General features: G+C 40.5%; 1 long non-coding RNA gene and 1 other non-coding gene across 4 annotated transcripts; both read right to left on the bottom strand.

The window, feature by feature from the left end:
- Nucleotides 1–22041: 22041 nt before the first annotated feature.
- On the bottom strand, nt 22042–37451 carry LOC143657967 (uncharacterized). 3 transcript variants are annotated; one of them, XR_013163038.1, is made up of 5 exons: nt 36832–37451; nt 34031–34499; nt 27462–27656; nt 24686–24764; nt 22042–24038 (listed from the first exon to the last, which is right to left on the bottom strand). It is a non-coding gene; the product is annotated as an uncharacterized LOC143657967 (long non-coding RNA). The 3 variants fall into 3 exon arrangements; XR_013163039.1 differs by lacking the exon at nt 22042–24038 and adding an exon at nt 24096–24508; XR_013163040.1 differs by lacking the exon at nt 34031–34499.
- A 30037-nt stretch (nt 37452–67488) lies between these two features.
- On the bottom strand, nt 67489–67593 carry LOC143658199 (U6 spliceosomal RNA). The gene has a single exon (XR_013163201.1). It is a non-coding gene; the product is annotated as a U6 spliceosomal RNA (small nuclear RNA).
- Between the last annotated feature and the right edge of the window lie 4496 nt (nt 67594–72089).

The following is a 72089-nucleotide window of genomic DNA, read 5'->3' as shown; positions in this document are numbered from 1 at the left end:
AAGGAACCCATCCTCCTGTCCCCCAGTTTCCTCCCCTGTACTGGGGACAGTAACAGAACCATCTCCAGGTCATGGCAAGGAGTCAGTGAGATAACACATCCAAAAGTCTTCAAACTTCACCTGGCAAAATAATCACCGTTTCAGAAGAGGCTGGAGTGTGGGCCTGTGCAGGGTGCATGGAGGAGGGGGTGGAGACTGGAGCAGGCATGGAGACATGTCCAGGTGCCAGGAACAAGCTGTTTCCTGAGTTGGATGCTGGTTCCATGGCTGGGCGTATTCAGTTTGTGAAAATGCACCGAGCTGTGCACGTCAGATATGTGCCCCTTCTCTAGGCATCTGTCAACTACAGAAAGTTGTTTTCTTTTCTGATACTTCCTGGGATTTGGCACACTTACTCAGAAAATTTAAGACTTTCTAAGACTGTGGAATTAGTTGGGTCCACGCCAGTTCTCCAAGGAGTAAAGGGCTATCCAGGTGATGTCTGGGTGATGGTAAAATAAGTAGGAAGATGCCATGATGAGAGTACAGGGCTGGGAAACAGGAAGGCTCAGAGAAGAAGTGGGGAGCTAGGGGCCCAGGAGGGGTTGGTGGGACCTGCTGGACTGGATGGGTGGCAGAGCTGTTGGCTTCCCTCCACCATCCCCCCAGAAACCCTTTGTGACTTCTCCATAGCTCTGTGATGAGGAACTAGAATTCTCTAGAATAGAACATATATCTCAGTGTCCATTGCCTGAGGCAACAGTGGACTTGAAATGATGGATAACCATTCTCTTTTTTCTAAGGAAATTTAGTGAGCCAGGGGGCATCATTTACTTACTAAGTGGGAATGGTCTCCTCTCTCTGTCATCCCTCTATAGCATAGTCAATTGTTTTCAATATTCAGAAAAAAGGAAAGCCAGTCCCAAAGATATTGACTCTGGATTTTCCTATTTCTCTTTCTACTTTTGTAAGTCAACTTTGTGTCCTCAGAGAGACACTTGAGATGGGAACACTTATGAAAGAATAAAACATCTTTGGGGCAAGGCAGGGCTTAGAGTGGGGTCCAGGGTTTCTGTCTGAAGATCACAGACCTTTCTGGACACGGTTGGGTGTTCCTGGGTAAAATCCCAAATACAGTGATTCACTGATCATGGGTTTTAAGGGGATTCAGGATTTGGGGAAGCTGTATCTCCCAATACTTGTTCATCCGTTGACTTCTCATCTTAGCTGTTTCTGGCATGAGCCTTTCCTTTGTGTAAGGGCCTATCTGAGGAGCCCTGCTGAGCTGCCTAAGCCTGTGATCAGATGATAGAGCCATGCCTCTGTCCTCACCTAGCAGAATCGCGTCTGATGGAGCATCAAACAATGGTAGGTCTGAGACTCTGTGCCTGTGTCAGCTGAGGACTACTGACTGAAATATCTTCTGAGGATCATGTACAGAAAATCCTTTTGAGATTTTCAAAGAAGGATATAAAAATATTTTTAACCACTTTCAAAGTGAATAATGTGGGCTTCTAGTTCCAGGACAATATGGAGTAAATGCACTTCTCCCTTCTACTAAATCCAGTTAGAAACCCTGGGCATTATATATAAAACCAACATAAGGTGACTCTGAAAATTAGAAAAAAGAAGGTAGATCAGCTAGGGACTTCAATTCTCAAGAACTAATGTAGCAGATAGTTTTCTGGACTATCTTTTGCCTTGTAATATACAAGACTGGCCGCTGGAGAAGCTGGCAATCCAGAAATGCCAATGAGCACACACAAAATAGCAGGAGGGAGGAATGGTTCTGTATCTTGATTGCAGTGATGGTTCCAAGAATGCACCAGAATGTGTTAAAATGACAAAGAACTATGTGTATGTTATGCCAGAGTCAATTTCCTGGTTTTAATATTGTTCTATGCTTATGCAAACTGGGTGAAGGGTTCATGGACCTCTTGATATTATTTCTGTGAATTTATGATTATTTCAAAATAAAAGGTTAACCAATTAAAAAAAACCCAAAATTAAAACACTAAAACGTGTACTGATACTGTTGATTCAAATTTAGGGTTACAAGAGTATTAACTTCACAGACCTGGCACCGTGTCTCCTTTCCCCACACTGCACATCCTGGTTCTTGATGATACCAACATAATTATCCCCTTTACTTTACTTTCTTTTACAACCCACATGGAACAGACTGAGAGTCATAATACCAAAACTCCTATCAACAATGTGATTACTAAAAGCACAATATGATTACTAAAATGTGATTACTGATAAGAATTATTTTGCCGTTCTTTCTTTCTTTAGGGTATACCCTACTATGCTATAGAATCACTTAGAATATTTTTTCTTGTGAGGTTATGCTACAATTTGATAAGCATCTCTGTTCACTTGTTTAATTTTGTTTTTGAATTTAGGAATTAGTTTTTAATTAAATTTTTCAAAAATATGTAAATTATGTGTATGGTTTCAGGTCAAATCACCAAAATTAGGTATATTCAGAGAAGTCTAGCTTTTATTTTTATCTCTTTTATCCTTCTATCTATAGGTAACCATTTAAAAATTTGTATGGTTTATCCTTTCATCGTATATATATTTGTATATGTGGGTGTATCTTTATATCCCTTTCTTCTTAGAAACTATACAAACTTCACTGCATTGAAAATTTTATTTAACTATTTACCCTAGCAATCATTCTTTTATACTATATAGAGTTATACCTCTTTTCTCAGGTGCATAATATTTCACTGTGTGGATATACTATATTTTATTCACTCATTCTCCTATTGATGAACATTTGGATTGTTTCCCTTCTTTGCTATCATAAATAAAGCAATAGTGAATACCCATATGCATATATATATATTTGCTGATGTACCTCTGGGAAAGATTCCTAGAAGTGGGATTGCTAGATCAAAGGGTAATTTTTAAAACGGTATAGAATGTTTTTGATTTGTTTAAAAGTAAGAAAATAAAATATTAAGTGGAATGCAGAATGCCAATTCTATGGGAATGTTCGTGAATTTTGACCCTTGGTCTGTCTCAGGGTGGTAGAATACTCTATAATGAGGACCACAGGGATGGGCATTGAGGAAATGTAGATGGTGAGTCATATGCCTGCTCACCACTCCCTGGACAGCGTTTAGGCAATGAGTTGAATGAGAAATGATGTTGAACCAAGTCATATCTGGAACTTGCTCTGTACTCCAGATTCTCTGGAAAGTCCCAGCACTGACTAATGTCTCAACCATTATTCAACACTTGAGGTTAACAAGACAGCCCTGTCTCTCAGGCGTCATGCGCACTTACTCCATCTACCCTAGAAAAAGGATGTCATTAGGAAAGTCGAGGAAACAGATTCAGAAAGGTAGTGTCTCTCAAAATGCCAATAAATGATGACGCCATCTTCAAATCTTGATCTGTAGACTATTCTGGAAGATGATGTAGTAAAGCAGTTTCTTTGTCCTTTCTCTTAAAAAAAATTATCCTTATCTACGGGGAGAATGAGAAATAAGAAACTATGCAACAGTGCCCCAAAACACAAGACACCAAGACAGAGGGGAGGGAGGTATGGCACATGGCTTAACTGAGAGGGAAAAGCTTAAAATTGCATACTGGCAAGGTGTGTGTACGTGTGTGTGTGAGCTTTGTTTACTTGTTTTCTGTCATGCAGAGTATAGGAAAAGCTCAAATATGGCAACCTCCAGGAGGCTTAGAAGGCTGGTTGAGATGGAGCACTGGAGACAGGACTTATTTGAAAGTATATGTAGGAAAAGTTAGATTTTAGATCCTTATCCTGTCTCTGCAGCAGAGTCAAAATTTATTCTTTGGAGAAGATGGGATACTCACACGTGTGTATGATGGCTGCGTGTGACTTCATCATGCCTTTCTCTCTACTTTGGGGTATGTTTGAAAATTTCCATAATTAAAAAAGTTAAAAAGCAAGGCAAATGTTTTTTCATCATTATTATTATTTAAGCACTATTTGACTTTTTTTTTTTATATGCTGTATGGCGGGGTCACATTTCATACTTTTCTCGTGTGAGTATCCCTTTGTTGCAGCACCAGTTGTTGAATTTTGTTTGTTTATTTTTTTGTTGGTTTGTTTGTTTTGTGAAGTTCTCAGGCCAGGAATCGTACCCAGGTCTTCTGCATGGTAGAAGAGAATTCTACCACTGAACGACTCTTGCATTCCCCACTATTTGACTTTTAAAGCTATTTACAAGGAATGCCTTGACGGCAAACAACAGACCTGGGGTGTCCACTCTAAAGCCTGGGCTCTCAAGCAGTTAAGTGGAAGAGCCTAAAGTCATGGAGAAAGCTCTGGGGCCGGGGGCTAAACCTGAGGGTCTTGGGGAAGTTGTCCATCCTCTCTGGGCTTCAGATTCCTTATCTGTAAAATGAAGAGCTTGGACCATCTCCAAATTCTGTAATATTTGGGTTCAGCAGAGATGGAATTGATGATGAGAATGGAGTGGGGCAAGATGGGTGGAAGGGGCGTATATTAAAAATTCTGTGAGAAAATGAGGTTTAAAAAAATGAAGATTGCCTGCTTTCAGAGAATCTTAAATGAAGGATTGCTTCTACCTTTACTTATTTTCTTCTCCAGTGCTTTGTAATCCTCTTAAGCCAATTTAGGAAATGCCCCTCTATGCCCTGGGGAGGATTATTCTTCAATAGCAGCAACATTTGATTATATGGAGGAGCTTAGCAGGGACCAGTGAGCATCACCGGTGACAGTGACTAATGCAAAAGCAGGGCCAACAGCCTGTGAACGTGGATGGGGCGTTGTGTGGCTGTGCTTTTGCCTTAACTTAAATTGAAAGGTCCAATTTGGTCTGCTGAACAAACTTATTTATGGAGGCTTATTGAACACAAAATTAATTTAGGAGACATTAATCTAAAGAGGACTCGATTGACAGCAACAGAGGTAGTGTTTAATGGAAGACAGAGTACGAAAAATGAGGTAGGCCTGCCACAGCCCTCCCTTTTTTTGAGAAAATGTGAGTATCCCAAGGGCTTGAGTAGACTATAATCCTTTCTCTTGGACAATATAGCCTCCCAACAGCCCTAGTGAGTAAAACAGATTCCTGAAGAATGCCCACTCTAGGAGATAAATGTCCTAAAGCCTTGTTGGCTTCAGGATGAGATGCTGTCTGCCCATTGGCATAGCTCTTCTTACTGGTTTGATTTTCTTTGCAGGTAGGATAGGGTTGGGGGTTATTTTACATTCATCTGTAACCTTGCTTCTCACGGCGCGGTCCATGCCCCGACAATATCAACAGCACCTAGGAGCTTGTTAGAAGGGCAGACTCTCAGGCCCTGCCCCAGTCCTGCTGAATCAGAATCTCGGTTTAACCAGATCCCCAGGTAATTAGTAAGCACGTCAGAGTTTGAGGAGCTCTGTTCCATGAAGTCCCCACCTTTGAGGAGAATTGAGTTTAATCTAATCTAAGAGTGTCCAGAAATCTGAGAACTGTCTGAACTTGTTCCTCCTCCAATTTATAAAGCTAATTAAAGATGAGTGCAGAAAGCTCGAAAAACACAGAGAAGTACAAATTTAAAACATCACCTGTAATCTTGTGAAACCAATAGAATTATGATCGACATTTTGGAGTATGTCCTTTCTGACTTTATTCTATGCATATACGTAATTCATTTTAAATGTAAGAGGTAATTATTTATTCAGTCAGTCAGTCAACAAACACTGAGCGTCTACTAGACACTGGGTGCTGGGGATACAGCAATGAAAAAAACAGATGAAGTCTATGGGAAAAATGAATATGTAATCATATGAGACTTAATCAAACAATGCCATGAATGGGAACTTCCTGTCTCCCCTTACCTAGCCTCTGCCTTCTTATCCCCATGTCCTTGTGTCTTGACCCCCAGGCCTAGAGAAACAACAACAGACTCCCCACGTCTGCCCTAATTGGGCATCTAAACATTTCCCCTCTAATCCCCATTCCTCAGGTTAATGTCAATTATAAGATCAGCTAACATTTACTGAGTGCTTACAAAGTGCCATGCACTGTACTAAATGCTTTGCATGTATTCTTTCAACAGTCCTATCAATTTCATCCCCATTTTACAGTTCAAGAAACCACCTATTTTATTTTCCTAGCTGCTGAAACAAATATCATGCAGAGGTTTGGCTTAAACAATGGGAACTTACTGGCTCATGTTCTTAAGGCTAGCAGAAGTCCAAAATTGAAGCATCAGCAAGATGATTCTCTTTTCACTGAAGATTGAGGCATTCTGGGACCGCCTGCCAGTGATCCTTGGCTAATTGGCTTTTCTGTCACATGACAATGCATACGGTAGCTTTCTTTCTCTTCTAGGGCCCACTGACTTCCAGCTTCTACTCCTCCCTGATAGTTTTCTCCCTGAGGCCTTCTCTATAAAGACCCATCCTAGTTGGCTTTTACCTTAACTAAAACTAACGTCTTCAAAAGGTCTTATTTAAAATACCCACAGGAATGGATTCAGATTAAGAACATGTTCTTTTTTGAGGATACAATCCAACCTACTACACTACCCTAAGACACCCAGATAGTACTGGCAGTAAGCTTCCAGAGCCTACATTGAGCTGATACAATGATTTTTACTAGAGTGTTAATAAATAATTACCTAGTATGTGTTGCATTCTTATATTTAATAGGTAACACAGAGACTTGACCAGGTACCCTAACCCAAAAGAATGAGTCTCTAATTATGAGATTTTAGGAAGAGAGGAAGATCAAATGGGGTTGGGAGATGTTGGAAGAGAGTCTTCCATGTATACCCTATTTCATATTTAATTTTTTAGTGATCTTTTTGCTTTGTTTTAGCTAAATCAGTCCTGATTTAGCTAAACAAAGAAGCTCCAGTTACCAACTCTAAAAGCCCTTTTAAATATTTGACTTCCTGCAACTTAATCTATTTTAGTTCCCAGCCAGGCAACTGTTGACTCCGAAGCTCCCTTCTCATTCTTCAAGGCTGGAGCAGAGGACTTCCTGCTCCTTGAAATCTTTCCTGCCTTACCCAGGTTATGCTGGCCCCCTCTCCTTGGTGTATTATGCTCTTCTCACTTCCTAAGGACTCTGAGGATGTAACTTGATCTCTTTGAGCCTCAAGCCCTTTGTCTGTAAGATGGGGATAATCACAGGGTCTACATCATAGGACAGGTGAAAGGCAGCAGGGGATATGTTTAGCTCCATGACCAGCACATGATAATATATACTTAATAAATGGTATGTATAATTCTTTTCATAGTGCAGCTTTTAACCATTTTATTGGGATGCCTATCTCTCATATTTGGCTGTTTTGGGAGAGTAAAACTGTCTTAATCACTTTTATATCTCTAGAAGCTAGTATAGACCCAGAGTTGGCGCTCAGTGGATGAAAGCACTAGGAGGAGAAAAAAAAGTGCCAATAGTGTATAAGAAATTAAGACCAAGTTTTCATTTATGGTCACATTTCATTCTCTGGTGAATAGAGGGAGAAGAGGACACTTGTTATTTATGGATAGTGTTTAAGTAAATATTTTTCATGTTTCCAAAGTTTCGATAAAAATTCCTGATTGACTATATAGTAATCTTGCCTCTCTCTTTATATTTGTCATAGTGAGTGGTTTATATTCTTAAGTGTCAGGCTCTCTAGCTGCAGGGTTAAGGAGAATTTGTTATTGGTTTAGGGGAGATTTAAGCTGAACAGTGAGTTGGAAAATACCTAAAAAGAAAAGATCTTGTACTAGCTAAACTTAGAATAAATTAGAAAAATAAAATTTTAGAGTACCTTGATAATATTGATAATAGGATGGGAAATCATATACACACAACACACAGTATATGAATATATGTATATATATGTGTGTGTGTGTATATATATATATATCTTTCAGAGAATAGTTTTATACTCTCAAATATTTACTTTCTCTTGGATATAGTATCAACTCAATTCCTACCACAAAATGAGAGGACTTTGGTGGCAATTTGGAGTTTTAGAATTGCTCCAAGGGCTCTTTATTTGATATAGGGAGTTTGAATTAATTATAAGAAAGGCTCTCTAGAGTTGTTACCTGCTTTCTAGGTTACAGAGAAAGGCCCAGGGGCACCCTTTACCTGAATTTATTTTTTAATAAAAGATTTTATTTTTGCTGTAAAAAATTCCTGGTTAATGAATTTCTTAGGGAATTTTTTAAGATAAAATATGAGCAGCACTACAATCTACAATCACAAATTAATTGTGCAAATTTCCTAGTAAAGGAAGGCCCATGTTTCTCTAGGAACTAAGGATTACCTGGAACAATTTTAGACTTCTTAAGATAAAAAAATTTTGTGTGCTTGTTGTTGTTGTTATTATTATTATATTGAAGAATTTCTCCAAAATGATGAATAATTTTTCCCTAACTTCTGGTTGAGACTAACAACAGAGCTTGGAATGGAGAACTCTCCTTCCAGATGGAATGTTTTCATGGTCACTCCGATACACCCTCTGGAAAACTGAAGTTTGGGGTCATAGCCACTGTCCCAACTTCCTGTTTAAGAAGGAAATACTCTTGGCTTGCAGCTAAGCTGCATGCTTAAGCTTTGTTTCTCTTTAACTTGTTTTTCTTCTGAACACAACATTTATTCCTTGGTTAATCACTTCCCTGAATGACAAATGGACATGGAGTGGCTCTCTAGAATGACTGTGGGGATGTACTTTGGAGCTTTCCCGACTTGGCTTTTATTACCAGCTCTACTGCTTAACGGGCAAGTTTCTTAAACTTTCTAAACTTCAGTGCCTTTATTTGTAAAGTAGAAAATAAAAAAAACATACCTCATAAGTTTGCACTGAGGACTAAATGAAATAATGTAGGTTAAGCACCATTTTTGGGTTTTCCACAAGCCCACTCCTGAGTTGAGAATTCGTGTGAATGTGTTTTATTTGCTAGGATGTTAACTTAGTAAAAGACTTTGTTTTTATGTAGGAAGACAGTTATATACATTTATTTTCCCCAATGTCTATTGATTTGAAATTTCACTATTAAATGCACAGTCATCTTTTGTTCCATTGATTAGTCTATCCCTTCATTCATCATTGTTTTAGTAACTATAGATTATAGAACACTTCATATTTGATAGATTGGATCCCCCTCGATGTTCTCCTTTTTTGAATATTCTGGCTAACCTTACATATTCGTTTTCCCAGATGAACTTTAGAATCACTCTATCATGATTCTAAGAATTTTACCTAGGATTTTTGATTGACAGCGGCTCAATTTTAAGATTTAGGGAGAACTGACATCTTTACATTTTTAAATCTTCCTCTTATCCAAGAATATGACATTCCTCTTTATATATTTCAGTTTTGCTTTTAGATCCCTTAGTAAAATTTTTATCATTTTCATCACATAGCTCTGAAAATTTTTGTTAGATTTATTCCTGTGTATCATATATTAATATGAGTGGAATCTGTTATTACTTTACATTTTAAAAGTGCATTAGATTTTTATTTTGGTCTATAAGAACCTATTGATTTTCTGCATTTATTTTGTATTTGGTCACTTCATTGGATTTTCTTATTATTTTAATAGTGTTTCAGTTAATTTTCTTGATTTTCATGGATAATTAAAGACAATACTTGCAAATAAGGAAACTTGCCTTCTCGTTTTGAATATTAATGCCACTTCTTTCACTTTTCAGTTATTTCATTGTTTAGCACATTTATATTGTTTGAGACTTAGAATGCTTATGCTACATTGAATTAAATTGAATAAAAGCTGTTGGTTTTGTGTATGTATTTATATATTTTTGGAGGTGGGGGTTGCATGGTCCAGGAATTGAACCTGGGTCTCCCTCATGTACAGCAAGCATTCTACCATTGAATAACCTGTGCACCCCTATAATTAATTTTATTGAATTAAAAAATTCAGTATTTTCTGCGTTTTGGAAATATCTCAAGAAGATCATATGGTTTTTCCCTTTGGTTCATTATTATGAAGAAATGTATTATTAGATTTCCTAATTTTGAAATGTGTTTGTCTCCTTGGAATAAATCCCATTTGAATTAATTTTTAAAATACTCTTAGATTCTATTGCTGATATCACATTAGATTTCATGTATATTTATGAATATCAGAGCATTTGATATTATCATTTATAAGTTTGTGTATCAGCCCAATGGCAGTGTCTTTCTTTAGAAGAATATAGGTGATTTCTTGCTTTCCTTATTCTCTGATATGTCCTAAATAGCATAGGAGATTTGATTGTAAAATAATATATGTTTGAAACAATTTAGAACTGGCAGTTTTTTTTTGAGGGGTAGTTTCTTTTTGACAATGTCCCCAATTTTGATCTGTGGAAATAGGAGAAAGTTAATTATTTTCAGCTTCTTTTATTACAGCGTGTTTTAAATTGTCACTTTAGTCCTTAACCGAACCCTAGAATTTGTTTTTCTGGGGAGCTATTTCCTTTCCTTATGAGAGGATTCCCGGGGTGTAACCAGTCATGTTAGCTGCATCCCAGGTTTAGAGGGTGAGAACTTAGTGGACTGACCTCAGAGCTTGGTCATTTTCTCCTGCAACACAAGGCTTCATTGAGAGTGAAGTAAAGAGGGCTGAGTCCTCAAATCCTTCTCTCTCCTTTCTTCTCCTCCCACTCCAGAGCACTGGTGTTGGGTATATAAACTCTGTATAATTAGTTCAGCTGCTTTCAAATGCTTCCTAAACATCACCTCCAGCTTATCTCACAGGCTCAAAGCTAACCTGTCTTTGTACCCTCCAAAACTCAGATCAATTGATTGAACCTCTACCCACTCATCTTCTGAATCAAGGGCTTGAACTTTGTCCTTGCTTATTCCTCCTCCCTTATTCATCCCACTTGGTTTCCTGACAAAGGCTGTGGCACTATCTTCAAAATATCTCTGAAATCCATCTCTTTTTCTCCACATCCATCACTAATGCCTTAGTCCAGATGCTTAAATCTTGTCCCCTTGTTGGGATGACAGCACCACTGTCAGTCTTCCCTGGCTCTCATCTTCCCACTCCCCAAATCTCCTTCCATCCAGAATGATCTTTTAAAAAATTATTTTGATTTTCTCAAAGTACTGCATTTAGTTGGTTATGTTGTTGTTTGTGTGCTGTATGGCAGAGTTCACATTTCATCATTTTTCCATGTGAGTATCCCATTATTGCCACACCATTTGTTGGCTTTTGTTTGTTTTCTAGGAAGTGCATGGATTGGGCATAGAACATGTATCTCCCGCAAGGCAGGCAAGAATTCTACCACTGAACTACTCTTACACCCCCTACATTCAGTTTTAAAAAATAAAATACGAGTATATATTCTTTTGTCTGAATTTTTTAATTAAGAAAAGCATTGAAAATGATTTGGGGGGTACATTTGGCACTAAAGTACATCCTGATAGCAAACCTGACCTGAACTTAGGGTCTCATTGTGTAAATACTGTATTGATTATGGAATGTTCTCTCATACTGTGAAGGGAGTACATATAATACAGCATGCACATGATATTGCCTTCTAAAATAAAAAAATTCTGAATTCTGAGACACATGTGGCTCCAAGGGTTGAAGGTTATGGACTGTGGACCTGTAGTATGAATCCTCAGCCTTCGTCTTATTCTCGAGAGACATCTCTTTAGACTCCTTTAGCATTTTCCTCTGATATTATCTTCATATTTTAAAATAACATGCTTAATTTGATATTTATTGATTTATCAATTTTAGACATTTTAGACTTCCTATATTTATGAATATTTGACTTGATTACATTTTTTACAGTTATGCCTCTCCCTATTCAGTCCTTACGTTTACCTGAATTTTGGTGTGCACTATTAGGACTGTGTAAATATTGTTTATAGTACAGTTGGGTACTATACTTGTTTTCCTCTTTTCTTTTTATTTCCTGGAGTGACTATTCACCTCATTTTTTATTTGCTAACCCCCACATGTCAATGTATTATAAAAATAAAATCCAAAATTGTTAGTTTCATCCACTGCTCCTCCTGAAATTCTTGCTCTCTAAACCTGCTGTATAGCTGTTATTTCTCTTTTGGGTTGCCTCTTTCTTGAGTTCCATGTTTTCCCTTTTCTTCAATTGCTCCCTCATTTTTCTGGAATACATTTGCGGTATATTTCTAAAGAAGAGTCATGGCATATACGTTTTAGATTCCCTGCATATATACAAATATCTATTTTATATTCATACATGATTTCTAGTTGGCTAGGCATAGAATTTTAGGTTGAGAATGTTTTCTTCTCAGGTATTTGAAGATGTTGTTTTTTCTAGATTTCAATGTAGCTTCTGTATGTGCCTGTTAATATTCTCTGTGGAAGCTTTTGGAATCTTTGCTTTACACCTGAGTTTCTGAAATTTACAATTCTGACCCTTATAGGGGCTTTTCTCATTCATTGTGCTAAGTATTGGTGGTGCTTTTACTTTGATGACTCATTTTTCCATTTTGGGATTTTCTTGAATTATTTCATTGACAATTTCTTCCTCACCGTTTTTTGTGTTCTCTTTATAGAACTTCTGTTATTCAGATATTGGGCTGCCTAGAAAAATTCTCTAATTTTCTTTTCTTTCCTATTTTATAACTTTGTTTTCTTGTTCTACCTTCTGAGATATTTCTTCATCTTTCTTTTCCAACCCTTTTACTGAAATTTTTATTTTAACTGAGAACATTTTAATTTCTTGTAGTTCTTTTTTATTCCTTGACCATTAATGTTTCATAGTAATCTATTTATTTTATAGCTGAAATAACTTCTCATCTATATGGTTATATTAGAGTGTTAAAAATTGAGCTTTATTCAGTTCATCAAATTGTTTTTGCCTGGGACCCTCTTTTCTGTTGGTTTTTTCTTTGTCTTATGTTCTGGCCTTTCCTTAAACAGTTGGTGATATTTGGGAATGAGTTCATAGTTAAGAATGAGATGCCAAGTCTATGTTCTTAGGTTGCATTATATGATGTCCCAATAAAACTGTTAAAAAATGAACAGAGAGAAACAAGTGCTGGAGAAGATGTGACGGAAGAGGTGTACCCATTCACTATCAGTAGGGAAACTGTGAGGTGCAGCCCCTTGAAGGGGAGTGTGGTGGTTCCACAGTAGGCTATGGGTGGGGTTGCCATATCATCCTGAAACCCCAATGCTTAGTATATACCTGGAGGAACTGAGTATGGGGACATGAATGGCCATTTACACCCTGGTGTTTATGGTGGTAGTGTTCCAGATTCACAATGAATGGAGGTGGCCTAAGGATACGATGACTGAGGAATGGAAGGGGGAACTGTGGCTTATATATACTGTGATCTACTGAGCAGTCTCAAGAAGGAATGAAGTTGTAAGGCATACAGCTAGGTGAATGAACTTTAAAGACTGTATGTTGAATAAAATGTCAGAAACAAAAAGACAAATATTTCCATGCCTTGCTCATATGGACTAACTATAATAAAAAAACTCGGTGAACTGAAGTCAAGAGATGGGTTATCAGGTTGGTGCCTACTGTAAAGGATCCTAGAGTATATGCTGTTACAGCAGTCACCTATATTCAGGAGGTACAACTGTGATTTCTAAATTCTTAGATACTGGGCTGTTTGTATATAACCTGGTCTTTCCCAGAAATTTTGAGTATTTATGTGACATCTGAGACTCAGAATTAGAACTCTGAACCTGTGAAAGTCAACAGTATCCCACATCAGAACTCTTTGACTAGAGATGTGAATGAGGCTAGTCTGGATAGGACTGGGGTAGATCAGAAGACAGGGTAAAGGATGATATTGATCATATTTTAAAGCTTCAACTCCTGTGTGAGACCAAAAGGAGAGATGTTTAGTTGGTGCAAAATTTATATTTTGGGTAGTGCATAACCTAATTTAACTTGTTTGGCCAGTTTAATTGAACACCACAAGTACCTGGAATCTTGAATAGGGCGTGAGATTTAGTTGGATTGTCCAGGTTAGTGTGATACCCTGATATATCCTTGGGTAATCTGGGCAGTGAATAAAGAAGTATTTGCAAAGTCACTGCGCTGGTTTAAAAGGATGTATGCCCCCTAGAAAAGCCATGTTTTAATCAAAATCCCATTTCATAAAGGTAGAATAATCCCTATTCAGTACTGTATGTTTGAAACTGTAATTAGATCATCTCCCTGGATGATGTAATTTAGTTAAGAGTGGTTGTTAAACTGGGTAAGGTGACCATTTGGGTGAGTCTTGATCAGTTTATTGGATTCTTATTAAAGAGGAAACGTTTTGGAGAATGGGAGATTCAGAGAGAGCAGAGCAAAATGACATAGCCAAGAGAAGCAGAGTCCACAAACCAGCAACCTAAGAAGATGAAGAAGGAAAATGCCTCCCGGCGAGCTTCATGAAACTGGAACCCAGGAGAGAAGAAGCTAGCAGATGATGCCATGTTTACCATGTGCCCTTCCAGATGAGAGAGAAACTCTGACTCATGTTCCTTCTCACTTGAGAGAGAAACCCTGAACTTCACTGGACTTCTTGAACCAAGGTATCTTTCCCTGGATGCCTTTGATTGGACACTTCTAGAGACTTGTTTTAATTGGGAAATTTTCTCAGCCTTAAACTGTAAACCAGCAACTTATTAAATTCCCCTTTTTAAAAGCCATTCTGATTCTGGTATATTGCATTCCAGTGGCTAGCAAATTAGAACAGTCCCTTTGGGGGGTTGGAGAGAAAGGAGAAATATTCAACTTCCCCACTTGGAAAATTTCTGATTCTCATAAGCAGTGGGGACAACCAAATCAATAGGCTGAACCCTCAGTCTTGGGATGCATGCTATGAAATTTATTTTGGCAAAGGATAGGCTAAGCCTACTGTGTTAGTCAAGGTTCTCTAGAGAAACAGAACCAACAGGAGAGATCTGTAAATATGTGATTTCTAAAGATGTCTCATGCCTTTGAAATGGAAAAGTCCAAAATCCACAGGGCAGGCTGTGAAGCTGACAGCTCCGATGAAGGGTCTGGATGAACTCCACAGGAGAAGCTCACTGGCAGAAGAAACAGTAAAAGAGTCTTTCTTCTTCCTTAAAAGCCTTCACTTGATTGGATTATCTCTATGTGGGACACATGCCTTAGTTAACTGCAGATGTAATCAGCCACAGATGCAATCACTCACTGTTGATTTAACATACCAGTCTTCCAGTTTATCAACTAGCCATGAAATATCCTTGCAGCAATGGTGAGACCAGTGCTTTCCTGACCAGATAACTGAGCATAATCATTTGGCCAAGTGGACACCAAAACAAACCATCACAGTCCACCCCTTATCAGTTAGGCAGCTATACACATCACCTTGAAACACGCTTAATTTCCAAATAGAACACAATAACAGACATATGTTTTGCCTAACAGTACTCAGTTGCTCTACATACAACCAGAAATGCACTACATCTGTCCAGAATAGGGTGCAAGTCCTTAGATAACATTCACTCTTAAACATTGTACCCTATGACTTAAATACTATAACATGAACAATACAACTTATGTCACATAATTAGAAGAAATAAGATATTTGCTTATGTACAAATGCATAATCATAAAAAACAGGGGGGGCATATTCATAAAATCACAGCCCTTGTTTCTATAACTGGTCATGTGGTCATAGTTCATATTTAACATTACTTTCTTCTACTACTCATTCTATGTTCCCTTTACTCTCAGCAAGCTCTTCAACTAGCCATGGTTCTTTGCCAGGTGGGGTGACCCAAATCTTCATTCCTGATATTTGTGGGCCATTGATAGTCCTATCTGGATTGGGTTGTTGCAGTTTTCCATTCACTTTATCACAGGGCATGGTAGTACTAACAGACACCTTAGGAGATCTCCTGTTTTCCAGGAAAACTCTTTTCTACCTCCATTGTGTAGTTGTGGTCCTATTACTCCTTGATAGTCATGATCAACCAGTAAAATAATCCCCCTTCATACCTGTTGATTCACTGGCATGAGAAGCCCAAAGTGCCCAGGTGGCAATCTTAATTTCCAGTTAAATGGAACCATAATTGTGTCTCCTGTAAGGAGCCCCCCTCCTTTTGGAACTAAGATGGGTATACCAGCAGAACTTAAGATTTCAGGGACAGGAAGTAAATATTTTCCTGATGGATCACTATGGGGTTAGTGAGTGATGTCACTCCCATTTCCTCCCCTTGATTCCTGGACCTGTGAATCCTGGCTATAGGAGAAACAGCGCCATAGAGTGGGCACTGATTCAGAGCATATACAGTCTCCTGGAGAACATTGCCCCAGCCCTGCAAAATATTGCCTCTTAGTTGACATTGCAATTGGGTTTTCAAAAAGCCATTCCACTGTTCTATCAACCCTGCTGCCTCTGGATGATAGGGAACATGCTAATATCATAGAATTCCATAGCATGTGCCTGTTCCCACACTTCATTTACTGTGAAGTCTGTTTCTTGATTAAAATCAATGCTGTGTGGAAATGCCATGACAGTGGATAAGGCATTCTGTAAATTCACGTATGGTAGTTTTTGCAGAAACATTGCACACAGGGAATGCAAACCCATATCCAATGTATGTGTCCATTTCAGTTAAAACAAATTGCTGCCCCTTCCATGATGGAAATGGTCCAATGTAATCAACCTGCCACCAGATAGCAAGCTGATCACCTCAGGGAATGGTGCCATACCAGAGACTGAGTGGGGGTCTCTGCTGTTGGCAGATTGGGCATTCAACAGTAGCCATAGCCAGGTTGGTCTTGGTGGATCATATGATCTGCTGGATCATGTGGCCTAATTGGCAGAGCAGCTTGTACAGCAGCCTGGACTTGTTGCAGAGCCTCCTGTTGTTCTGGTCCCCACTCAAAATTAGCAGCATTTCTGGTCACTGGGTAAATGGGCTGGAGCAGCACACCCAAATGAGGAATATGTTGTCTCCAAAATCCAAAGAGACCAACTAGGCATTGTGATACTTTTTTGGTTGTAGAAGAGGCCAGATGCAACAGCTTATCCTTCACCTTAGAAGGAATATTTTGACATGCCCCACACCACTGGACACCTAGAAATTTCACTGAGGTGAAAGTCCCCTGTATTTTTGTTAGATCTATCTCCCATCTCCTGACCTGCAAATGCTTTACCAATAAGTCTACAGTAGTTGCTACTACTTGCTCACTAGGTCCAATCAGCATGATATCAATTTAATGGACCAATGTGATATTTTGTGGGAGAGAAATGATCAAGGTTCCTGTGGACAAGATTGTGACATAGGGCTAGAGAATTTATATACCCGAGACAGGACAGTGAAGGTATACTGCTGACCTTGCCAGCTGAATGCAAACTGTTTCTGGAGGTCCTTACTGACAGTTATTGAGAAAAAAGCATTTACCAGATCAATAGTTGCATACCAGGTACCACACAATGTATTGGTTTGCTCAAGCAATGATATCTGAAACAGCACCTGCAATTGGAGTCATCACCCAGTTAAGTTTACAATAATCCACTGTCATCCTTCAAGGCCCATCTGTTTTCTTCACAGGCAAAATAGGAGAGTTGAATGGGGATGTGGTGGGAATCACCATCCTTGCATCCTTCAAGTCCTTAAGAGTGGAACTAACCTCTGCAGTCCCTCTAGGAATATGATATTGTTTCTGATTCATTATTGTGCTGGGTAGGGTATTCTACTGGCTTCCACTTGGCCCTCCCTACCGTAATAACTTTCACTCCACATGTCAGAGAACCTTTGTGGGGATTATGCCAGTTGCTGAGTATGTCAATTCCAATTATGCATTCTGGAACTGGGGAAATGACCACAGAATGGGTCCGGGGACTCACTGGACACACTATGAGATGGACCTGAGCTAAAACTCCATAGATTACCCAAACTTCATAAACCTCTACTCTGACTGATGGAACACAGTGATGTTTTGTGTTTCCTGGAATTAGTGTCACTTCTGAGCCATGTCAAATAATCCCTAAAATATCTGATCATTTCCTTTTTCCCAGTGAGCAGTAACCCTAATAAAAGGCTGTAGGTCTCCTTGGGGAGGAAAGGTAGCAATACAATTTTTGGGCAATGTAAAAGTGTTCTTTCACAAAGGTACCTGGCCCTTCCCTCATTCAAGGGACTCTGGGAATGTAAACTGTTTCATGTCTGGGAATTGATTAAGGGACTGTTTTGTAATTCAAGTTAGGCTTTGTTCCTTTGACCTAGACTTCTTCTGCTTATATGTTCAAACAAGAATTTAGTAAACTGCCTATCTATTTTACATCTAGGTATCCCATGATCTACTATCCAATGCCACAAGTCTCTGTGAGTCAGATTATTTTGACTGCTGCTTTAAGTCTGCTGTCCATTATGGTGGCCACACCCACCTTGTCTATGGTGATTAACTGTGGCCACATGGCTTCTGCCAACTTGGGATATGATAATCCCCATTGTGTTTAAGGATTTCAATTTCTAATATTCACCATGCTTGATGAACAATTGAATGAAGATGGCATCCCATGATGCGACCAGTAATATTTGCATTGAGATCTGTATGCCTTCCCATGTGACAGAGAAAAAATAACTGCCTTTCCTCTGAGGAACTTTAAGTTTGTAACTAAATAAATACCCTTTATAAAAGCCAGTCCATTTCTGGTATATTCAGAGAGTTTTTGCAAACTAAAACAATACCCTGTAGGCGAGTTCAGAGATTTCAATTTCTAATATTTACCATGCTTGATGAACAATTGAATGAAGATGGCATCCGTTGATGCTACCAGTAATATTTGCATTGAGATCTGTGTGCCAGGCACTTTGCATACATATTCATTTAATCCTCCTGAGACAGCTCTTAGCTTTTATTATTCCCATTTTACAGATGAGGTGCTGAGGTTCAGAGATTCATATAATATACTCAAGGTCATAGAACTAAAAAGTCCCCACTGTTTTGATTTCACCAGCGGGCATCAGATACCTGATCTGTTTATGGTCAACTAATTTGTTGACCATTGAAAGTTTTAAATTTCTGATTCAGTTTAATAATTTGAAGAGAGCAGCCATTGCTGGTGCTCTGTCTAGATCCCCCCCCAAATCCCTTTTACTGTTTCTGTGTTCTCCTTTCCCAGCTTCAGTGAGCCTTTGCTTTGGTATTAGTTTTCTTTTGCTGCTGTTTACAAATTACCATAAATGAAATAATTTTCAACAGCACGGATTTATTATCTTACAGTTCTGGAAGTCAAAAGTCCAAAATGAATCTCATGGGACTAAAACCAAACTGTCAACAGAGGTACATTCCTTTTGTAGGCTTGAGGAAAGAAACCATTCCCTGACTTTCCCAGCTTCTGGAGTCTGCCTGTATTCCTTGGTTTGTGGCCTGCTTACATCTTCAAAGCCAGCAATTGCATCACTACAACCTCTGCTTCTATAGTCACGTCTCCTATTCTGACTTTTCTGATTCACTTTTTCACTTATAAAGACATTTGTGACTATATTCCATCCATCCAGATAATCTCTTTACCTCAAGATCTTAATTACCTCTGCAGTCCCTTTTGCCATCAAGGTATGGTATTCACAGTTGCCAAGGATTAAGACATAGACACGAGGAAGGAGGGGAGGCATTACTCTGCCACCGCCTTCATGGCTCCAACTCTTTCTATCTCCCAAGGATTGCCCTTGGACTATGGGAGCCACTTTACCTACAAGCACAGTCCTCTGGAAGTGCCTTTTAGGGATTACAAACTGCCCTGGTTGCTCAAGACTTGCTAAGGGTACTTGATTTTCAGTGCTAAAGCCAGGATAGTCCTTGGCAAACCAGAGCAGTTGGTCATCCTTTTCCAAAACAGATCTTAGCCAATGAATGACAGTGCCAGAGTATAAAAGCTCAGCTACCTTACCTCAAGATTGGACAAACCTCTAGGCACAATTTATACTCCAGAGTCCTCCTTCAGGATTAAGCTGATGCTGCTGACTTTGCCTAAAATTATACCCTTGCATGACTTCTCCTCTTTCCTTGTCCTGCTTCCCCACTTTCTTGCCAAATTCTCCTGGAGGCAATTATTTTAACAGATCATTTGAGCACAAATCTTCATCTCAAGGCCTGCTTCTGACATGCATAAAAAGAGGGGGCATAGTATCCTTGTTTTCATTTATTCAACAGATATTATTGAACTAATATAATGTATCAGGCACTGAACTGGAGATGAAAAGTCAAAAGACAATCCAAGAACTCAGGAAGCTCACAAAAAAGTAAATGGAGACAAGTGGGTAGAATCAATGTGATAAGCACTGAGAGACATTCAAAGATACTCAAAGGATACCATAGAAAAGTAAAGAAAGGGGCACTGACTACAAGGGGAGAGGAATAAGCAAGGATCCTGGACTTTGTTTTGAAAGCCACTAAAGCAGGCACACATTTCAACTAATTTTTGCAAGTCAGATTGTATGTCTACCTAACGGCCTACCAAAGTGAACCTTCTAAAATGAAAATCTAATTGTGCCACTTCTCTGCTCAGTACATTCTAGAATGATCACTCCTCTAATAGGACCCCCCATTTAATCCAAAGGATTGCTTCACTCATGTTCACTTTTCTTTGTTGTTTTACAAAAGTAAAAGATGAAAATGTATAAACCCACAAAAAGAAAGTGAACAGAAGTAGAGACAGCAGTCTAGGGAATATTAACAAATTGTTGGAAGATGAAAATTGTTATATGAGGGGTAACTGAGTTGGTAGACCAAAGGGAGATACCAGGTAAGGTTCCTTCAGAGGAAGATACTAGAAGCAGGGAAATGCTTGGCAGTCTGTGTACATATTTATAATCTAGACTTCTATCCTCTGCAAGGAGAGAAGGGTTTGGTCTCTGAGGGAATTGAAATTTCAGAATTCAAGACCACAAGCATAGAAAAGGGTCAGAATTTTTAAAAAAGTCTATTATGAAAACCTGGGGTCCCTTTTCAGTCATCCCACAAACATGCATTCCTTCCCAATGATATCAACTATATACCCCAGGCAGAAGATTGGATGATTATTCTTTTGAGAAAATGAATGACTCAAGGGGAAAACCTCTAGATGCTAACATTTGAGGATTTTTCATTATCTTACAATAAACCCACACCATCGGTAAGGCCCATCCATACTAGAATGTCCAGTCAGTTCAATTAACCCTTTGGCATCTAATTCTTTTTTAAAAATTTTATTAAATACGTTAATTCACAAATCTTCACACAGTCTATACATGGTATAAAATCAATGGCTCACAATATCATCATTTAGTTGTGTATTCATCACCATGATCATTTTTAGAACATTTGCATCACTGCAGAAAAAGAAATAAAGAGAGAAAAGAAAAACTCATAGATCTCATGCCTGTTACCCCTCCTTTTTGAGCCCTAGTATTTCAGTCTACCCAATCTATCCTACCCTTTATTCCCCCTATTATTTATTTAATTTTATACATATTTTTTCACTCTGGGGTCCCTACCCTGGATAAAAGGAGCATCAGACACAAGGTTTTCACAACCACACAGTCACACTGTAAAAGTTTTATCATTGTACAATAGTCTTCAAAAATCGAGATTACTGGAACACAACTCAGCAGTTTCAGGCACTTTCCCTCAGCCACTCCAATACAATAAAAACTAAAAAGAGATATCTACATAATGCATAATAATAACTTTCAGGATAACCTCTCAACTCTCTTCTCTCTTTGAAATCTCTCAGCTGCTGATGCTTTGTTTTGTCTCATTTCTCTCTTCCCCTTTTTGGTCAAGAAGTTTTCTCATCCCAAGATGCTGGGTCCCAGCTCATCCTGGGAGTTCTGTCCTACATTGGCAGGGAGATTTACACCCCTGGAAGTCTTGTCCCATGTAGGGAGGAGGGCAATGAGTTGTGAAGTTGGCTTAAAGAGAGAGGCCACATCTCAGCAACAAAAGAAGTTCTCTGGGGGTGACACTCAGGCATTTTTAAGTAGGTATGATGGTCAGGTTTTGGTGTCAGTTTGGCCAAATGATTTTGCCCAATTGTCTGGCCAGGCAAGCACTGGCCTGACCATTGCTGTGAGGATATTTCAGGGCTGGTTGGTAAACTGAAAGGGTGCTATATTAAATCATCAGTCAGTTGATTGCATCTGCGGCTGATTACATCTGTGATCAACTAAGGCATGCCTCCCACATTGAGATAATCCAATCCGTTGAGGCTTTTAAGGGAGAAGAGACTCTTTCACTGCTTCTTCAGCCAGTGAGCCTCTCCTATAGAGTTCATCCAGACCCTTTATCAGAACCACAAGCTTCACAGCCTGCCCTATGGATTTTGGACTCTTCCACTCCCACAGTTGTGTGAGACATCTTTAGAAATTGCATATTTACAGATCTCTCCTGTTGATTCTGTTTCTCTAGAGAACCCCGACTAACACAGCTTAGTACCAGGAGTAGTTCTTGAGAAACAAACTTAAAAGTAGGTTTTCACAATTGGTTTCCTACTCTGACTAGACTCAGAGGCACTAATGACTCTGTTTCCAATAATCAAGATGGCACTGAGTCCATGGGGTGAGTTGGCAAAGAGGTACGCAAAATATCACCAGTAGATTCTGTTAAATGTATACTTGCATGATGCAAGGCTCTGGGTCATCATGTTTTGGACACCTTTACAGAGTTTTGTGGAATTAAGAAGTATAATGATGTGGGTTGGTTGTTGTTAGATATGCTGGATACAGTGATGAAGGAAAGGGATGAGCTGAAGGCTTCAAAATTTGCAATTTAGGTGCTAATGAATGATGTAAAAGTTTCTATGTGTGTCCTGAATGAAAATATTATTCCCTGTGGTCACAGACTTGAGATCTCTGAAAACTAGATACAGAGCATCATTGTACAAATAGCAGATTTAAAATGTAAACTAAAATCTCAAACTTGTAGTCTGAGCTGCGTTGTGGTGGGCTGTGCTGAGTTCTACTGAGCTCTCCTTTTAAGCCTCCAGCTAATCAAATTAAACATCACTCATTGTAGAAGGCACTTACCTTAGTTGACAGCAGATGTAATAAACCATAGATTAATTTTGCATGCTGATGATTTAAGTCCACAGCAACAGAACAATTGGGTACCATCAGCTGGCCAAGTTAACAACTGAACTTAACCACTACAGTTGTGGTACACAGGGTCTTGTGTTCTTACCTTGTAATATGTTCAGATTAGAGTCTCCTTGTCCCCACAATGGGAATTATATAATACAGAAACCAAGTGCAAATATATAATGTTACAGTATTTAAAATTACCTAAAAGAGGGAGGGAGCTATTGAATCTTGTGCAATGGGCTCCTCTGTACAACTAGCCTATTTTGTCATTTTTTTCAATTGAAAGTTTATTTAAATGGTGGTTTTCATCTTCACTTGAATTTACTCTTTTTCTGTCATCTTTGTTAAGCTCAGCAAAGTCACCCATTATATGTATGCCTGCCTTCTCTTCCCAGGATTATTTGGAGGGTATTCTTCCAGCCTTTTGTGGTGCTAAGTGGCTAAAATTGGGAAGTTTTAAAATCAACTGTTAAATTGCTACCGGAAGTGTCAGGACTGATATGACTAGTGATTTTCTAATAACTAATGAAGATCAGCTGTAGCTATAAAAATCAGCCTCAGAGAGATCCAGAAATGGCCCCATATTTGGTCATCAAGGTGCTTGCTATTAAAGTGGGAGATTTCCTGAGGTCTCTATTCATTGGTACTAGAAAGTAGCTACTGAAACTCAAATCAGTGAATGTGAAGGTGTTAAATAGCTCTTCAAGGAAGCCAAAGCCATTGATTGTACTAGGAGGCTAGGAATGATCCAGAAATATCCATGGTCTGATCTGTTGTCCTCGTCCCCCTCCCCAGGTCACACAATCCAGGGCTGTCGGGCATCCTAGCAAGACTTTCTTCTGTATTCCAGGGACATCACTGGTTTGGGCTGAATTTCTTTTAAATCATTGTTTTCTCCTCCTGGGTGAGATGGTGAGAGAGATGGGAAGGTTCTTGGCTGAACTGTAGCATAGGGGACCTGCCCTGTGCTTGGCAAGGAAGGGATTGGGTTTGGGAGAGCTCAGAGCTCTGAGGCCCCGCCAACTCCTGGAAACACTGCTTTTCTTCTGTAAATCTTCCCTGAGGAGGGCTGGATAAAGCAACAAAAAACATCAGTCAGATCTGATGGGGTTATTTTAAGGTCAAAGAGAAAGTATCTACTTGGAAAAAGGAGGGGGGCAGTGGAAACTTGACTCACGATCACCTCTCCCAGAGCCTGAGCACTCAGCCCCTGACGCTGTCCACCTACCCTCTTCCCATCTCCATCTGGCTGCCCTTCAGCCTGGCCCAGGCTCGCCTTGTTCCCCAGATGAACTGCCCGGACTGTGCCTTGCCTTAGACGGGGCCTCTGGGGATAGAGCTGTGTTTTTCTCCACTTTGTGTTGAACTTGGCAAGTGCAGGCACATCTTATTCCAAGTCAAACTACCACCCTTCAGGAGGGAGGCTCGGACTTGGAATCCAGTGCTTGGGGACAACCTCAGTGTACAACCACCACCTTCAGAAGCAAATATTGTCCTTCTTCATCACACGTGCCATTCCTGCTGCTGGGCTGGGAATGACTAGGAAGGGAAGAGACGGAGACTCAGGGCTGGAAGAAACAGGACAAGGTGGAGGGCTGTGAGCAGCAGGCATGAGGGCAGTTTCACTGCCAAAGGTTCAAGCTGCTCCAGAGAGGCAATCGTAGCTTTGGACAAATGAGCGGTTGTTGGCTGTGCTGATGTGATCTGTGTGCATACCTGAGTGTGCAGAGCCAGTTCAAATATGAGGTCTTGTTTCCCAAGAACCAGCTCTCCTACCAGAAAGATTTGGAAAGATCTGCGAAGGCAATGGATACATTCATGAAGTTTTTTTACCCTTTTCAATGTGGCTACAAGAAAATTTGAAATTACGTATGTGGCTCACATATTTCTACTGAATCGCACTAGTGGAGTGAATGAGTTGTTTTCCCTAAACCAAATTACCCATCTCTGGTGTCCCTAGAGCTTCTTGGAAATGTTCAAATTTTCTTACCTCCTTTATTTCACAGCAAGTTCACTAGACAAAGAGAAAATATACTCAACATGGGTACAAAAACTGCTGGGCTCATTTTCTCTTAGCCAGATATAGGATTGACAACACCAGTTTTTTGGGCAAAGCCCTTCAAACCTCAAAAGGAAATGTAATACTCTCACCACCCTATCCTTTTCTACCCCATGGGACAAGAACGGAGCTAAAATGAGAAGTTGTATGTGCAAATGCTGTGACCTCTGAACAAGGAATGATGTAGAGCATTTTTACATGCTTTTCTAATCTTCACAACATTTCTGTGGTAGACAATATCCCCACTTCATAGATGAGGAAACTGTAGCTCAGAGAGGCTAAGTAGTTTGCCCAAGTCACACAAGTGATAGATCATTCCACTCTGAATTATCAGGGAATCATTAACACTGGTAGAATGCACAAGTGCCCTTACTCTCTGGCAACAAATTTCAAGTGAGAAATCTCAGTCAGAGGTTTCTCTGCCTCCTCTAACTCAGAGGCTGCCCTGCCCAAGTCCTTGGAGGACTGAATCTCTCTGTAAGAGTAACAGATTCCAAGAAGGCTGGGGGAAGCGCTGGGAAAATGTCATGAATGTATCCATGCCTTCTCAGATCTTTCCAAATCTTTCTGGTAGGAGAGCTGGCTCTTGGGAAACAAGACCTCATATTTGAACTGGCTCTGCACACTCAGGTATGCACACAGATCGCATCAGCACAGCCAACAACCGCTCATTTGTCCAAAGCTACGATTGCCTCTCTGGAGCAGCTTGAACCTTTGGCAGTGAAACTGCCCTCATGCCTGCTGCTCACAGCCCTCCACCTTGTCCTGTTCCTTCCAGCCCTGAGTCTCCGTCTCTTCCCTTCCTAGTCATTCCCAGCCCAGCAGCAGGAATGGCACGTGTGATGAAGAAGGACAATATTGCTTCTGAAGGTGGTGGTTGTACACTGAGGTTGTCCCCAAGCACTGGATTCCTCCTTGGAATTCCTTCTTGGAATCCGTTGCTCTTACGGAGAGATTCAGTCCTTCAAGGACTTGGGCAGGGCAGCCTCTGAGTTAGAGGAGGCAGAGAAACCTCTGACTGAGATTTCTCATTTGAAATTTGTTGCCAGAGAGTAAGGGCACTTGTGCATTCTACCAGTGTTAATGATTCCCTGATAATTCAGAGTGGAATGATCTATCACTTGTGTGACTTGGGCAAACTACTTAGCCTCTCTGAGCTACAGTTTCCTCATCTATGAAGTGGGGATATTGTCTACCACAGAAATGTTGTGAAGATTAGAAAAGCATGTAAAAATGCTCTACATCATTCCTTGTTCAGAGGTCACAGCATTTGCACATACAACTTCTCATTTTAGCTCCGTTCTTGTCCCATGGGGTAGAAAAGGATAGGGTGGTGAGAGTATTACATTTCCTTTTGAGGTTTGAAGGGCTTTGCCCAAAAAACTGGTGTTGTCAATCCTATATCTGGCTAAGAGAAAATGAGCCCAGCAGTTTTTGTACCCATGTTGAGTATATTTTCTCTTTGTCTAGTGAACTTGCTGTGAAATAAAGGAGGTAAGAAAATTTGAACATTTCCAAGAAGCTCTAGGGACACCAGAGATGGGTAATTTGGTTTAGGGAAAACAACTCATTCACTCCACTAGTGCGATTCAGTAGAAATATGTGAGCCACATACGTAATTTCAAATTTTCTTGTAGCCACATTGAAAAGGGTAAAAAAATAGTGAAATTAATTTCATAAATGTATTTTACTTAACCTTAATATGTTAAAAATATTACATTTCAACATAATCAGTATGAGGTACTTTGCATTTTTTCATATTAAGTTCTGAAATTCAGTGTGTATTTTACACTCAAAGCACATCTCAACTTCAATGCTAAAAGTTCACTGGAAATTCTTGACGTGTCTTAAGATTTCATAAACTTTATAACTGACAAAATAGATTCACATACCAGGTCTTCCAAATACCAAAATCCAGTGTCACTTTTTAAGTATAAATTTAAGTTAAATTTTAAAAAATGTGTACTTCAATTCCCCAATCACATCAGGAACATTTCAAGTGCTTAACAGCCACATCTGGCTGGCGGCTCCTGTATTGAACAGTGCAGGAGAAGTATCAGGGAGACCATTTTCATCTTCACTTCAATTTCTAACTTCCATAATGAGAATTATCATCAATCACTGCTTCTCAGCAGGAATCTTTTCACTTGTTTTCTAAGGACTATTTTATTTAAAACTAGGTATTATACTCTGTATTTCCATGTGACTGGGCACACTGCAGGGCAGTGCGATATGCTGAAAGCAAATGACGAAGGGGGTTCTACTCTCAGCCTCTCTGCATGGTGGAGGAGTAATGCCATGAGCTGATGTGGTGTGTGGATCAGAGATAGTGACAGAGGGAGGACCACAGGGTCAACCTGTATATAAAATGGCTTAAAAACCTTAATTTATAACTTTTTTTTGACAAAAATAAACATAAGTAGAAGATCTTACCTTCTCTTCCTACACCTCTCTGCACCAGCTTTGGCCACCCTGCTTGTAACACCGCTGCCACAGGCTCTTCACCTTCCCGTGAGCTCAGGCACAGGTCCTGCTCCTAAATTCTCAGGGTCCAAGTGGGGTCTATTCTGGACCTTTTCCCTTCAGACCCTTTCTTTCCCACCCAGAGTTCCTTGTCCTTTTTTATTGCTGTTGAAAAAATAAAAACATTCTGTTGCATAATCATTTATTGGGCTTGTCTTAAGACTTATTAAATGCTTTGTTATCCAAAACAAAACCACAAACAACAAAATATTTCCAAAAGAAATCACATTAAGATGGCTAAGACTCTTTTAGAATTTTTAAAAATTATTATTTTTTAGAGCAGTCATGCAGAAACTATGGAGTTTACTTATAATCCCTATCATACTACTTCAGAATTTGACTCAACTTTTGTTCTTTGGGGTAAATTGCAGTTTTTCACCCTTCACCAAAATTGCCTAAATATTTTGGCATACTGTAATAGGACACCATCGTGGGAATTATATTACCAGTGGTTATTATGATTTTTCTCTATCTCGTTGTTTCAGAAGTAGCGTTCCCTTTTTTTAACCTGTGGATTGTTTTATTTGTTGGAGAAGTCAGCATTTCATCATGACTGTCCTCACCACCTCTCTCCTTAGCTTTATCCTGGCTGGGTTTGGGGCTGGTCCATTTTTCTCTCCAGATTCTCTACAAGGCCATTCCCCCGCTAAGTCCCACCTCCGCCTTTTCTTTTTCCTTCAGCTATTCTGCTACTTAAATCCTCTAAGGTGGAATTTTTGGATTCTTCAGCTTTTTGTGGACAGAAGTTTGACTTTTCTGACCCGAGTCAGGAGTTGCTGCGTTTTCAGTGCTTTCTTCTCTCCTGCTTCCTTCTTTAGGAGGACCCAGATAAAATCCTCCAAGGGAGTAAAAGGATTCTTGGCAAACAATAGGAATTTTCTTCTTCTTGTCTCTAATTGCATAAACAGAGCTCTGAAATGTTATTTTCTGTAAGTGCCTTATGAAGAATCCATTTTACTGGAGGGGATCTGGAATGTTCCCACTCACGCTCACCCACGCATTGAGCACACGGGCTACTCATGCACAGCAGTCCTGGACTCTGCTGGGGGTCCTGAGGACCCCTTGCCAGTTTTCTTAGGCTGGGCCATATTTCCAGTTTCCTTGATCAGTTTTGTTGCAAGAAATTCTACCATCATTTTGTAAGCCAGAAGGTAAATTCTTACCACTTCTGTTTCTTAATTCCTCAATTTTAAATGTAATTATTCCTTTAGCATCATCTCTAGCCTTATTTTCCCAGGGAAGAAACTCTCCTCATGCATTTTTTTTTTTAGAACTGCTTTACAGTATAGTTTTTTGTTTAATTTATTAAACTCGACAACATATAAACACAAACATTCCTATCATATGATCATTCCATTCTTGATATATAATCAATAACTCACAATACATCACATAGTTGTATATTCATCATCATGATCATTTCTTAGAACATTTGCATCAATTCAAAAAAGAAATAAAAAGACAACGGAAAAAAATTCATACATTCTATACCCCTTATCCCTCCCTTTCATTGATCACAAGCATTTCAATCTACTAAATTTATTTTAACATTTGTTCCCCCTATTATTTATTCATTTTTATTCTGTATGTTTTACTCATCTGTTGATAAGGTAGGCAAAAGGAGCATCAGACACAAGGTTTTCACACTCACAGTCACATTGCGAAAACTATATCATTATACAATCATCTTCAAGAAACATGGCTACTTGGAACACAGCTCTACATTTTCAGGCAGTTCCCTCCAGCCTCTCCATTATAACTTAACTAAAAAGGTGACATCTATACAATGCGTAAGAATAACCTCCAGGATAAAACCTCTCGACTCTGGAATCTCTCAGCCATTGACACTGTATTTTGTCTCATTTTGCTCTTTCCTCTTTTGGTGGAGAAGGTTTTCTCAATTCCTTGATGCTGAGTCCCAGTTCATTCTTGAATTTCTGCCCCACATTGCCAGGTAGGTTTACACCCACAGAAATTATGTCCCACGTAGAGAGGGGGAGGCCGGTGAGTTTGCCTGTCATGTTGACTGAGAGAGAGAGGCCACATCTGAGCAACAGAAGAGGTTCTCTTAGGGGTGACTCTCAGGCCTAATTTTAAGTAGGTTTAGCATATCCCTTGCAGGGTTAAATTTCCCATGCATTTTTGTTTTTACAGTCTCCTCTATAAACAGCTCCAGGGGTGAGATTTGTACAAATCTGTACAACATAAAGATCCTCTGGCTTGGCAGGTAACTTCGGTCTTCTATGTTCTTTGTCTACCCTCATTCCATCCCCTGGAGTCTTGTTACCAAGAGGTAGGGGGTGGGCTGGGTACGGGGTGGTGGTGGGGCCAGGGTGAGGAATAGACACTGTCAAGAGGGCCTAGGACATCTCCATTTCCTCCAGCCACACTGCAACCTTTCATCTGTTTGTGAAAGGTCTTCATTAACTGTATTGCTACCTTTTGTTAGTCCTGCTACTGTTTTTTTTTGGTGTGTTTTTCTGGTCCATTAATTTCTTTACCTATCTTAATTTATTATAAGTTCTTTGTTTTTATCTGTTTTTTTTTCTAGCATCTAGTTCTTCTAGCTTGAATACTTTCATGTGTCCCATTTAAAAAAATCTTTGCTTACCCAAGGTCAGAATTGTCATATCAAAAAGATAAACTCCTATGTTTTCTTCTAGAATCTTTATTATTTTAATTTCCATATTTAAGTCTGTGATTCATCTTGAATTAATTTTTAGTATAGTGAGTCAGGGATTATTGGAAAGAATTCTTTCTACACTGAATTGCATGAATCAAATGATCATTTGATTCTAGACTCTGTTTTCTCGTACTTGTCTATCTTTACTCTAATTCCTTGCCATAGCTTTATAATAATGCTTGATATCTGTTAGTATCCCACCCTCCATTTACCATCTTTTTTCAAATTGCTTTGACTTTGTTTAGTCCTTTGCACTTCCATATATGTTTAGAATCAGCTTGTCAATTTCTGTGGAAGTCTGAAAAATGGTCCTCTAAAAAGATACCCACACCCTAATCCTTGGAACCTATGACTGTTACCTTAAATGGAAAAAGAATGGGATATTTGGGGATGGATTAAGTTAAGGATCTCATGACCAAGTTAAGAAGATTATCCTGGATCGTGACATATTTGGATGAGCGCAAATGCAATCACATGTATCCGCATACAGGAAGCAGAGGGAGATTTGACTACACTCAAGAGGTGAATTGAAAAAGGGCAGAGAGAATTTGAAAATGGTAGCTGCCCTTGAGGATTGGAGTGATGTGGTCACAAGCTAAGGAATGCTGGCTGCAACCGGAAGTTGGAAGAAGCGAGTTGGAAAGGATTCTCCCCTAAAGCCTCCAGATGGACCATGGCCCGGTTAACACCTTGATTTTGGTCCTTGTGATACTGATTTAGGACTTCTGGCCTCCAGAATTGTGCTGCTTTTTAAGCCACACAAATTATGGTAATTTGTTACAGCAATTTTGAGGAACTAATATAATTTTGAGAAAAATCTGTTGGAATTTTGTTGAGATTGCATTGAATCTACAGATCGCTTTAGGAAAAACTGACATCTTAATAATACTGAGTTTTCCTATTCATGAATCTGGTATATTTTGTCATTTACTTAGGCCTTTATTAATTGGTGAGCTTAATTTTCATTTGCATAATATTGATCAAGGGGCCAGGATTGGATGGTACATGGGTTGGCACTCTGTCTATTGCCTCCTGTGTGTGGCAACAAAAGTGGTGAACAAAACCAGAAGGAAATGATAGAGTGAAGGCTATTGTTCTGCTTAAGGAGATGCACAGAAGTGTGGGGCCCTCTGAAAACCTCTTCTGATAAAAACAGGAGTGGCATCTTTGAATTCCTTCACACTTCTTATTGACTTGTATTACCTACAAGGTTTTAAAAAATACCAGTGTGCCAGCCCACTCTGGTGTTTCTCATATAATTAGTATGACGTGGGACCCAAACATCAATACTTTTGAAAAACTATCAGATTATTCAATTATGAAGCCAAATTTGAGAACTAATATGCTATAGAAACTATAAGAAATCTTGAGATTGTGGAATCAAACAGAAAAGAAATTTTAACTCTTTAAAGAATTGGAAAGGCTGTTTCTGGTTGATGAGACATGTTTCTGTGTACGAGAGAGAGGTGGGGGGAACATAAAAGAGGAAGAGAAGAAGTGGGGAAGAGTTGGATCAAGACTAAACTTAGTGGTCATGCTGAGAGTGTGCAGCCCAATTTAAGAGGAAAGGTAAACATGAAGCGAGGACATTTGGGTAGACAGGTCCCATCACACAGAGGTCATGAGAGCTGGAAAATAGGGCTGATACCTTGTGGTTTCTATGAAAGCCTGCAGGGAAGGCCTGCATTTTGCCTGGAACAAGCAAAGGGATAATTGAATATTAATTCATTTATTCAAAAACACATTAGCATACCTGATGCTTCTCTTACTTACATTCTCCTTTTTAGCACTTATCCTTATACATATTCCTATATATTTGTGCATATCTTTCATATATATGTATATATATATAATGTATCATAATGTCCGGTATAATTCCTATGTATGCCATCTGTGTATGTATGCATTAATATATAGAAAAAGGATTATCACAATGTATAGAGGATTCATGGAAATCAGTGTTTTGCTATACTTAAGAAAAATGGAGGATGGATATTAACAGAAAATTTACAGAAGAAACATGAATGGCTAAATGAAAATTGGAAAAGATCTCAATTTCACTAATGTGCTATGGCTTAAGGTATTGTCTGATCTGAGCTCCAAATCCACTCTTTTGTACTCTTCTTGTGATGCTGGGGCTCAGGTACTATAAACTGCATTTCTCCTTTGCCGGTTGCCTCCCTTTTAAGTTTAACAGAAGGACTGGAAGGAGGAGGAAAGGGGAATGGTTTTCCTCCTCATCTATTTCTCCCAGAACCACCACAGGAATAGCAGCAGCTGGTTCCTTTTGCCTGATTCCTTTCACAAGCCCTGAGCCATCGTTGCACTCCTCAGTGGGATCTGCTATACCTGGGTAGGGGTTTCTTCACTGAGTTTGGAGTCCCAGCTCTGGGAGAACTCTTCACCAAGCTCTTGAGATGTCCACGCCACTAAGACAATGAACCCTCCTCTGCAGTCTCAGCCCTGGCTCCATGTGGCTTCCTCACCAAGCTTCTGGCTTCTGAGAAGCCCAGCCTCCCTCCTTGTTTCCCCAGCGTTGGGGATGGCCATGCTTCCTTTAGTTTCTACCTTTATCTTTCCTCTGACTTTTCCTCCAACATTTGTTTACTTAATTACCTATACAAAATTATCTGTTAAAAAATGGTATGATTTCTGTTTTCCTCATGGGCAATGACTAATACAATAATTAATGTAGGAAAAAAACATTTTTCTTTTTCTAATTATCTATCTATATCTATCTATCTATCTATCTATCTATCTATCTATCTATCTATCTATCTGTCTGTCTCTATCTCTATCTACCTATCTATAACTACTTATCTGATCTATTTATCATCATCATCATCTATCTATCCTCTGTCATCTTAAAGTTGGAAAAATGAACAAGATAAATAATATTCAGTGTTGGTGATTATGTGGAAAAATACATACACTTATACATTCTCTTACATGTCAATTTATCCAAAAATTTATCCAGTACATATTAATATTCAAAATATACATGTGATTTTTCCAAGAAATTTACTTCGAGGTACCTTGCTTAGAGAAGGACTCCCACCTGGGTACAAAGACAATGCGTGATATTGTTGCACAGTTTGAAATTAAATAATGACACCAGGGGAGTTGTCAAATAGTTTAAGCCTATGGCATATTCATTATATAAAAACTATGTCAATCTATATGAACTAAAGGACATATGCATGTTTTATAAAAACCTCAAGCTGTACCATGGTGCTTTTGGTATAATACTATTATTTTAAAACACACAAGACAAACCTAAATAGCAATAGAAATAGAAATTCTGGGATTGACTGAATTTTTAACACACTGAAATATTGAAATGCATCAATATCAATACATTATATACAGTTATAAAAATATAAAAAATGCTCTTCATCCATACATCCCCTATAGACATATTCATCATGATGGTTGCAATGTAAAGTTAGCTACACCTCTGGATACTTCCTTCTACTTTTCTATATCCTTCACATTTGTTATATATTTATAATAAAAAAAAGTTTAAAAAAGTATCTCCTTCCACCTCTTGTGGGAACAAGCATAGCTAGTGCTCCTACCTAATGTAAATGCTAGCATGCATAACTGCATCAACACCTGAGTTTTGGAGGATCTGCGGCCCCATCCCGCTGGGGGCCCATCCTGCCTCAGAGGAGCAACCCTGGAGTCTGTAGGGCAGGGCACGTCGTTCTGCTAGTCCCTAGTCCTTGTCTCTGGCCACTGACCCCACACCCTGATAAATCTTTCCCTGGGTTTCCTTTAAACTACTTCTACTCACCTCACTGCTGGGAAACAGGCTTCACAGCCCTGGCCAGTTCCTCTGACAGCAGCTCCTGATAGCACTGAGGGCATTGTCCCTCTTCTAGATAGGGGTTCTGTAGGGAGAGGTGGAATTATTGACTCCACCTTTTAGTGTCATTTGGTGGCTTGGATTCTCACTTTCTCCTGACCAAATACAGATATGTTCAGGGCCTGGGGTTCTCAGGTAACTACAGCACGACTTCTCACTCCTATTAAGTAGGTAGTAATATATCCTCATAAACCTATGTAATATATGCAATTTAGACTTGGGTTAGTTACTTGACCAAGGCCAGGTAGCCACAGGTGATATATGTTCAATCAGCAATAGTCAGGGTTACTATCTCCATGGGATTCAGTAGAGAAGACAGGTCCCTCCCCACTTCTGTGATATGCGAAGCTCCTTTCCAGCTCGGTGAGGGCTGCAGAACACCACCTTTCCCCTACAACTGAATAAAGGTGAAAATAGTGAGGGATTATGGGAAAAACAACTTGAGTTAGGTCCTGGGAGCTGGTCGTTATTGGATTTCCTAACCTTGAAAAGCCGTTGAATGATTTTATAACATATTTTATTTTCAATGAATTTTATGAAAAATGATGTATTTTTAAAATAGCACAACCTTGCAGGTAAAAATGAAGAAACCTAGAATGGCAGTGGGATGCAAAACCATGGTCAGGTTAGCTTCTAGAAGCCAGAACTGCCCCTCAATCAGGGTTGGAGCTAAGTCCTTAATTTCTCTAAGCCCAAGCTTGTGGGGTGCCCCAAACACAGCACAGACAGAAGATACCCTTCTCCTATTTGAAGAAATAAATATATTTGAAAAAATATTCCTTGTTTATGAGAAACAGAGTGTCCTCTTGAGGGAATATGCTGACATGAAGAATACTGGTGTCTCTAACTAGAATGAAACTCATCATGAGAGAAATTTTCCTCCCAGGTGGGGAGGAGAAATATTTTTCTGCCTGGCTAGGAGACGCGTCTCCCAAAACAGAGCGTGGGACAGTGGTGAGGGGAGCAGAGGTCCTGGAATTTTGGTGCATGCTGGTAGGGCCTGGCTGGGGACACAAAATCCCTGGGACCATGGAAGGGGGGTGATTTGGACATAGGCTGAGTCTTGCAATGCCCTGGGGAGATCTGTCTGTCCTGTTCCTGCCAGGACAGCTCTAATCTCACAGCTGGTTAGATAGCTACATTTATTCTCTAGGCTGGAACCAGTGGTTGCCATGTGCACCTCACCATCCATGAAGACAGCTTTCAAATGGGCTTGGATTCTATGTAGAGGACACATATGGACTTGGCTGCTTCCTGTCTTTTATCCTGTGGTGAAGTCGTTGAAATAGCAGTCTCATTCTCTTTCTGAATTTATATCTTGTAGGAGTCTGTCCCTTCTGTGGCAGGAAGTGGGGCATCTTGCTCCCAAGGGTCTCTGCTAATTTCCTGACCAGGGCACCGTGACTCATGCCACTGGCACAGGAGGTCTCTGATCTTGCATCCTTTAATGGCTGCTCTCCTGATTTGGGCTTTGTAGGGTCCCTCTTCTAGTTGAGGCTAAATTATTGTCCTGGCCATTCAGTGGGAACCTGTAGCTTAGGGATCCAGGGTGCCTGCTGCCACAGCCTGTTTTCTCCAGCCCCCATATGAACACCCAGCACCTGAAGATCTGTCATGTTTCCACTAAGAAGCTTTGGGTATTAACCTGTGGGTCTTAAAGGAGCCAGGTTATCTGAGGCAAGGGACATGTAATGGTACAGTCCTGAGTCTGGCTCTGTGATTCTCCCACCAATTTGAGCTATAACCCACTGGAAATCTGCTTTTTAAGGGCATTCCTCAGTCATTGGAGCCCTTTAGACTACTCTGACCCCCATTTAATTTTGTGGGAGTTTTCAATTTCACTGACTGAGGTGTTTCTGAGGGTGTTTTCCAGTTGCCTCTGGTCTAGCTCGGACCATTACATATCATTTCCAGAGTAATTGGACAAGTCACTTCCAGCCTCCTCAGTCAGCCCCCATAGCCTTAATTGGGTAGCTTTTGGGGCTCCTTGATGGATCATCATTTAGGCCTTTCCCCAAGCTATACCCAAGGCCCTACCCAAGGTGCTGTCTTAGGGGACCCTCCACATCGAAGCTTTCTGACTGTTCATTCCATTTTCCTTTGATTCTTGTTGCTTTGGCCTTTATATTCAGAGAGCACTGGAAATCCATACTTGCCCTTTGACTGAGATAAGTGAGTTATTTTGCAGGGCTGCATTAGTGCCAGAGACTTTGGTATCCTGCAGGCCAAGACTCATCAGAGCTGGAGACCCACAGGTTCTCCAGTTACCTTAGGATCTCATTGCTGATGGGAACTTCTCCAGGAAATGTGGATACTGACATATGTTTGTGAGCCCAAGCTGGATTGGGGATGGTTGTAAACTGGAGGATCAAAGCCCTCCTGAGTTCTTCGGACAACAGAGGGTAAAGTACACAAACTTCCCAGTTGCTTCTGTAAAGGTCTCTTGTGTGTTGAATTTCAATCAGAATAAGAGACTGTACCTTGGGCTCTAGGGAAAGATACTCCATAGGCCCTTATCTGGGTTGGAGATGATAATAGGACACAGGAGAGAAGGGAAAGCGATGAAGCACCTCTTCTGAAGAGAAATCAGTTTCTGTGCCATCTCATCTCCTCTTGGGAAAGCTCTCCAAACCTACCTTTTAATGTTCCCCTTTGCTCCCCTACCATGATATTGAAAGATGAAAATGAGGAGCTGGGAACCAAGAGCTATGTTCTTCCCATGTTATTACCTTTTAAAGTAAATAAAATATTTCTGATTTTTCCCTCTTTGAAAAACTCAAAGAAGGATTTTCTGTACATGATCCTCAGTTGATATTTCATTCGGTAGTCCTCAGCTAAAGTCAGACCAGCTTCTTTACGCTTCACCAGACAGGATTCTGCTCTGGGAGGACAGCGTGAAGATTCAACATCTGATCAGAATCCCAGCATGGTGCTCCAGATAGGTCCTAGCTCAGGAAAGGCTTGTCTCAGAGATTCCTGACATGAGAAGCCAGCAGATACACAAGCGTTGCTCTTCTGCAGATATCCTGAATCTCTTAATAATCTAATCTCAGTGTCTGCTTGATATTCTATACTATCCTGATATTTCCTGTGTCAGGTATGTTTCTCTGAGCAAGAAATTGAGAAAAGTGGGAGGAAGAATAGAAGAAACAAGAGTCATTCTCTCATGAGGCCTAGGATTTGACTCATCTGATCAATGTCTCTTTTCCTTAATTTTGGTTAAAGAGGGACAGAGGGAGGACCTCAACCCCACACAGAAAGGAAGTGATGAGATCCATGCCAAATGGACCAATGTTTCCTCACAAAAAGGAGATGGTTGTTTATCATGTCAAGTCTGCTGCTGCCTGAGGCAGTGGGCACTGAGATACATGTTCTATTCTAGAGAATTCCAGTCCCGCATCACAGAGCTATGGAGCAGTCACAAAGGGTTTCTGGGGGGATGGTGGAGGGGAGCCAACAGCTCTGCTACCCATCCAGCCCAGCAGGTCCCACCAACCCCTCCTGGGCCCCTAGCTCCCCACTTCTTCTCTGAGCCTTCCTGTTTCCCAGCCCTGTACTCTCGTCATGGCATCTTCTTACTTATTTTACCATCACCCAGACATCACCTGGATAGCCCTTTACCCCTTGGAATTCTGACTTGGACCCGACTAATTCCACAGCCTTAGAAAGTCTTAAGTTCTCCAAGTAAGTGCACCAAATCCTAGGCAGTATCAGAAAAGAAAACACCTTTCTGTAGTTGTCAGAGACCTAGAGAAGAGGCACATATCTGAAGTGCACAGCTCTGTGAATTTTCACAAACTGAACATGCCCAGCCATGGAACCAGCACCCAGCTCAGAAAACAGCTTGTTCCTGGCACCTGGACGCCCCTCCATGCCTGCTCCAGTCTCCACCCCCTCCTCCATGCACCCTGCACAGGCCCACACTCCAGCCTATTCTGAAATGGTGATTATTTTGCCAGGTGAAGTTTGAAGTGCTTCAGGTGTTTAACTCACTGACTCCTTGCCATACCTGGAGATGGTTCTGTTATTGTCCCCAGTACAGGGGAGGAAACTGGGGGACAGGAGGATGGGTTCCTTGCCATGATCCACCTGCTGGGACCTGAATTCAGCAGGGCTGACTAGCTCCAGAGCTGCACACTTCAACCACAAATGTGCTGGCCAAGCCATTATGGCAGACTGGGCAAACAGTCAACTGAAAGGAAGTTGGACTTCTGAGGATTTCCTCCTACCCTACAGGGCCCCTAGCAGGGACCTTGGCACGGGTCTCTCTTTCCATCAGCCCCTTTGCTGCACAGAACCTGCAAGGGGGCATGAGGCTCGAGGGTGGGGTGGGGGGACCGCCCAAGGGCCACGGCTGGAAAGGTAGAGTCAGGTTAGAGCCCAGAACAAATCAAGGCCATACTGTGATCTCGTCTCACATGGGAAAATTAAGGCAGGGGTATTATCCTGTGGGCTGAACAAGGGGCTTTGCTGGTGGTTGGGGCTAACCTGTCTTAAGGCTTCAGTCAAGCCTGTGTCTAAGCAGGATGATTGGGGCCCCCTGAGACCTGAGGTCCTCGGTGGAGCTGGGAGATTACCTGTACCCATGCTGGTGACAAGAGGTTCCCCGGGACCCAGGCAGACCCTGGAGGAGGAGGTGAGAATGGAGATGAGGGCAGTGAGCGGTAAGCAGGGTGGAGGCAGCAGAGCATGACTTATGGGTCCTGGATCTGCACAGACAGCCCACATCAGCCCTGGTGGTGGCAGAAGGGCTCTCTTAAGGAAGGTCTTGCTTTCCTCAATCCTCCCACACATCCCTGGATGTATTAATAGAGTAATATATCATTTATCTTGACACATAATGGCCATCTGGACATCTCTGTTTCCCTTCCCTCTGATCTCTTTCTGCTGAACTCCATTCTCCTTGATTCTGGTCTGGAGTCATTGCTGATGGGATCTTACTCCCTTGCAAAATAAAATGAAAATGAAAATAATTTGATCATGTCTTTTCAAGGATCTTGTGTGACTGACCACCAGAAGCAGCTTAGATGGATTAAACGAGGAGAAATCAGCCCCTGGAGCCTCCCGCAGCCCTGGCTGAGACTCCTATCCCTGCCATCCCCATTTCCTGGCCCCGTGGCTCTGGTCACAGCACTTTGGTCACATCATGTCCCCTCTGGCCCGCAGATGCCTTTCCATCGCACCACCAATGAATGGGGTGAGGGAAACCGAGGGCAAGTGCTATCCCGGGGTGGGTGGGCTCATGAGGAAGCCAGGTAGGAAAGGGAAGCCGGTGAACAGAGCTGCCTCCAACGTGAGATTTGCGGGCATGAAAGGAATTACGTGGAAAAATAAGAGCTTCATTAAACATGTAAGATGGATTGCATGGTTTAATATATGTTTTGAGATATGTACTGGGGAGGGCAGTGCAGTAGTCCCAGTGGTTAGGGCTTCTGAAGATGTTAATCAGGTTGTGATTGCAGCAAGGAGTTGGGTAGTCCTACTGACTGGTTCTTCTGTGGGGGCTCCTTGAGTCTGCTGGTTAACACGTTTCAGAGCACAATAAGTCTGCGGGCTGAGAATACAGGAGAGGAAAGGAACTTGCCAGGGGTCCTTGGGTTCTCACAGAGCCCACTCCCAAAAGTGGATAGCCTAAGCACTCATGTACCCATTTGAGTTTACAGCACTCTCAGGGACTTGGATTTATCGGGGAGAGCAAAAAAAAAGTGTTCTCTGCCCCTAGGAGGTCTCCTCCAGGTACTAGAACTAGTGTGGTAGCAAGAGTGGCAGCTCATTTCTAGTACATTTGAACCGGTGGTATTTCTAGATGCAGTTGAGGCATGAATTTGAACTTGAGGTGCAGGAGGGAATGTTAACATTATTGGAGGTGAACATAGTGTTTGGGGGGAGCCGTGCCAGCCACCAGAGCTCAAGGATGGACTGGAGGTACATCAGTGAGAAGATTGAATCCACTTTGAGTATTTCCACCCTGGCATACCTATTTAAGTATGTGATAGATATCAGTGTATATTGACAGACTCAGAGAGAAAGGGAGAGAGGGAGAGTTTTGCTTTTAAGAAAAGTTCAATAATTAAGAATCAATACTTTCTGCAGTGAACCTGCTGACTACTGGCTTTGGTTTGTAGCCAGAGCTGCTGCTTACTGAGAACACTTCCCTGGAAAAATACAGGGATCTGCCTCACATGATGCCAGGTCGACAAGTATGCTAGTTTGAAAGAATTTATGTACCCTAGAAAAGACATGATTTAATCCTAAGCAATCTTGTGGGAGCAACCGTTTCTCTTCCTCTTTATTCAGTAGTATAGGTTGGAAACTTAATTGGGTTATCTCCATGCAGATGTGCCTCAATCAATGTGGGCATTAAGCTTGATTAGATAGACATGTATCTCCACCCATTCTATGTGAGTCTTGATTAGTTTACTAGAATCCTATAAAAGAAGAAACATTTTGGAGATTCTGAGAGAGCAGAGAATGACATAGCCACGGGAAGCAGAGAGTCTACCAGCCAGTGACCCTTGGAGCTGAGGAAGGAAAATGCCTCCTGGGGAAATTCATGGAGTAGGAGGCCTGGAGAGGAAGCTAGCAGATGACACCATGTTCACCATGTGCCTTTCCACTTGAGAGAGAAACCCTGAACTTCATTGGCCTTCTCAAATCAAGCTATACTTCCCTGGATGCCTGAGATTGGACATTTTTATAGACTTGCTTTAATTGGGACATTTTCATGGCTTTAGCCCTGTAAACTTGTAACTTAGTAAATTCCCCCTTTTAAAAGCCATTCTTGTTTCTGGTATATTGCATTCCAGCAGCTAGAAAACTAGAACAACAGGGCTTGTTTGTTAGTGGCCTCTTCCTGGGCTGCACATGTTAACTTACTACTCAGAGGTGGGCTGGCTGTAGAGAATATTGGCAGACTCTTTTTTATCCTACAGTTTGTACTACCTTAATACCACGGCCTTGTGCTCAATCAAATCTTCATGCACCCACCTATATGTTAGTCTTTTGAGGGCAAAGTTTCTACTTATAAGCACCCAATGAATGAATATATGGAAGGGTAGAAAGTTAGATCCAGGAAAGCCTATTTCTCTGGGAAGTGCCTACTGTCACAGCAACTGTGTAGAAAGTTAGTCCTGAGATACAGCATGGAAAGCCCAAAGCAGCAATGGAGCTTGGCACACCTCAACTCTGTCCAGGGTCTGCACTGCCTCATCTCTAAAGGTTGACTGTCAGCTTCCCCTTAATCTCTTTGAGGGGTGGGGTGCTCACAACTGCAAAACCAACCCCCTTTTTCTGAAATAGGAGACTTTCTCTCTGTGAAACTTGGCCAACTTTATCATTTGAAGAAATGGTCCAATTTCATGGTTGAAAAATGACATCTCATTTGTTTTATTTTACATTTCTTTGATTATAGTGGAGTTGATGGTTGTTTTCATATCCACTTACCATAACCACTTCTATTTATTCTCTGATTTAACTCTATATTTCCTTTGCTCATTTTTTTTTCTATTGGTGCAATAATGTTTTTGAAATAGACTTATAAGTGCTTTATATGACTTCAAATTTTAACCTTTATTTTTCATATTTCTTTCCTAATTCATAACTTTTATTTTTGTTATTGGTGGGTTTGATGGATAGATATTTTTGATTTTAGGTAATTAAATCTTTCCATCTGAATCCTTCTACTGTGTTTATTCGCAGAAACTCCCTCTCCATTCTGAAATAACTTAAATAGCACTTACACTTTAATCTAGATTTTTATGTGCTTTAAAAAGCAATATTAAATATTTAACACATCTGAATTTTTACTTCTTGTGGAATGTGGATTAGATCTCAGCTTTTTTCTCTCAAAAATGGCCATTTTCCCTGACATCATTTGAACAGTAATTTCTCTTTTCCCATTAATTTGTGATCTGTACAAGCAAAGTTTCCAAATCATACTAGGCCTAGTTTTCTTGAAATAGTTTTTAATCATTATAAAGTTCTTCCTGGTATTGAACTGAAACTTCTCACACTTTTCATTTTGTTAAACTTTTCCCCTTGTAGCCTCAATAATAAAAAGTCAAAAGTGTGTTGAGTAGACTGAGAAGAGATGTTTCACTATTACAGCAACTTGCTGGGGCCTGTGCTTTGCTTTTGTTGTCTTCTTTAGTGAAAGGAAGTTAAATTCTATGTCAAAGTTTAGCTAGGCAGCCTTACCCTAAGAGTGCTTAGGATTAAAGCATGTCTTTTCTAGGGTACATAAATTCTTTCAAACCAGCATACTTGTTGACCTGGCATCACGTGAGGCATATAAGTCCATAGGGAGTGGGACAGGTGCGTGGGGAAGCAGAAGAAGTAGAGATGGTAGTTCTGAGTCTGTAATATGGCAGGTGCTTGAACAGCCCTGCTCAGGCACTCCTGGGGCCTGCCTCCTATTTCCATCCCAGGGAAGAGACTGAAGGCTTAATTGTGGACCAAAAGAGCTAGGGCCTTACGGCCTGTTTTAGTTTGCTAATGCTGCCAGAACGCAATATACCAGAAATGGAACGGCTTTAAAAAAGTGAATTTATTAAGTTACAAGTTTACAGTTCTAAGGCCATAAAAATGTCCAAATTAAGTCATCCAGAGAAAGATACCTTGACTCAAGAAAAGCTGCTCTGGGAAGGCACTTGGCTAGAGTCTGCTGGTCCTTTGGCTTCTAGTTTCAAATGGCTTCTCCAGGGCATTCTCTTTCTGCATCTCCAAAAATCTTTTTCCAAAATTGTTCCCTCTCAAAGGACTCCAGTAAGTGACCCACCTTGAATGGGTCTATCTCCATGAAAACCACCTAATCAAAAGGTCCCACCCACATTTGGGTGGGTCATATCTCCATGGAAACAACTTAATCAAAAGATCCCTGTGCCCGTGTGAAAGGATGTATATATACTAGAAAAGTCATTTTAATCCTAATCCCATTTTGTGAAAGCAGAATAATCCCTATTCAATCCTGTATGTAATTAGATCATCTCCCTGGAGATGTAACCCAATCAAGAGTGGTTGTTAAACTGGATTAAGGGAGATGTGTCTCCACCCATTTGGGTGGGTCTTGATTAATTTACTGGAATCCTATAAAAGAGGAAATATTTTGGAGAGAGATTCAGAAAGAGTAGAGCAGAACGACATAGTCACGAGAAGCAGAGTCTACCAGCCCGAGACCTTAGGAGATGAAGAAGGACAATGCCTCCCAGGGAGCTGGACAGGAAGCTAGCAGATGACACCATGTTTGCCATGTGCCCTTCCAGCTGAGAGAAAAATCCTGTGTGTGTTCACCATGTACCTTTCCACTTGAGAGAGAGACCCTAAACTTCATCAGCCTTCTTTAATTAAGGTATCTTTCCCTGGATGCCTTAGATTGGACATTTCTATAGACTTGCTTTAATTGGGACATTTTCTTGGCCTTAGAACTATAAACTAGCAACTTATTAAATTCCCCTTTTTAAAAGCCATTCTGTTTCTGGTATATCACATTCCAGCAGCTAGCAAACTAGAACAATCCCACTCAACAATATTGAAGGATTATATTCTTTAGGATTAAAGAACATAGCTGCCCCCAAAAGATTGAATCAGGACTAGAAAAATAAGGCTTCTGGGGTACATAAAAATTTCAAACCATCACAGAGCCCAAGCTTGGGGTCCATTTTGCTTGCATGGGGAATATATATACTTGACATCAGTCAGAGTGGGTGAGCATCGGAGGAATTATTTGTGACTAAACTTCAACAGTCACACTCTGTGACTGTGAGAAGCAGTGGTTGTAATGGGGCACCCAGATTTCAGTTCCTTTATGCAGCAGTGGGAAAGGCTGATTGTTTTGTAACTTTCTGGGATTCAGTTTGGGTGGATGGGAAGCCTCAAGAGAGATGTACTAAATTGTTAAGGCCTGTGTGTGCTCAAGTAGTTAATCAGAAAAAGTAAAGAGATCTGACATGCATTTGTGGAGCCATTAAAACCAGTTAAACCTAGAGTTACTGGCTCTCTTTCCCAAATCATCTTGTGTCCTGACTAAATATTCTTATTTTTATAAAATCATTATTAAAATGCCTTAACTTCCAGCATCCTCATCATCCTTATCTGGTGTATCTCCAATTTGCCAATGTTGCCATTGAACTCATATAGAATTACATGTCAATCCGATAAAGTTATCAGGTTGGCAACCATTCTTATTCTGGATAGAGCCTAGGTGGGATATTTTCTGTTTGTTCATAGCCTACTTTCCAAATGTCTCCACCCTATCCTAGGCCTGGGAGGCTGCCAGTATGGTTTATATGGGTTGCACCAATGGGCTTTTTTGTTTTCTGGCGTCTGTCCAGTGGAGGGCCCCAGTAGAAGGTCCAGAGAACAGAAGAGTGAGTTCTAATTGTTTATTCCTCTCCTTTCCTCCTGTTCCACCCCTCTGCTAAAGACCAGCCCTTAGAGGCTGTTCTTTCCAATAATAATTCTCTCCTGGTTCCCTGCCCCTAATCTTAAGGTCTAGGGATGGTGATGGCTCCCACTCTTGTCCATCCTTTGTTGATTCTGTAATATTTCCCACACATTTTTTTCAAATTCCCTAATTAAACTCTTCTTAGTTAAACTGTGTGACTCTGCATCTGTTTTCTGCAAGAAGCCTGACAGCTATTTTATAGTTTAGTCTGTGTATGTGTATGTTTTGGTGTATTACTTCCCTTTAATCTTTAATAGGTAAATTGAATCCCATTTATATTTGTTATGGTTATTGATATATTTGGGCTAGTTTTTTTCTTTGCTATCCTTTCCTTTTGATTTCTGTTTCTGCATTCCTGCCTGCTTATTCATCCCTTTCTCCTGATTTGGAAGCTTTAGATTTTAGTCCTACCATTGAGTGGTTACCTTTTTTTTTTTTTTGCTTGGGCAGGCACTGGGAATTGAACCCAGGTCTCTGGCATGGCAGGCAAGAGCTCTGCCTGCTGAACCACTGTGGCCTGCCCTGAGTGATTACCTTTAAATATTTAAAACACTTCCTTTTGTTATTTGTTCTCATTTTGTGACTGATTGGCTGATTCTTACTTCTCCCCTTGGAAAAACATCAAACACAAAGCAATAAACCGATGGCTATTTTAATTAAAAGCTTTTAAATGTTGACATTCTTTTACTGAATTAAATATCCTTAAATATGTATTTTTGGAGCAAATTCTGAATTGTATTCTATCTTCCTTTCAAACGAAACAAGGACCATAGCCTACTTAACTTCCTTGCAAACCCTCCCTTTAATTTTCCTAATTATCATTGCCTGTAATTTAGTTCCACCTTTATTTTAACACAACACACACACTCACACACATATACACACACATAAAGTCTACAAAAGCTAGTAGCTAATTAGTTTGACAACATATTTTTATTGATTTTATTTATTGATTGCTTACAATTGTATGTTGTTCCATTTCTTTTTTTTCAGTGAGTTGATTTTTCTGAAGTGCATCCTACAGTAGTTCTTCTAAAAAGGTCAATGGGCAGCAAACACTTAGCTTTTCTTCATTCTTTATTTTACTCTGAGGCTTGAATGATAGATTAACCGTGCATAGAATTTTGATCGTTTTCCCTCAGCAATTTAAAGTCACTACTCCTCAGTCTTCTGGCCAATCATCATCTGCCACTTACTTTGTGCCAGAACATCGTCCTAAATGCTTTGTTTGCAATTTCTCACATAATCTTCACATTACACTACCAAGTTTATGCTATGTTAATTCCCATTTTACTGCTAAGAAAGCTGAGGCTTACAGTTTAAGCAACTCTAACAAGATCAAAAGACCACTGATTTATGTGTTTGGGATTTAATCCTAGTCTGCTTTATATCTGTGAGCCCAATCTTTACACTCTGCTATCTGAGCCATTCTGAGCTGCTTCGCTAACAAAAAAAAAAATTGCACTATTTCCTGAAGAGTGGCTCAAGGCACCAAGGATTGCCAGCTATCTCCAAAAGTCAGGAGAGAGAGGTATGGAACAGATTCATCCTCACAGACTTCAGAGGGAACATAGCCCTTCAGACATTGTGATTTTGGACTTCCAGACTCCAGAACTGCGAGATAATAAATCTCTGATGTTTTAAGCCACCTAGTTCATGGTACTTTGTATGGTAGCCTAGGAAACTAAGATATCAGTTGAAATAAATTTTATTAATTTTGTTGATAAGTGTTTAATGGAAAATATTTACACTGCTTCAGATTTTCAGTTTGCACTTAAATCAATCAAAATTAATTAATCTTACAACTTGCGTTCTTCAGTTGCACCAGTCACACTTCAGGAGTTCAATGGCCATAAAGGACCAGTAGTTGCCGCATGCTGCTGCAACCACCACCCTTATCCAAACCGCAAAGGAGGCTGCACTTGTGACTACTGCTTTCTCACCTCCCTTCACAACCCCTTCCCATCTCCTTCCTTCTCCCTTTGTACCTTCCGGCTCCTCAGAACTGTCAACTAGGTCAAAGCCTTTCCTCCTGTCTTTGATGTACCTCCAAGAACTCTCAGAAGATAAGGAGATGGATTAGAGGCATTCCCAGGGAGATGTGAATGAGGCTTCAGATACACATCTCATTTCCCAAATTATCTTCTAATTGCTGGAAGTGGGTGTGAAGTCAATCTTTATGAATTTGGCTGCAGGCCTCTTACCATATTCAATGACTCCACTTAGTGACCACAAAACTTGCCTGTCTTCTCCTTAGCCTTTCCCTCACCCTTGGAAGCCAAAGTCTCAGAACTCAGTCAAAATAGTTCCTGATGGCAAATAGCTGACATGTGAGCAATATGCACAATGTCAGATCCCATACTTTGATTTCTGGAATCCCTAGAATAGACCCTGTGAAGAAACCATTATCCCTTTCACACAGGTTCAGAGGGGCTAGTCAGAGGGGATTTGGGTAGGTCTGTCTAACTCAGAGCCCAAGGCTACATGGACACCAGCCTCCCCTCCACCCCACCCCCAGCTGTCTCACAGGTAAGGGCAGACATCTGAGTGGCAGAGCTGTGTGAGAAAAGTCGGTTGGGGGCAGGAAGGTTCTCACACAGAACTGTAGATCCACTGATCATCCATACCAAAGTGTGTGCAAGCTGACAAGGGTGGGGAGCTCATCTTCTGCCACTTGGGCTGTAGACCCCAACTAAGACAAGTTCAGGGTCACCTGCAGCTGTCAGGAAATGATCTCCAAAGCTGCTTGCTTCCCTTCCCTACAGTGTCTGCTTTGTTGTTGACATTCTTTTACTCTTTAAACCGAGATATAATTTACATACCCTAAAATGCACCAATCTTAAATGTGTACACTTTGATGAGTTTTGACAGTTGGAAACACCCAAAGTAACCACCCTCCCAAATAAGATGTGGAACATTTACCGTAGCCCAGAAAATGCCCTCATTTTCCCCTTTAGGTGCCCTCCACCTTTCCCTTCTTGTGGGGCAACCATGATTCTGACCTCATCACTACGGGATAGTTTGTTTTTTTTTTAATTTAATTTTATTGATATATGTTTACAATATACAATCCATCCAAAGTATATAATCAGTGGTTCACAGTATCATTTCATAGTTGTGTCTTCATCACCATGATCAGTTTTAGAACATTTGAACTACTCCAGGAAACAAAATAAAAAGAAAACAGCAACATCCTATACCCCTTACCCCTCCCTCTTATTGACCACTAGTATTTCAGTCTAACCAATTTTAAGACTTGCAATAGAGGTAGGTCAGCTAAGACAGGGCAGTATTGACAGAGATAGGTACATATATCAGTGGAACAAAACAAAACATCCAGAAGTAGATCCATACAAACATGGGCAACTGGCTTTTTTTTTTTTCCATATAGTTATACAATCATTGTCAAAGATCAGGGCTACTGGATTACAGCTCAACAACCTCAGGCATTTATTTCTGGCTATTCTTAAGCACTAGACACTAAAAAGAAGGATCTATATAATGAGTCAGTATTCATAGTCATTTGTTAAATCCTGATTTCTCAGTTACACCTCTTCCTAATACGGACTAGTTTTGACTTTTCTTGAACTTCACATAAATGCAATCACAAAGGATATATTCTTTTGTATCTGACTTCCTTGGCTCAGCATTGTCTCCAAGATTCATCCATGTTGTTGTATCGGTAGTTCATTCTTTTTTATTGCTAAGTGGTAAGATATATCTCATGATGTAAGATATACCACAGTTTATTTTATCTTTCTCCTGTTAATGGGTATTTGGGTTATTTCCAGCATTCGTTTGTTATGAAAAAGAGCAACTATGCCTTTTGTGGACACACGCAGTCATTTCTCCAGGGTGTGTACGTAGGAGTGGAATTACTAGTCCATAGAGAAGAGGTATGTTTAACTTTATTAGAAACCTAAAGTGGCTGTACTGTACCTATAACAATTTCTTAGAAGTGTTTTGATTCCTGGCCAGGCAGTTGGCAGGTTCACCTGGCAGCAGATTGTAGTAGGCTGATGGGGTTGTTTTTACTCAATCTGGACTTGGGTCATACAATTCCAACCTGAACCAGCGTAAAGCAAAAGGAGGGGGGTGGTCACTGGCTCATGTAGCCCACACGGGGAGACTGGGAGTCTGGAACCAGGTACCCTGTGTCCCCTTTCTGTCTCTCAGTATTGCTTCTCTCAAATCAGTTCTTCATATGGCCTTGACACCTAGAGTCCCTTCCCTACAGCCTTGCCAGCATTTGGCATTCTCCAACCCAAAGACAAAACTTCTGCAAATTAAAACTACCCTGAGATGCCATTTTTTAAAACCTATTATGTTGGCAAATCCAGAAGCTTGATGACACTCTATTGGCATGGCTGTGGGGAAATGGACAGTCTCGTACAATGCCAAGTGAGAGTAAAAAATTGGTAGAACCCCTATAGAGGGAAATTAGCTCACATAGATCAAGATTACAAATTGACTAAGAAATCCTACCTCCAGGAATTTATTCAATAAAAAATCATTCTAATAGTATTTTGTTGGTCCTTGGCTTCCTTCTCTGCTTCCAAATATAGAACTACCTTGCCCTTTTCTCCAGACCAAATCTTTTGGAAGCAGAACATGAGATGGGGATCCTTTTGCACATGGTTTATTGGGGGGCAGTTCCAGGAGAAGGAAGTAGAGGAGGTAGAATGGGGCAGGAGGAGGAGTTAAAGGATGTGGTCTGGGATGGAGTCTGTTCCTGCCTTACCCAGGGATGAGCTCCAGAGTGTGACTTCACCGCTGAATGGTTCCCACCTCAAGGTAAAGACACCTGAATTTTGTCCTCCTGTGTAAGTCAGTCATTAGCTGTGTGCCTGCAGGAAAGGGTCATGGCTAATCTAACAAGATGCTACTGTTCAGTTGGCCGAAGGCAGTTTTCTAGAGAAGGGTCAGCTGTGTACCCTCAGCAGCCAACACTCACAGCTGCCGGGGAATGGGTTCACCTGCCCAATAGGGGACCTGGCCATGACACCCACATGTCTAGCACTGGTTTGCCTGGATGTCATTAGGGGACCACTGTTTCCTGTGCACTTGAAGATGATGTTTACTTAATTGCTATTTTCTTTTGCTTTCCCTCCACCAACATCCCCACAATACATAGGCACACAGTCGTACCGACAGAATGTTTTCCCTGCTCCAATGCTGTAGCTGGTGCTGTACTGTGGTTGGGAATACAGCTGCAGGCCCTTCCTTATTCACCCACCCCCAGGTTCCCAAGGGCCTGGTTTCCATCTTAAGCTTCCCTGACTGTTTCCCATGCAGGATGGCAAGGTGAGGGGGGCTGTGATTGCAACCTAGCTGAAAACACAAATCCTTTTAGGGAAAAAAAAAACAGAACAGAAAATAATCATGCATTCCAACTTTATCTTTTGTACATTTTAAATCTTTACTGAAAATGATCTGCATTGACATCCTCACCAGAAAATGTCACCAGTTTATGGCAGGATAAATATTCTCTCCCAAGTGTGTATCAGGAAAAATGCCTCCCCCACTGGGGGCAATTTAGGTCACTCCTGCTCCAGCTGTGCAGCCTTCACCACCCTCACTACCCTCATTGCTGAGATAATCTGGGGAGAAACTCAACTTGAGAGATCCTCAGTCGTGGACTACATGGAGACTATAAAAAGCCTGGGAAAGGTTCAGAAGGGCATAACCACATTTCCACTTTTAAGTAGAAATTTAAGAGGTGAATATAAATACCATGAAATACATATGCAGAAATATTATAGTTTCTGTCATGGGTGGGAATTGGGGCCAATAAGAGATACACTGCAGATGAAGAAGCATCATTAATCAGTACACATATCTTGCTGTATTAGAGAATGTTGGGGTAGTTGTGTGATGCAGGGGAGCCATAGAGAACTTGCATCTTAAAAAGGTAAGTGGGGCGGGCCACGGTGGCTCAGCAGGCAGAGATCTTGCCTGCCATGCCAGAGACCAGGGTTCGATTCCCGGTGCCTGTCCATGCAAAGGAAAAAAAAGGTAAGCGACTCACCTAAATGTCAGTTTGTCTGACTGAGAAGCCCATGCTCTCCACAAGGCCACACTGTTCCCTCATGCAGGAAGAAAGATGCAGCTCTAAGGAATTCCCTGGAAGACAGTGCTGGGCTGTCACACCCATCTCAGCATTAACTTGACTTTATTAACAAATGATTCTGGGAGAAAACAAAATTGAGGTGTTCTCATCCATGTAAATATTAAGTACACAGAACTTCAAGATGTCAGCACAGGGTAGCTGTGACATTTTCTCCCCTACCAAGGGTGGGATCCTGATCAATAGGCTGAGTCACATTTCTGTTTTGAGTGAATCTCTAAAAAGGGAATGGAAGGAGAAAGTTTAAATGCAGAAATACGGTTTTTGCTATGGGAGGAAATGGAGACAAAGTATAAACATACTGACCCACATCTATCTTTTGTTTCATAAACAACACTCCATACTAAGCTGCGATAAAAACACACTCACCTCAAGCAAAACACAACCAAGTGATTCCAGGGCACCTTGGTTAAAATATAAAAGACAGAAGATGTCCAGGAGAGACTGCGAGAATCAACGGACCAGCGCCCCAGCCTCTCCCCAGCTCTCTGCCCTTCTCGGGGGCTTTCTCCATGGGACATTGCCCAGCCTGCGGGCACCGGGGCTCTCATGGTCTGTGTTAGGATGACCGAGGAGGGGGCAGGTCCCACCCCTGCCTCCACCGCCACCCTGCCAGCCGCCAGGTGCGCCTCTGCATGCCGATGCCCCGGCCCTGCCCAGGAGCTGGTAGGACTCTCCCCCTCCTCGGTGGGCAGCTTCAGCCATCACCCAGGGTAGAGGTGCTCCAGGTCAAGGGCAGAGCAAGGTTTGATGCCAGGGCTGTTGGAAATCAGGACGGACAAAGGGCCTTGTGTTTGGTTTTGCTTTGATTTTGGACTTTTTATTAAGAAAAATGTCAGGCAAACTCAAAAATAGAGAGAACAGAATAATGAACGCCCACGTACCCATCTCCCAACTTTATGAGCATATGGCCAATTTTGTTTCACAGACCATCCTTACCCCAATGCTGCAGTATTTCAAAACAGATCCCAAATATCATTTTGTCTGTAAATACTTAAGTATATATCTCGAATAGTTGAAGATATGTTTATAACCCCCAAACCATTATATCTAATGAAATAATGTTTCCTTAATATCATTTATACCCGATCTGTTTTCAAATTTCCCCAATTATCTCAAATATGTTTTTCATAGTTACTTTGTTTAAAGCAGAATTCAAACAGGTCTATGCATTGCATTTTGTTGACTGTTAATCCCTGGCAGTACTGCTGCTTCATGACTACCACTTTCTTATGCCATTTGTTTGTTGAAGAAATCAGGGCATTTGGCCTGCGCAAGTTCCACATTTTGGTGTTGGCTGGTTGCATCTCTGTTGCGTAGCGTAGCATGCGCTTCTGCTCCCTGTACTTCCTGTGAACAGGTAGTTGGGGGGAGACCATTAGAGATGCTCATTGAGGCTGAGTTGTCATTGCTTCCAGGCCCTTTCAGAGGACAGAGGTAAGAAACAGGGGTTTTATAGAAAGAGAAATAAATCACAAGTTTTTAACGTTATTTCCCATTTAAATTTCTTAGATTTAAAAATCTTTCTTATGCTGAATATTTTTAGTCTTAATCAGAGTATAACTGATTAAGTATAACTCAGTATATAACAGAGTATATAATTATATATAATTACTTACCCCTCTCTCATCTCTCTCTTTCTCTCTCTCTCTATTTTCACTATCTACTTAATTTCTTTCTATCATTTATGTATGTATGTATGTATGTATGTATCCATCTGTCTATCTAGATTTATTTTTTTCCCCAAAATAGGTTATCATTATTATTTCAACCTTGGCTAAAGCCCTGCAAATGCAGGCACCTAGACGCAATACCCCAACCTGGCACACAGTGGGCGCTCAGCCAACAAATTAAAGATTCCATCATAGGTCCTAATTTTAGGGCTGAAAGGACTGAGCCCCGGGTTTGAGAGCCCGATACTGTCCCTGAGTGAACACAAGGCCCTGGGACAGTCGCCTAGTGTTCCTGAGCCTCTGTCCGCACATCTGGCGGTTCTCGCCTGCCCCCTTCACTTACTGTGGCAAGGATCAGAAGATGCAATGGCTGTGAGAGCCTTTTGTGAAGTAAGGTAAGCATCAAGCCGATGTAGGCAGTGGCTCCTAAGGTCCTTGAAGAATTTCTAAGGGATACTGAGACTGGCTTGTATTAAGGGAATCAATTTCCTGGTCCATAATTTACATAGACACATTTTTCTCTAGTTTGATTTGCCTGAGAACACCCTCTGAGTTTACAAAATTTGTTATTTTTTAGAAAAAGAAAAAGGCATACCCCTCACTTACCCTTGACCAAGGGACATTGCCCCAGTGTGTGAAAACCTCAGGGAAAATGGAAAAACAAAAAGAGAAGAGTCCTTTCATTAATCCCTGGGGGTTTCAAATTTCCCCATCTTGTATATTTTCAGCGAAGGGGGAGGGTGGTCTGAGAAAGGGGTTTGGCACATGTTAGGATCTACTGAACACAGGCATATGGTAGCATGGGAGTGAGCGTCAAAGAGTTTTCAAAAAGCAAAAGAGGGCATCAGTCCGGAATACTAAATGGTAAAGAAAAATAAGCTCTGCTTCTAAAAGGTATTTAAATGTAAGCAATATTTTTCAACTACACTTGGTACTAATCCTAGGTCAGGTGTAGAAAGGAGAGAGAGAGCCCCAGAGGGCCACCCAAGCAGACAGGTTAGTGACAATGACTCTTCTAAATATAACGGAAAGGTTTGCCAGGATTTCCACAATTTTTAAGATACATCAAATAAAATCCACAGATAAAACTTTTAGGTGACTTATTTGGATGCAATGTAGGTTATTCAGTAAGTTAATTTAAATTCATTTTATGAAATCATGTTATATGAAATAATCCAACACAGCAAATGTTCATTTTATTTTACCATATAAAATATTTAATGATTTCTAACTCCCACAACAAGAATATTATTCTAGCTTCTGGACTGCTGAATTTTTAGCAGGATATACTTTTCTCTTTCATTAAATGCATAGGAAGAGTTAGAGCATAGACCATATTTCATCTCATTAAGAAGTGCATTTCCAATTAGAGCTAACTTTTTATGTTTAAAAATGATCAAAATTGGTAATACTTTTGTGAAGATTTGATCAACCATGTAGTAATTCAATTCAGAAGCAATGTTTTTAAAATACCAAGAGTTTTAAGGTCATAATAATGGAATACATTTTAATGTTTTAAAAATACATACGTAATGTATTTTAATGTGTTGATGTATGATAGGTCATTCAATAAAAGACTTCCAAATTTGAAATATATTTTAAATCAAGTTAAAGGTTTATGAAACAAGTAGAAAGTAAATAAGAATCCAAGAGAAAAAAGGAAAGATGTAAAATTTCTGAACAGTAAAGGAAAGCTTATGGTTATAATTAGATGTGTGGGTATCAAATCATTATGGCCTCCAGAGTCCCTTTAATATATTAAAAGACTGATGTAATAGTTTTATATTTAAAAAAATCAATGTTTACAGTAAGATGAAAACTATACTCTTTGCAATTATTTAAACTGAGGATGTTAACTTTTAGAAGTGAACTAAAAAATATGCCATGGGGTACATAGTTTTCCAAAATTCTTTTTGAGCTATGCATTCAAGCAAAAATTTAAAGACCACTGAAATGCAGTCACTGGGATGGCTTGTCTCTGCTCCACATGATCATTCACCCTTCAGGAGGCTAGCTCGGACTTATTCTCCTGGCAGCTGGGCCAGGAGAATATTCTCTTATTCTCAGAGAGAGAAAGAAAAAGCAAGCAAGGCCTTGCATTCCGTCATCTCCACCACATCCTATCGGCCAAAGCAAGTCAAAGCTAGCCCAGATTCAAGGGTTGGGGAAATAGACTCCATCCCTTGATGGGAGGAACTGCTAAGTCACATTGATATGGCGAGAGGTCGAGAATTGGGATCATTTTTGCTATTAATCTACCATAAATAATAACCGGTACTATAACTTAGATCCTTGTGATCAGCCAGATACTGGGCTTAGATTCTCTCTCTCTCTTTTTTTTTTTTTTGCGTGGGCAGGATCCGGGAATCGAACCCGGGTTTCCGGCATGGCAGGTGAGAATTCTGCCACTGAGCTACCATTGCGCAGCCCAGCTTAGATTCTTTAAGTACATGAATTCACTTGTTTCGCAAAAGGGTGGAGAATCTGGGTGTTTCCTGTTTTTTCCCTCCTGTCCCTCCTTTCCTCTTCTAGGTACCCTGAAAGTCACTTTCCCCTAATAATACAGAAACAGAGTCTTAAGGAAACTGTAGATGACAGAGATGGACAGAAAAGTTAGGATCCATGCAGTAAAGCAAATTTTTCTCCTGCTCAGAACCAGGTAATTCTGGGACTGGTGAGCAGGAGAGAAGGAGGCAGATTGGGCAGGAAGGTGTGGAAAGACTATGAATGCTTAGAATGAGAGGAAGAAGGTCTTCGTATCTTCAAAGTGAGGAATGGGGAGGAAGGGAGATGTACCCGCATCTCCTTAAGTGTGTACCCTCACTGGTCTGTCTCTGGAAGACAATCCACCAGAACCTTCTTTAGCCCCTCCAAAGAGAGGGTGAGGAATTTGGACTCCTAGTGTGGAATGGACCATAACGGGAGGAACCTCACACTCTGACCAAAATAGAACATGGGCATCTCTACCTTGCCACCACACAAGACATTTCCCAATCTGATTGGTCCATCCTAAGTCATGAGTGCCCTCCTTATCTGATAACTGTGTACCAAGGGGACCACCAAGTTCTCATTAGCTTAGGCCTGGGTTCCTGAGCCAATCATTGGCAAGGGGGATTGGATTATTATGATTGGCTGAGACTAATCAGAGTCTATCTCTGGAGTTAGGGTCAGTTTTTCAAAACACATTGCTGCTATTCATTGGGGTGGGGTAGGGGATGGGTTGGAATTTGGGAGCTTCATCCACTAGATCCTGTACATATTTTTACTATCATTGTCTTTACAATGCAGAAGAAGAAGCTGAAGCTCAGGGAGGAGAAGTTGGGAGGTAGTATAAAAGAGCCTCTATAGCCAGCAGGACAAATGGTTCAGGCCTGAGCCTTTCAGTCGGCTCCCTGGGTGAGCCTGGGAACCTCACTTCACCCTAGTCTTTTGTCCCTCCCCTCCCCTTATCTCTATGGTTCTTTGCAGCTTTGACATTCTGTAATTGTGACTCACCTGTCCAAGCTCGCAAGAGCAGTGAGAAGCAATGCTCTTGTTCTCTCAGGCCATGGCACTTTCCACTCCATTGTGAAATACAAGTGCTGCTTTTTCAACATTTTATTATTTTTCTTAAATCATAAACTCATTGACCTAGTTTGAGGCACATGGATGGCCCCATTTCCCTGTTTTATTTAGCTAATACGAAGCCTTTTAACTCCTTTGCAGTCACATCCTTCTGATTTCTTCTACTTCTAAGTCGAGGCCATCTTTGGAAGGAGCAAAATAAGGAAGTATGAGGACTTGAGTCAGGTGAAGAAACAGGTGTCATTTTCACGGCATCCCTTTCCTGAGGAACCTCCAGGACTTCCCATTACTTCTAAAGGGTAAGAGACCAAATCCTCAGTGGCATTTTGCCTCTGCCCACAGATGACATTTTTTTTTTTTTTCACATGGGCAGGCACCAGGAACCAAGCCCAGATCTCCAGCATGGCAGGCAAGAACTCTCCCACTGAGCCACCGTTGCTCTAGATAGACTTCTTTAATTCATCTCCTGGGAAGGTATGAAGAGAAGGGAAGAGAGTTCATTATGACCATGAGGAGGCTAGTGATAGGAGAAGAGGCAATTAAACATGGATTTTAAAGGCTACATTTTGGGACTAGGTAAGACTTTCAGCTTAGTCATTATCTGTCTGGAGAGAAGGGAATTATTCATCACTCAGTGACACAGGCATGGGAGGGAGTGAGCCCAGGCAGTTTATTTCACTAATTTTCTGAATTGTGTGTGTGTTTAAAGACTTTTAAGATCTTAATACTACTCAGTTAATCTCACATTGTTTTGGCCTCTGTGATGTCTAAAGTCAGTATGGAATGTTCTTAAAGTTAGAGGATATCTGAAGCATCTGAGCTCTTCCAGATATAGGCCTGGAGATGGGGATTCTAGTGCAGATAGTTTATGATTACAGGGAGGGGAAAGAAGCCAATAAAAGGTGCATTATGAAGCCACTTCCACTCTGGGTAACCGGGCTTAGTCCCTTTGGGGAATTCTGGGAGCCAGTGCAGAATATGTGCTCCATGGTTATATCACCCAAAGGGTAAGGGAGCTGTGGTATTTATCTATCAAGTCTCATTGGTTCTCCCATGGGGCACTAATATCTTGGCACTCTTGTGGACATGGCTGGCTCTGGTGACCAGAGGAAGCAGCTGGTTCTGGTGACTAGAGGAAGCCCTAGACAAAGAGCCATAGGGGCTGGCAGATGAAAAAGAGTTGGTATGAATGAAAATGGTAAGCGGTGAGGGAATGGGGTAAGGCACCTTTCATAGACGGTGTCTGTTATTCGCCCCCTGTAAGCTACATGGAAGGTACTTTGGTTGGACTGTAGCAGTGTCAGCATCTAGGAGCAAGAGCACCCAGCAAATGGAAATCCTTCCTAACATCTGGAGTATGGTTTAGGCTGACATCCAAGGTTCAGAATAACTAGAACCCCTTACGTCTTACCATCACCCTTCTTGGCCACTTCTGCCTAGTCTCCATTGACCTAGCTCAGACACACACTCTAGCTCTATTTCATTCACTTGATTGTCCCCCTTCCATTTCCCCTTTGCTTAGCCCAATTCTACTCCAGCTCTTTTTTTTTTATATTTTCTTTTAATATTTTTATTGACAAAACAAAACAACATACAAACACGAACATTCTTAACATGTGAACATTCCATATTTGGCGTACAAGCAATGGCTCACAATATCATCATATAGTTGTATATTCATCGCCACAATCATTTCTTAGAACATTTGTATCACTTCAGAAAAAGAAAAAGAAAAAAGAAAATACTCATGCATGCCATATATCCCTTACCCCTCCCTCTCATTGGCTACTAGTATTTCCATCTACCCAATATATTTTAACCTTTGTTCCCCCTATTTTTTTCCTATACCCCTTGCCATGCCCTTTCATTGATCACTAGTACTTCAATCTACTCAATTTATTTTAACATTTGTTCCCCTTATTATTTATTTATTTATTATCCATATTTTTTACTCATCCGCCCATACCGTAGATAAAAGGAGCATCAGACATAAGGTTTTCACAATCACACATTCACATTGCGAAAGCTGTATCATTATATAATCATCTTCAAGAAATATGGCTACTGGAACACAGCTCTACAGTTTCAGGCACTTCCTTCTAGCCATTCTAATACACCTTAAACTAAAAAGGGAATATCTATATAATGCGTAAGAATAACCTCCAGGATAATCTTTCGACTCTGTTTGAAATCTCTCAGCCACTGATGCTTTATGTTGTCTCATTTCTCTCTTCTCCATTTTGGTGGAGAACGCTTTCTCAATTCCTTGATGCTGAGTCCCAGCTCATTCTAGGATTTCTGTCCCATGTTACCAGGGAGATTTACGCCCCTGGGAGTCATGTCCCATGTAGAGATGGGGAGGGCTGTGAGTTTGCTTGCCATGTTGCCTGAGAGAGAGGAAGGCCACATCTGAGCAACAAAAGAGATTCTTTGGGGTTGACTCAGGCCTAATTTTAAGTAAGCTTAGCCTATCCTTTGCAGGGGTAAGTTTCATAGGAACAAACCCAAGATTGAGGGCATGGCCTATTGATTTGGTTGTCCCCACTGCTTGTAAGAATATCAGGAATTCTCCAAATGGAGAAATTGAATTTTGCCCTTTCTCACCATTCCTCCAAGGGGGTTTTGTATATACTTTTTTACTCACTGTTCAAATCACTCTGTCTACCCCAACTCTTAAAGTTTCAGGTCAGATCCAACCTTTTCTCTAAGATCTTTTTTTTCTATATATAATTTTTGCTTTTGAAATAATTTCAAACTAACAGGATAGATGCAGAAATAATGCAAAATCCATAGAGAATTCTACCATACCTCCCACCCAGGTACCCAATCCACCAACTTTTAATATTTTGTCATATTTGCCAACTCATTTTATCTATATAGTTACTTATTTATTTATCTATCTGTTTCCTAAACATTTGAAAGTAGGTTGAATACATAATTTTTCCTTAAATACTTAACATTTCCATGTATATTTGCTAAGATGTAAGGTCTTTTTTGCTGTTGTTCATCACTATCTTTAGGGCTATGGACTTGTCTAAACCCTTGGCACCTTCCTGCCATTGCCTTTCCTTTGACTCATATAATTTATTGCATTGAATTTTCACATAATTGTGTGTGTGTGGGTCTGTTTCCCTCCTCTTAAGGATATATGAATTTGTACATCTTTCCCATCATACCCCAGTATTTAATACAGGGCTATATGCATATTAGATGCTTTTAAAATGCTTCCAATCTTGTATGGTGTATTGATTAAGATATTGGCTTGGCTACTTTAATAGAGACCAAAATAATATTGGCTTAAACAAGATAGACGTTTTAGCTCTCTATCATGTGAACGTTTTAACTGGCAGGTAGTCCAGTGCAGCTCTGCTCTGTGAATGTGACAGTGGACCTGAGTTCCTTCTCTCATTGTTTCATCATGCTATTGCTCCTTTTGGTCTGGTTAAAGCTGACTTGTCACTAGGAGGAATGCAGCATCCAGCACATGGAAAGGGATGGGGGTGGGGGATGAAGCATGTGACCTGGAATTTACACAATCACTTCCGAATCAGAAATTAGCCAAATGTCCACAACTAGCTTCAAGAGAGGGTGGGAAATGCAGTCTGTAGCTGTGTGGCTAAAATCTGGGGTGACTTTGTTCTAAGAGGAAGAAGGAAGGGTGGATATTGGGAGACACCACTCTCAGACAGAGGGCCTATAAATCTACTAACTTTATTTTGAATAACATAAGCCACTGTAACAAATCTGTGTAGTTAAAATATCGATGCATTTTATTTACTTATTCATGCATTTCTCATAAATGCTAGTAATAATTTCATTATTATATCAGCTATAATATGCAGAGGCATAATATTTTGAAATTTTGATTAACCTATCTTTATTCTTGCTAATTCATTTTAATCTATAGACCTTCCTCCACTAACATTGAGGCTCACTGCCTCAGAAACAGACTGAAAGGTAGAGATATAATTGAGCCAGGGCTCAATTTTGGGTTTTGAAATAGACTTTCGAAGCCCATGGCAGAGGCAGTAACTTTGAGAGATAAGACTTTTTAGTTCAAGACGCTTAATTACCAGGAGTCCAAAGTTTATGCCCTAGGCAATAGTTTTCAGAGGACACATAACAAAAGAGCTTCTTTTTCCACTCAAAAGGAAACAAGGTCTGTAGGAGGGGTGACGAGTAGAGAGTCAGAGAGCTATGGGGGGATAAACTGGGAAAAGCACTGGGGTGGGCTCTTAGCAAGGATCCCCAACCCTCCCCCTCCTGAAGATCAGATCCGTGGTCTGGGCAGGACTCCTTGCTGGGTTATCAGGCAGTGTGGTGGGGCCAGACCCCCCTGTTCAAATCCTTATTCCACCATTTGCTATCCTGTAACTTGGGCAACTTATCTCTCTGTGTCTGCATTTCCTTTTCTGTAAGATGGAAACTGCAATAATACCTTTGAATGGTTATTGTAAAGATTCAATGAGTAAGTACATGTCAAATGCTTAGAGCAGATCCTGGTCCATAATCAGCACCCAATAAATATGTCTTATTACTATCTGAGAGGAAAGGAATCTATAGAGTTTCATTTTGTCTCTAATTTTTTCTATCAAATATATAGCATTTTTCTACATTTTCTCAGGAACATGTGATTCTGTTTACACTTGAGAGTTTTAAATATTTTATTAAGTAAATAATACTCAGAGTGTATAAAACTCTTTAATTACATAAACAGGCACCAGGAAGGTAGAAATTCTAATACACACTGAATATAATATATGACATTCAAAATCTGTGGATAGCGTTTGATGATATACCTTGTAAAGAAATGCTAGACTTAATTTCAAAAAGATTAGTTAAAGTAACATTAAAAAATGATTCAATACTTATAAGCAGTCACAACATGTGCCATGTACTATTTTCCATTTGCAATTAACAATTTCCAAATTAACAGGCCTGGCATTGCTTCATCCCGGCATACCTGTAAGTGGCTTGAGAAATCATGAGGAAACTTGATGGAAACATACTTAAGCAGAAGGTTTCCACAAGCACAGAGTTGATCTAGATAATTAACTGGCTTCATACTGTCTTGAAATTGCAATTGAAGTTGAGTCTGGGGTCCGCTTGACTGGGATAAAGGAATGTGGCTTATGAAGCAATCCTGGGGCCTTCAGTGGAGTGGTTGGCCTCTTCCCGGCAGTTATGTCATGCCTCTCCTGGGTGCTGCATGCAGTCACATGCACATGCACATCCCCCACCCCTATAGGAAGCACAGATTTCCTCCTAATGCATCTGCTTATGTTGTCATAGCAACCCTGGTAACTAAGTTCCCAGCTGAACGAATTCCACCAGACACCAGAGTACTTTCCTTCACTGCTTTCACTGGAAGAAGCAGAGCCTGAAATGAGCTAAGAGGGGTCCAAAAAATGGCCTTCAACGAGGGTAGTGGGAAAAGGTCCCAAGAAGAGTGGAGAAGACACCAGAGCCGCTCCAGGCCTAGCCACAGGGGAGAAAGACTGCCCCTTTACTTGGGGTAATGTCACAGGGAAGGGTCAATTTACACACAGAGTCCCCCCCTCTCTAGATACTCTACTCTGCCGGACTCTGGGTCCAAGGTAGGCGAGGAAGGCTCCATGCAGAGCCTCTGCTGCTGGTACCCAAATGCCTGCCTGCCCTCCAAAACAGATGCTCTCCTTTCTCATGGAGGGCAGGGCTTTAGTGGAACAGAAACTTCTCATCTCCTCCTTCTAAAAACACAAAACCACAGAGCTCTAATAAAATTCACAGTTAAAATCAAATAATGCTGCTGTGTTTTTTTTTTTCTTGCCAAGAACTCTCTGCTGCCATTTGCTTGTTGCTAACTGAAACCAATAGCCAGTCCTTCCTAAGTATGGGACTGGACAGGGGCTCCAGAATAAGGGAAAGGAGTTCACCCACGAAGCTCATGCCTGTCATGGCCCTCTGATCCCCAGACCAACGGCCACCAGAGGCTAGCTAGTAAACATCATGTAAGAAGCTACCAGGTCATGTCATAAGGGGAATTCTTACAATGAAAGCTCTTTATCCTCCACAAAGTCCTTTTCCTCCATAGAATCTTATTTGAGCTTTGCAACAAGGGCAGGGAAGGCCTTCTTGTATCTGTTGTGGGAAAACATGTTTGGGATGAAGTCTAAGGGATATCTGAGAAAAATTTACAACTTTTATTAGAAAACTAAAGGAGACTCAAAATAAATTAACTAAGCTTTCTATTCGAAAATGCTAGAAAAATAGTAGCCAGGAAAATCCAATGATTTTCAGAAATCTGATTAGAATCTTAACTCTGCTATTTATACTGGCTAAGGGACTTTGAGGCAAGTTAACTCACCCCTTTAAATGCAACGTCTTCAACTGTAAAGTGAATATAATAATAAAAATATCTATCTTTTGCATCACACAGTTGCTGAAATACTGTATTAGAATGCTTATTGACATGGAATGGTACAGCTGGCACACATAATCCCAGTTTTGCAAAAAAAAACATATAGTGCACATAGAAAGATTTGTATAGTTAACTACCAACATGTTAAAATGGATTCTCTATGGCAGTGTTTCTCAAACTTTTTTCTTTTTTTTTAATCATTATCACCTAAGGAATTACTTTAAACCTTTTGTCCTAATTGTGCCCCACATTAATGAATTTTTTTTTTTTTTTGGCATGAGCAGGCTCTGGGAATCAAACCCGGGTCTCTGGCATGGCGGGTGAGAATCCTACCACTGAGCCATTGTTTCACCGCTCTGAAATTTTAGTATGACAGATATACTGAATATCTGTTTATGTACCGTGTGACTATCTGTACTTTATGTGTGTAAAGAATAAGATTTTTTTTCTCCTTTCAAGAACCAATATTTGCCCACTTAGGGGCAATATTGCCCCTTTTTAAAATGCATGGTCTGTGGTAAGAGGAAATATGGTGGGTTTTTCTTTGTGATTTTTTTTACTTTTTTCTTCTCTTATTAGTTTTCCTTATTTCTTATAAGCTCCCTTTCCTCCTCTACTGCTCCCTTTTCTTCTATTGAACATGTATTCATTGTATAATTTAAAATACAGTAGTGATTTCACAAAATAAAGATACCTTCTTTTTGTGTTAAAAGTTAATACATGTTAAAGGGTCATAGTGTCTTCAAACCAAACTACCTGAATTTGAATCCTGATACCATTTCACACTTGTCTGACCTGAGGCAAATCCCTCATTTGCAAAACAGTGATTCCTGCAGTATACTTTCCCTAAAATAAACAGAAACAAAATAATACGTGTGTGTGTGTGTGTGTAATACATATATATCACTTTCCCCATATTAAATATTCTTAGGACCCTGGAGTCTGCAAGAAAATGAGTGGCTAATATCAAAATTCGTTCATGTCAAGTTAGTGGGTGTTAACATTTTTCCAAGGTAGGAAACGCACGTAGCTGGGGGCTCCTGCCTAAGATGCTTTAACCTACAGAAGCTGCTTTAATGGAAAGAATTTTAGATACCACAGCAAAAGGATTCTCGCCTTGTCCCTTCTGCATCAAAACATGTGGGTGTTTATTTGCCTGCTACTCTTCCACCCTTCCTTAGCCTTAATTAAAAAAACCCAATTTCTCTATTACTATAACAGTGAGCGGAACAACAACTGATTCGTTTCGCCAAATTAATTTTCCTTTTGGGAACCTGGGGAAATATTATTTATCAGAGCAGCAGACAGATTTAAAAATGGAAACATCTTTCCAATATGCATGCCAAATTCAGGAAATGACAAGATTGATATTTCAACATTTAAGGGCATCTTGGAGATTTGTTCCCTGCTGCGTCCCCAGCACCCAGGACCACACTGGCATGTGGAAGGTACTCAGAAATTACTTATTGAGTAGATGAGTGAATTAGTGTCACAAAGATCACACTCTTCACAAGTTTTAGCTGTTGCTTTCAGAAAGTATTTACAAAAAGGAGCAAGAATCTAATTTGTTTTGACATTCCATTAGATTTTTATATATTTTCTCCCATTGACAATTTCAAAAGAACAGGTTTACCTTTTACATATGGCCAAAAAGAACAAACTCCTCTGACTTCATTCTATTTGCCATTGATGAAATATTTCCAGAGAACTAAAAACATAAGATATTTCCAATATAGGCTCCAAAGCTGTTCTTTTTCTAAGGAAATGTGACAGTATTATAGCATATAATAGTACTTTAGGAATAAACCTGTTTGGGAAAGTGACCGCACTAAATATTGCAAATGTTACAGTAGATATTTTGAGACTTTATGGACCCCCTCCATATATTCTTTTTATAATTTACTTATTTAAGGACCAAGAAAATTTATTCCAATCTTAAAATTGTCCCCAGAATGAAAGAGGACAGGAAATATCTTTTCCAAGATAATTTCATCATTTTGCACATCTTCAGGTTTTTTCCAAAATGGAAATTAAATGCCAGTTATATGCCATCAATGAAGAAAGGTTTACAGCATGTGAACCAGCACATACTCAATTTCTAATGTTAGCCAAAGACTCCAGTGGCTAAGGAGATGGGCCAGGGTTGGAGAAGAGGTAGTAGCAATGCCTGCATTCCTGCGTGTCATCTCTGATGGGTGGGTTCAATAATTATTATATTTTTTGCCTCTAGATTTTTCTGAGCTGAAAATTGTTTCCATTGCTAAGATTGTGCCTTTGCTTAAGGCTCTCTTAGGGTCTGATTTAGGAACAATTTCCAATCCTAATGGGATAATTTGGCACCCAGTCTTAAGAACTATGTGGCCTGCAGCTCTGACTTGAAGAGCTGACGGGTAAACAAAACAAAACAAACAATCCTCAGAGATCTAGTCCAGAAGTTCCAAACCCTTTTCAATTAGCAGAAACTGTTGCTCAAATGAAAGTTTATCTGGAAGCAGTAGCTGATAATGTCGATATCCCTACCAGATCCCCTAAAATCCCCTCCCTCTGGCTTAGATGCACTTTCATTTTCAACAACCAGCACCCACAGATGGGCTTCTGGAGCCTGCGTGGCCCACATGGTTGAAAAACAGGAAGGGTCTGGGAATTTATATCCCTTTGGAGTGGCCCCTAGACAGTGATTGATCACTGGGAAGAAGACAACAATTTGGCTCTCTTGCCTCTGATCAGGACAACTCTGAGATACAGGTCACCCTCCAGAGCACCCCCAAGGGATCAGGCTGACGCTCCCTTCTGCTGGACTTTGTCTGGTATCACAGGCTTCCTGGGTTTCCACTCCTTCCCGTTCTGCTTCTCCTACTTCCTTATAGGAACACTTTGGGAGCCTTTCCTTAATAAACCACTAACCCATACGAACTCTTTTTTTTTTTTTTCTGTTTCTGTTTATTTTTATTTTGAAAGATAGACATACACATGCACATGCTGGCAGATTGTGATTTACGGCTCTTAGATTTTTATTTTGAAATAAAAAAATTGTATCTTTGGTTTGTAACTCCACTTCTTACTTCCTAAAGGTGGTAAAATGTAAATGCCTAAAAAATAATGATAAATACAAGCTTTTTTTGCAATGTAAATAGATGTAATTTTTGACAAGAACAACCTAAGGGTAGGGGACAGAGGTACAGGAACATAGTTTGTGTATGCTACTGATTTATGTTGGTATCAAATTAGATGAGACTGCTAGAAATTTGGATGTTAAATTTACACTCCATGGTAACCACAATGAAAAAAAACCTGAAAAATATACATATGGGATTTTCATTACAAAAGATCAGCTAAATACAAAAGAAGGCAATAATGGAAGAATTGAGAGCCAAAAAAGTATAAAACTTATAGAAACCAAATAACAAAGAGGCAAAAGAGATGAAGATTATCAGCAATTACTTTAAATGTAAATGGGTTAAACTCTCCAATCATAATTCAGAGATTGGCAAAATGGATAAAAAAGCATGATCCAAGGTTATGTTATTTACAAGAGTCTTACCTCAAATTCAAAGAAACTAGTATGCTGAAAATGAAAAGACAGAAAAATATATTACATGCAAACAGTTACCAAAAGTGGGAGTGGGTAGCTATATTAATATCAGAAAAAATATTGTTAGTAAAAATTAAGTAAAAAAAAACTTTTAAAGCAACAAGCAGAACACTATATATTAATATAGTTGATGTAATTGATATATTGATAATTATAAAGTCAATTCATCCCCAAATTATAAAAATTATAAATATATATGCACCTAACAACAGAGCACCAAAATAACAGCAGCAAACATTGGCAGATATGAAAGGAGAAATAGTTCTACATAAGCAGAATGATATTCAATACACCACTTTCAATAATGGGTATAAGATCTACAGAGAAGATCAATAAGGAAATAAAGGACATGAAGAATACTATAAACCAACTATACTTAACAGAACAGACAGTTGTAGAATAACACCACCAGGGTATGCATTTGTGTATCAAGTGCACATAGACCACTCTCCAGGATAGACCATAAGCTAGGTCAAAATAAGTCTCAGTAAATTTAGAAAGATCAAAATCATACAATGTATTTCCTCTGACCACAATGGAATGAAGCTGGAAATCAACAGTAGGGAGAGAACTGGAAAATTCACAAACATGGAAATTAAACAATATACTGTTAAATAGCTAATGGGTCAAAGAAAGTAGAAATTAGCTTGGTAGTTCTTTGACCTGTTGAACATAGAACAACCAATGACCCAGCAATCCCACTTTTACACATATAATCTAAAGAATCAATAGGAGAGATTCAAACATATATTTGTATATCAATGTTCACAACAATATTATTTGCAAAAGTCAATGTCCATCAACAGATGGATGGATAAACAAAATGTGGTATATACCTACAATGGAATATTGCTCAACCATAAAAAGGAAAGATGTTTCAAAACATGTTACAATCTTGAAGACACCAGCTTTAGTGAAATAAGCCAGACATAGAATGATTGATATTGTGTGATTCCACTTATATGACATAATGAACATATGCACATTCATAGTAACAAAGAGCAGAGCATAGGTTACCAGAGTGGGGGCAGGGAATGGGGAGTTGATCGATAGATAGTGAGTATAGGGTTTCTCTTTGGGGTGATGAAAAAAATTTGGTAATGGATGGTGGTGCAATGTTGTGTGATTAACACCACTGAATTATGTGCTTGGGAGTGGCTGAGACAGAAAAGTTTAAGTTGTATATATGTTACCACAAAAGAGAGACTAAAGAGATAATAATTAAATGCAATACATGATCCAGGATTGAAAATAATAATGGAGGAGAAAATGCCCAAAAGACTTTATTGGGACAATTGGAAAAACTGGAATTTAGACTGTATGCTTTACAGCAATGTTAATTTTCTTGAACTTGATAATTGTGTTTAATGTGGTTATGGAAGTGAATACCCTCATTCTTAGGAAATATATATGTAAGTATTAGGTTGTAAAGGAATATAATGTATGTTTAAAAATAGATCAATGATATAACAAGAGTGGCAAAATGTTAAAAATTGGTAAGTTTGACTATCTAGGTAGAGGTATCTTAGAGTTCTCTATATTATTTTTGCAAATTTTCTGTAAGATTGAATTACAATATTTAAAAATTTAAAAATATGGAACGCTTCATGAATTTGTGTGTCATCCTTGCGCAGGGGCCATGCTAATCTTCTCTGTATCATTCCAATTTTAGTATATGTGCCGCCGAAGCGAACACCCCATACGAACTCTTAACTCAGAGTCTCTTCTGAGGAACCCAGCCTAAGACAGAAGACTGACTTATGAAAGTGAAGATGCCCTGAGTGAAGTGTGGGAGGGGCCTCAGAGCCTGTCACCTTAGTCCCCTTTCTCTGCAGGCCCAGCGAGAAGCTTCTTGGCGGAAGTCCACAGACCACTGTGTGTTTAACTTTTTTTTTTTCAATTTCTCACCCGGGCCAGGAGATGGAAGGGAGGGTAGAAGGGGGAAATGTAGCATCATAAAAGCTCAGGGTAGAAAAGACCCTTAAGAGGTTGGGGAAAATCTTTATTGTTTCAGAAAGATTGTTCATGGAAGAAGACGCTGCCAGTACTGAAACCACATCACTTCTACCCACCACAGAGATCAACTGACAGTTCAATTGACAGCTTCAATTGACAGTTTCTGAATACACTGATGCCTTCCTACCTCCAGCCCCTGCATCTATTTCTGCCTGAGGGTTTTCTTTGGCCACAGAAATTACTTGTCAGCATACACTGAGAAGGGCAGAAGTGCTGGAGAGTTCATTCTCCCAAGATCAACCCTCAACCAATGGAAGTTGGGAGTTGGTGGGTGAATAGCTCAGCTTCTTGATCCTTGTGGGGTAAGTTTGGAGGTCTGTGTTCTAGGCAGAGCATTCCCGGGAAGATTACGCTCCAGTTGCCCACAGTGATAACCTCCTTATCAGCTCACCCTGTACTTACTTTTCTTCCCATCTTGTCTCCTTAGCCCACTCCCTCACTACGTTTGCTCAGATCATCTCCCAAACAAACTGCCTTCACCAGGTCTTCGTCTCAGGGTCTGCTATCAGAGGAACACAAATCAAAACACCCAGTTGGAAGAGACCCAGCCAGAGCTGAAAGCAGGGTCTAGTTTCTAGGAAAGAAAGTTCCCAAGAGCCAGGGCCATGTGTGTGCCTGGTGGGGGAAGGGAGCTAGGAGTGCAGGGTTCAAAACCGGACCCAACCCTGGCCGGGTAATGGGTTTATTCTCAGGAAACTAAGGAAGAAACCTAGCTAGTGACTGGGAAGTTATGAATTATGTCAAGAGAAGCTTATAATCTGAGGACCTCAGGGCAGAAAGACCAGTTCCTGATGTCACCAGCTAGTGGTCTGGATTTTCTAACCCATTCCTGACTTGATAAGAGCTCACCCTGGAGCGAGGTGATTGAGACCTCCCAGGCCCTGGGCTGAGCAGAGCTGGAAAGGCAGGGAGAGAGAGTGGGTGAAGGCTTCTTTAAAGGGCAGTCAGCTGGACAGACAGGTTCTTCAGTATGGGGAGTAAAGTGAGCACTGGAGCGGAGGCTGTGGGTTTGAGAATCAAGAACCAAGGATATAGAGAAGTGTCGTAAAGAGGCCCAGGCACCTTCACCTGCTGACTTTGACTTTGTGACCTTTCTGAGGCTCTGGAGTTGTCTTTTTATACAGATTGATGTTAAAATATTTAATGATCATTGAGGCACGGGTGCTGACCAATCAGAACATCCCTGTCTTAAGCAGCCAGGAAGGGAGGGCCTTACCAGCTGCCCTCACCGAGCATCCATTCAAGTCAAAGTAAAGTGAGGACAGTTTCCAAAGCAAGGTCAGCATTGTTCACAGCCAGGGGAGAAGAATTTTGGTATAAAGCTTTATGTATACACAGGAAGTCGCCACCTCTCCCCTCTGTAAGTGATAAGTATGATTGTAGGAATGTGCCCAGATTATCTGGAGCTATTGCTCTTTTTCTAAATGTCCACACTCAGGTCCAGGAAGACAGAGCGTGACAGAGGGGAGGAGGAAGCCCTGGTTTGGGATCTCCTGTTTGTCACCCCCCGGCCATGAGACCTGGACACCTTAAATTTTTCATGCCTCAGTTTTCTCATTGGATGTGCATGGGAGGGAGTGTGTGTGTGCGCGTGCAGCTGTGTGTGTGTGCCAGAGTCAACACTAGGACAAGACAAGTGATGCAACTATACCTCAAAATTTAAGGAGGCACTCATTCTCAGGCTTGCATGGACCTGAGAATGAGCACTTTCTAAAATGTTGCATCCTGGGCTCCTTGCTTGCCTCACCTTAGTCCTAGCCCTGGGGTGTGTGTGTGTGTGTGTGTGTGTGTGTGTGTGTGTGTGTTTGTGTGTGTGCAGAGAGAGAGAGACAGTGTGAGCAGTGGCAGCAGAGCCTAGATGATTTAACCATAAGAGATATTACCATCATTTATGGAGTGTTTACTCTGGGCCTGACACTGTCTGAAATACTTTTCTTGTATCATTTCCCTTAACCCTCATAGAAACCCTGTGTGGTAGATATTATTCCCATTTTACAGATATGAAAGCTAAGGCTCAGGTAGAAAGGGATGGAACTGGGATTGGAGCCTCAGATTCTGAGGGCTTGACCACATAAGTACACTGCACATCACAGCAGCACCCTCTTCTTCCCAGTCCTCATACGAGGTACAACAAACACATCTGCCTCTCTTTGAGGATAAGCAGAATGCCAAATTATGAACTAACATCAATAAAGATCAATAAAGAGTGAATGATTGTACTTCAAAAGGATCCTCTAGTTTATGAAATAGTTCTCATAGCAGGGAGCTTTGCTTCTGTTTCCATGGGATTTTATTCATACCTACTGTAGGCACTGAGCTACTCCTCTATCACTCATTCAAAGCAATGAGAATAATTTTTATTATTGGATCCCTTGAGAAATGTAAAATCCTTCACCATATCTCCCTAAGTCCTCAAATCTTCATTGTAGGGTCTATGATGCCCATTTCACAGATGGGAGAAACAGAGGCACAGAGAGATAAAGGGATCATTCCAAGGGCATCATTAAGGGGGAAATCCAGGCTTAGAACACATGCACCCTGACATCTGGGCTTGAGCATCTGTGGTCCCTTTGTGGCTGCCCTTGCTAACCGAGGCTTTGAGGAGGAAGACACCTCATCTGAAAAAGGTCCTAAAGTTCCAATATGGAGCAACTACCTGGTCCTCTTACTCTCTTCAAAGAGTGATTGTTCTAGTGCTTAAAGGGCATTTGTTTCTTACCTGTCTCCATGTGGCCTTTTACCTCCACACATTTGCAGAGAGCCTTGATACGAGGCTGGAATGAGCATGCTCCTTGGCAGCCCATGGGCAATTTCCACTCTTACAGGAGAACTCAAGCCTTTTGGGGTTGACTGTAGTTCAGCTAGGAATCTTGATGTATTCCCCATGCCTGGAAAAATCAAAGTTCCAATGGGTGCCTGGAATATTCATGGCAGCTTTGAAAGATGCTCTCCATTCATGCAAGTGTGGTCATGGGTCCCCTCTTTGCATGGGCTAGTTTTTATCTTTAGCTGGCACCCTGCACTCTAGGCAGCCATTGCCAGCAGGCAGTTGGGCAAAGAGTGTGTGGGATGCTCAGTGAAAATTGATCCCTTAATAATCAAGTACCTTGTTTTTGAAGACTTGATGGCATCCTCTGTGAATAAGAAATTAGATTTCGGAACTTGAGACAGTGAACCCTTCTTCCTGTGAAAGGATTCTGTTCAAGCACCAGAATAAGCTACTGTAGATGTGATTGTTTCGCGTACATTTTATCAACTGCAAATCAGAGGCACTCCCACTGACTGGTAGATGTTGACTCTTGTTGAGGCCAAATGTAATAAGTGGCCATATATAGATGTTTTGATATTTTATAGACTGCTCACAAAGACAAAGTTCATAGAATCTATGTATTTTTATTATGTGCATTTCTATCTTTCCAGTTCCATTGGAATTGAGCTGACATACTTCAGAGGTACTTACAATAAAGTGCTTAAGTGTAGCTTAGAATAAAAATTCAGATCCAGGGAAGTATAAACAATCACTTCCTTTATTTTTCCTTTTCTCTTTTCTATTTTGTCATTCTCTAAAAGTGAGTTTAACTTTCTTTTTTTAAATCAGAGGACAATTAAAATAGATAGGCAGAAAGGTCAACAGACCCAATAACAGGAAGTCAGGAATGGTAGTTAAAATGATCCCAAAATGCAGGCCACAGTTCTCTCTGTAAAGGTGCCAGGGTTGACTCTTGATTCTCACTCTGAGCTTTATAACAGCCAAAGCAGAAAAGGGAAAGGGTTAGTTATAAATTTCATGTTATCAGAAATAACACAACATATCTCTGTCTCATTAGCAAATATTTTAGCATCTAATTCTAACAGAAATTTCTTGGATATGAGATTCTGGAGGAGTCATTCACTGCTCTCATGGACAGTACGTTCCCATACCAATGCTTTGGAGTGTGTGATGGTTGAGGGGGTAAGATGGACAACCTTCCAGTGGCCCAACTTTATTCAAAGATGTTGGAAGCCCTAGAGAAATTCTAACTTGCTTCCATAAGTGTCTCTTCTTCTCGAAGGCCCCTGGATGGAGGTTGAGCAATGGTTGGTGGTTGGAGGCTGTATTCTCTGAGAGGGGCCTGAAAGGCTGAGTCATATTTAATAGTGGAAGACCGTGCAATGGAAAGAGGGTTTTAGACAT

Source organism: Tamandua tetradactyla, chromosome 15, assembly GCF_023851605.1.
Source record: "Tamandua tetradactyla isolate mTamTet1 chromosome 15, mTamTet1.pri, whole genome shotgun sequence".
NCBI lineage: Eukaryota > Metazoa > Chordata > Mammalia > Pilosa > Myrmecophagidae > Tamandua > Tamandua tetradactyla.
This window is presented reverse-complemented; position numbering and strand designations above follow the sequence as displayed.